Raw genomic sequence first — 72,089 nt, 5'->3', positions numbered from 1 at the left:
AATAAAAATCGGTGTCCAAAAATACCGATTTCCGATTGTTATGAAAACTTGAAATCGGCCCTAATTAATCGGTCGACGTCTAACACACACACAAACACACACGCACACCTACACAATGACCCCCCCCCCCTCCACACACACACACCACATTAACACACATCAATGCCCCGGTGTGTATGTATCACTCCAACCCCCACCCCTCCAGTCCCCATCTTAGATTGTTGCTAAGGAGATGGTGCTACTGATTGTTTAGCATACATATTTACAAGCCCAGCCCCCTGCTTAGAACTGCCACTACATTATACTACAAAGAGCCAGGGCCTGAGGGAGAGAGCAGCTAGGGCCCTCACACTGAGACTCCTCTCACACTGTCATTAGGAGGAGGAAAGGGGAGAGGGTGAATGTGTGAGTGCCAGCAAAGTTGAGTGTGCTGGAGAGCACACAAGTATGTGTGTGTGCGTGTCTGTGTGTGTAGGGGCGGGGTTGGTTCTTCTATCCTTGTGGGGACCTAAAATCCCCAGAAGGATAGTAAAACAAGGAAAATTCTCCCTTGTGGGGTCTATTCCCACATCCCCATGAGGACAAAGACTATTTTAAGTTTAGGGGTTAGGTTTAGGATTAGGGTTACAATTAGGGTTGGGGTAAGGGGTCAGTGGTTAGGATTAGGAGTTAGGTTACGGGGTAAGGTTAGGGTTATGGTAAGGGAAAATAGGATTTTGAATGGAAATTAATTTTAGGTCCTACGAGGAGAGAAGAATGTAACCTGTCTGTGTGTGAGAGAGAGAGCGAGAGAGAATTGGAAAACAAATCCAATTTTGATAAACTCCCATATCCTTTAGTTGAAATACCAGTGTGCCATCACAGCAGCAAGATTTGTGACCTGTTGCCACAAGAAAAAGGCAACCAGCGAAGCACAAACACCATTGGAAATACAAACTATTTGCACATTGTTATAACACTGTACATAGCCATAATATAACATTTGCAATGTCTCTATTCTTTTGAAACTTTTGTGAGTGTAATGTTTACTGTTAATTTTTTATTGTTTATTTCACTTTTGTTTATTACCTATCCCACTTGTTTCGCATGACAATAAAGCCCGTTGGATTGAATTGAGAGAAGTAGGAAAACAAGTATAATATCTCCTGCTGCTCTCCTTTTCGCCATGCTGACTAATAACCTATCCCCCTCCCCCTCTTACTCCCTCTCCATCTCCTACCCTCCCCCCTCCTCACGCCATCCATCCCCTCCCCCAACCACCCAGGACTCCAAGGGAGGAGGGATGGAGGAAAGACGTCCATCACAGGCCTTTAGATTAACTGCACCGCTGCATAACACAAAAGAGCCCCCCTGCCCGAGCCTCCCTCCCACACAACAACCCTTCCCCCTCTCTCAACCCCCACCTCTCCCCCCCGCTAGTGAGCCAGTGAGTAATGAAGGGGTGGAGACGTGATATCACAGGGACAGAATGCAACTGGACAGACTGTTACGATCCCATCTATGCGGCCCGCTTTGAAGACGTTGCTCTCCTCTCTGCTGGAAAAGTGTCTTCTTTTTCTTCTCATTTTCTCCTCCTCCCCTCTCGTGCTATAGGCCTACTGCCCTCTTTTCATCTCCATAAAAAAAATGGTCTCTCTTTCCCTCTGTCGTTGCATCAAATACTTGTTTCCGTCCTCTCCTTTCCTCATAAAGACATGTTTCTCTCTCTTAATTCTCCAGAGTATTTTCCATTCATCTTTTAGGGCAGTTCCTTTCCGTCTCTCTTTTCATATAAAAGATATGTGGATCTATTTTCTCTACTCCAAAGGACTCTACTATTTTATTTGTGATTGTGAGGGGGATACCTTATCACTCCCAAATCAACCTCTTACCCCTTTCCCTGGACACATGGGTCTGAAAGGATCCAATGGCTGTAAGAAACGTGGTTATATCTCCAAATAGCCTTCTTGTAGGCTCAGCGAACTGTTTTTCCACCATATTGTTTCCAACCATTCAATCCTTTCAGAAATGGTGTCTAAGGGGAGGGTTTGACCTGATCGTCTCCTTCATCCAGATGTGTCGTGGTCAGTAATCATGCACAAAGGATAATGGGGTGGGATCTCTGATGGTGAGGAAAGAGTAGACTACATGATCCACACTCCCTGGCTTTCCCTAAAGTGTTGCATAGTTCATGTGTGTTGCACAGGGTGATCTATATGTGCAATTATGGGGACTTGAGCAAAGCTGTTAATCTACATCAGATAGTATGTTTAGTTTATCATGAGATGATACATTTACAGTAGGCCTACTGTAAGGTATGGTTACATGTCATCTCATCCTCCTGCTCCAGACTAGACTGCACAGACTGCCATTTTATAAAAAGCACCTGCACACTTCCCAATGGTTAAGACAATTATCCCTGGCCACAGCCAGGGTTCTCATCACTGGGTACTCTTCTGGCTCTGACAACAGGTTTTGTCCCCAGGTCATGTGATACTAAGCACCATTATGGATCGTGCTGACAGACCATAGAAAACCACTCAGTTGAGGCCGCCTAGAATATTTAATATTACAGTTCTGTTATCATATATTGCAGTGTTGTATCTGATGGGGTCTAGACATAATTCTGATTTATATCTAGAGCCCATAAAATACTAAATTGACCAGTGGATATTAGTCCATTACAAGTGCTGTAGATCTAAGGGGTATGCAACAATTACATTATTCTAAATGAACTTGCCCAAAGTTAACCCTAAAAAGAGCAATAAATGTAAAAAAAAAATAAAACACAATAACCATGAATACTTACCTATAATCAATGTTAGGCTATCAATGTTAGGCTATTACATAAGTTGTAGGCCTGCCTGAATTTTTGGACCGCAAATATCCTTTGCACCACAGTGAAGCACGTGCACCAAAGAACGGACTAAAATTTACCAAATGTATCCGGTTGAGGATTTCAAGGCCACGTTGTCGAACGTTGCAGACTGAAATTCCACCAATATATACGATGTGAATCCTTATTGTATATGTCAGAGGAATATTTATATCTGAAGTTCTGAACATTCCAAAACGTTGCATTCTGACGCGCCTGGGTCTTGGATAGCACTGCCATCTGGTGGTGGAACGAGGAACAACGTGTGGAAGCATAGGCAAGATATTTTACCACTTCAAATTAATCGGCCTATAAATGCAAAATTAAAGATCTGGCCTTTGCTTTTTACTTATTTCAATGTGAATCAGACGCAAAACATATTTCCCGAGTAATTAAGGGGCTGCGGTAATTAAGAGCAAATAATCAATTAAAGCCTGATTAACCACTATCTCTGTGACGAGGTAGGGTAATGGCATAATTATACATTCATTAATGGCCTAGTATCCATGAGGAGGGAATTAACACGTGGCACTGAATAGACTATAATGGCTATAATTTTGAGAGTAGGTAAGTAAGTAGCCTAGTTTTATTTTATGGAATAACTTGGAAGTATATGATGTGGGGTTAATATTCAGATTCATTAGTAAACTACCAGTAATTGATTTATCACAAAACACATTTTTTGAATGACAATTGACAGTTGAAAAACATTATAGTCATGGTAGTTCAAAAGAATCATGGTCAAACAAACACACAATGTAGAGGACAAAGGCCATGTGTTTCCACAGGCAGCCCAATTCTGCTATATTTTTTTTCACTAATTGGTCATTTGACCAATCAGATCAGCTTTGAAAAAGATCTGATGTGAAAAAATATGATGCGATTGGTCAAAAGACAAATTAGCGGAAAGAATATCAGAATTGGTCTGCCTGTGTAAATGCAACCGGTGAGTCCCACCCTGCACTCAATCCAACTTGGAGGCCTCTGCACATTTGAACCTGAGTACCATAATTTATAATGCTATGTTATTAGATCACAGGCTGCCCAATTCTGATCGTTTGCCACTAATTGGCCTTTTTGCCAATCAGAATAGATATTTTGCCAATAATTGGGCAAAAGATCCGAATTCAGCTGCCTTATGTAAACGTTGAAATTGTAGTAGGGACTGTAAAAGGAAAAAGTAGATCATGATGATTTAACTTTTGATAAAAATTGTCAGAGGTCTCATTATTCAAATCAAATTTCATTTGTCACATTCCCCCGAATACAACAAGTGTAGACCTTACAGTGAAATGCTTACTTACAAGCCCTTAATCAACAATGTAGTTTTAAGAAAATCCCTAAAAAAGTAAGAGATAAGAATAACAAATAATTAAAGAGCAGCAGTAAATAACAATAGCGGGGCTATATACAGGGCATACCAGTGTCAATGTCAATGTGCAGGGGCACCGGTGTTGAGGTAATATGTAAATGTAGGTAGAGTTATTAAAATGACTATGCATAGATAATAACAGAGTAGCAGCAGCGTTCCAGGGGACGATGACGACAATGCAAATAGTCTGGGTAGCCATTTGATTAGCGTTTCAGGAGTCTTATGGCTTGGGGGTAGAAGCTATGTAGGAACCTCTTGGACCTAGACTTGGCACTCTGTTACCCCTTGCCATGCGATAGCAGAGAGAACAGTGTATGACTAGGGTGCTGGAGTCTTTGACAATTTTTAGGGCCTTCCTCTGACACCGCCTGGTATTGAGGTCTTGGATGGCAGGAAGCTTGGCCCCGGTGATGTACTGGGCTGTACGCACTACCCACTGTAGTGCCTTGCGGTCGGAGGCCGAGCAGTTGCCATACCAGGCAGTGATGCAACCCGTCAGGATGCTCTCGATGGTGCAGCTGTAAAACCTTTTGAGGATCTGAGGACCACTTGGTGATTTTCGCCCCTCTGGTGATGTTACAACTATTTTGGTCTAGGCAGAGAGGATGTGCAGTTTATACTTCATACCAGGCTACACTATTGTAGGTGAGTAGAAAGAGGCCCGATTTCGAATTCCAAGTTGGATGGCTGTTGAAATCGATTTTTCCCAGTCACAGATCTTTTTTTTTCTCCCCAGAGTTCCCAGTTGTTTTGAACAAACTGAAGTCGGAGGCCGGAGATTTCCGAGTTCCCAGTTGTTTTGAACGCGGTATTAATCTCAGCGGAGGGAGAGAGCAGCAGAGGGCCCGCCTCTCACGATCCCTGCTCTCTCTTTTCTTTCCTCTGGTGAGACTGACCAGAGAAGGGACACCGTCTTCCACCTAATGGTGAAACTTGAGTCGCACCGCATCCTACCAACAGGACATTAAGAACTATAATATCTTATGTTTCACCGAGTCGTGGCTGAACGACGACATGGATAATATAGAGCTGGAGGAATTTCAATGCACCGGCAGAACAGAGAAGCTACATCTGGTAAGACGAGGGGTGGGGGTGTGATTCTTTTTGTCAATAACAGCTGGTGCGCGATGTCTAAAATTAAACAAGTCTCAAGGTATTGCTCGCCTGCGGTAGAGTACCTTATGATAAGCTGTAGACCACACTATCTATATTATTCGTAAGACCGTACTCAACCAACTATGAGGCCATAAGCAAACAAGGAAATGCTCATCCAGAAGCGGTGCTCCTTGTGGCCGGGGACTTTAATGCAGGGAAACTTAAATCAGTTTTACCAATTTTTTACCAGCATGTCACATGTGCAACCAGAGGGAAAAAAACTCTAGACCACCTTTACTCCACACACAGAGATGCATACAAAACTCTCCCCTGCCCTCCATTTGCCAAATCTGACCATAATTATATCCTCCTGATTCTTGCATACAAGCAAAAATTAAAGCAGGAAGTACCAGTGACTCGCTCAATACGGAAGTGGTCAGATGCTACGCTACAGGACAGTTTTGCTAGCACAGACTGGAATATGTTCTGGGATTTGTCCAATGGCATTGAGGAGTACACCATTGTCCCCACAGTGACCGTACGTACTAGGGATGCAACGGTACAGTGGGCCCACGGTTCGGTATGTTTCACGGTTTATGGGCCACGGTAACGGTACGGTTTCGAAATCTTTATTTTTAAGAAAAGTGTGCGCTTGTATGACGCACATACAGGGGACAAGTTTGCAACATGTAGCTCTCCCAATCCAGTACATAGTGAACCGTCACAGTGAGGTAGCTTTGCGTTGCTCTAGAGGTCCAACTATCAGTGGAGAGAGCTAGATAGGGTGTCTGTATCAATTCGTTTTCAATTTCTCTCCATGATGTTTCATAGAAGGCAGCATACCACCCTGCATCCCACTGCTGGCTTGCTTCTGAAGCTAAGCAGGGTTGGTCCTGGTCAGTCCCTGGATGGGAGACCAGGTGCTGCTGGAAGTGGAGTTGGAGGGCCAGTAGGAAGTACTCTTTCCTCAGGTCTAAAAGAATATTCCAGGGTGTAGGGTGCAGTCTTTTGGATGGGATGTTAAATGGGTGTCCTGACTCGCTGAGGTCGTTCAAGATCCCATGGCACTTATCGTAAGAGTAATAAGGGTGTTAACCCCAGTGTCCTGATTGAATTCCCAATCTGGCCCTCAAACCATCATGGTTGCCTAATAATCCCCAGTTTACAATTGGCTCTTTCATCCCCCTCCCCCTGTAACTATTCCCCAGGTCGTTGCTGTAAATGAGAATGTGTTCAGTCGATTTACATGATGTAATAATAAGAGTTTGGGAATTACTTGGCTACTGAAATGTGTGCGTGAGGGGGACTTTTGTAACGCGGGTCAGTGTTTTTCATCAGGTGACGAAATCCCGAGTCAGTAACCACCGAATAGGTCTGCAAATCTTTGGCAATGAATACTCCCACTTCGTTCGTTAACGTTATTTCTTTATGTTTTTCTGAATTTGTTGTAGGAAGGCAGCAGCGAAATATTGTTGTTTTCGCTAACACGTGGACTCTCCTTGCTCCAGCTCCACCTGCAAGGGATACGGCCGGGTTACGTAAATGACACGTTAGAAGTGTTTCCACTTGAGTAGCCGCCAGTGGCAAAGCAATGCTTGCAGACTGTACTTTGTTGTTTAAGGTCTTCTTACCCTCGTCATCGTATTGAATGCTGAATCCAAAATGTTGAGCACACAGCGGATTTGAAAGACGATGGTGCCTCTTCATATTTGCTTCTCTCTGTCTCGCTAGCTCTCGCCATTGTCACGTTGGAGCTGAGAGAATATTTGTTTTTAGTTTCCCCTCTCTACATGGGCCCCCTTTAGGGAGGTTTCCTACTGAGATGTCATTTCAAATCGTCCATTGGTTGTTTAAGGGGGAGGGGGTTGCGGTCACCGCATATTGAGGCATTGCTGTGAGGTAAAGTTTGTCAGGCCTCAGGAGCCCCTTAACGGCCTGGGGCCCCAAGCAGTTGCCTGCCAAGCCTGTTCACAAGCTGCGCGTCTGGTTCTGTGGATCTGAATGTACAACGTGCGTATAGTCTGCAGCACAATAAGCAGGTTTAGGAAAATATAGGAAAATGACAGGCATATCTTAATTCCGCGGTTCACATGTGCGTATTGAACCGTAGGGGACGTACTGAACGGTTCGACAACATATGTGTTGTTGTATGTGTCGAACTGCTTTGCTTTATCTAGGCCAGGTCGCAGTTGCAAATGAGAACTTGTTCTCAACTGGTCTACCTGGTTAAATAAAGGTAACATTTTTTTTTTTAAATACCGTGTACGGTTGCATCCCTAGTATGTACATACCCAACCAGAAGCCATGGGTTACAGGCAACATCTGCAACATCTGCACTGAGCTAAACACGGAAGCTTATAAGAAATCTCGCTATGCCCTCCGACGTACCATCAAACAGGCAAAGCAATACTAAGATTGAATCGTACTACACCGGCTCTGACGCTCGTCGGATGTGGCAGGGCTTGCACACCATTACAGACTACAAAGGGAAGCACAGCTGTGAGCTGCCCAGTGACACGAGACTACCAGACGAGCTAAATTACTTCTATGCTCGCTTCGAGGCAAGTAACACTGAAACATGCTTGAGAGCATCAGCTGTTCCGGACGACTGTGTGATCATGCTCTCCGCAGCCAATGTAAGACCTTTAAACAGGTCAACATTCACAAGGCCACAGGGCCAGATGGATTACCAGGACGTGTACTCCGAGCATGCGCTGACCAACTGGCAAGTGTCTTCACTGACATTTTCAACCTGTCCCTGACTGAGTCTGTAATACCAACATGTTTCAAGCAGACCACCATAGTCTCTGTGCTCAAGAACACAAAGGTAACCTGTCTAAATGACTACCGACCAGTAGCACTCACGTCTGTAGACATGAAGTGCTTTGAAAGATTGGTCATGGCTCACATCCACACCATTATCCCACACCAATTTGCATAATGCCCCAACAGATCCACAGATGATGAGATCTCTATTGCACTCCACACTGCCCTTTCACACCTGGACAAAAGGAACACCTATGTGAGAATGATATTCAAAGCTCATCACTAAGCTAAGGACCCTGTGACAAAACACCGCCCTCTGCAACTGGATCCTGGACTTCCTGACGGGCCGCCCCCAGGTGGTAAGGGTTGGTAACCACATCTGCCACATTGATCCTCAACACAGGGGTACGTGCTCAGTCCCCTCCTGTACTCCCTGTTCACTCATGACTGCATGGCCAGGCACGACTCCAACACTATCATCAAGTTTGCCGATGACACAACAGTGTTAGGCCTGGTCACCGACAACGATGAGACAGCCTATAGGGAGGAGGTCAGAGACCTGGCCGTGTGTTGCCAGGACAACAACCTCTCCCTCAACGTGATCAAGACAAAGGATATGATTGTGGACTACAGGAAAAGGAGGACCAAGCACGCCCCCATTCTCATCAACGGGGCTGTAGTGGAGCAGGTTGAGAGCTTCAAGTTCCTTGGTGTCTACATCACCAACAAACTATCATGGTCCAAACGCACTAAGACAGTCATGAAGAGGGCACGACAAAACCTATTCGCCCTCAGGAGACTGAAAAGATTCAGCATGGGTCCTCAGATCCTAAAAAGGTTCTACAGCTGCACCGTCGAGAGCATCCTGACTGGTTGCATCACTGCCTGGTATGGCAACTGCTCGGCCTCCGAACACAAGGCACTACAGAGGGTAGTGCGTACGGCCCAGTATATCACTTAATTATTTGTTACTTTTATTTATCTATTTTTTACTTAACACTTATTATTCTTAAAACCTCAAAACATTGTTGGTTAAGAGCTTGTAAGTAAGCATTGCACTGTAAGGTCTACACATGTTGTATTCGGCGCTTGTGACAAATAAAATTTGATTATATGGGAATAATATGCAGTCCTAAACCTGTCTTCCTGCCTTTGGAACAAAGAGTCCCATTGTTAGGGCGGAGGTATGAGCATCTCGTCATTATATACACGTCTCTGGTTTCAGCCTAGTGCGAATTGGACAGGAAAGTTGGCGAGTGCACGGTGCACTGTTAGGATGCTGCCCTAAAGTAAAATGATGTTGTTTCGTCAAAATTATATAAATACTTCTGTCTAAATAAAATCATTCAAAATACTCACTACTTCACCAGGGTGCATGATTTAGCCACAGAAAATCATTAGCTTCCTACATTTTTTTGTTGTTGCTGTGAATTATTTCACATCACTATTGTGTTTGGGAAACGCGCGATTTGGGTAGTGCGCATGGCAATAGGTCTAGCTGAGTGAGTTGCGGGGGTCAGTGAAAAGCATCTAAAATATGTGTGAAGATAATGTGTCTTGAGTATAATTGAAAATGTTGCATCAAGAAGAAGGGGAGGGGGATGTGACAAAAATATGGTGCGTCTCTCTCAAGAATGAATGCATTTGTTGGTAAGTGCCATCTTGGCAGTCTGATTTCTGATTGTCTTAACTCACCACGTACACTGCTCATTTTTACTTTGCCTCACACAAGTCAACGAAGTATGTTTTCTTAACATCCGTTGCGAATGATAGTTCCTCAGTATTTGAAAAATCTTTCCAACACGCCCGGCCTCGATAATCACCAAGCCATGTGAAAGAGCAAAAATCATGATCACATACACTACTGGTCAAAGGTTTTAGAACACCTACTCATTCAAGGGTTTTTCTTTATTTCTACTATGTTCTATATTGTAGAATAATAGTGAAGACATCAAAACTATGAAATAGCACATATGGAATCATGTAGTAACCAAAAAAAGTGTTAACCTGTTAGGGCTAGGGGGCAGTATTGACACGGCCGGATAAAAAACGTACCCGATTTAATCTGGTTACTACTCCTGCCCAGTAACTAAAATATGCATATAATTATTGGCTTTGGATAGAAAACACCCTAAAGTTTCTAAAACTGTTTGAATGGTGTCTGTGAGTATAACAGAACTCAAATGGCAGGCCAAAACCTGAGAAGATTCCATGCAGGAAGTGGCCTGTCTGACAAGTGGTGTTTCATCTTGGCTCTTTTTATTGAAGACTGAGGATCTTTGCTCTAACGTGACACTTCCTACGGCTCCCATAGGCTCTCAGAGCCCGGGAAAAAGCTGAACGATATCGAGGCAGGCTCTGGCTGAAACACATTATCGCTTTTGGCAAGTGGCCGATCAGAGTACTATGGGCTTAGGCGCGTGCCCGAGTCAGACGAATGCTTTATTTTCTTTTGTCTGTTTACCTAAACGCAGATTCCCGGTCGGAATATTATCGCTTTTTTATGAGAAAAATGGCATAAAAATTGATTTTAAACAGCGGTTGACATGCTTCGAAGTACGGTAATGGAATATTTAGAATTTTTTTGTCACGAATTGCGCCATGCTCGTCACCCTTATTTACCCTTTCGGATAGTGTCTTGAACGCACGAACAAAACGCCGCTGTTTGGATATAACTATGGATTATTTTGAACCAAACCAACATTTGTTATTGAAGTAGAAGTCCTAGGAGTGCATTCTGACGAAGACAGCAAAGGTAATAACAATTTTCTTATAGTAAATGTGACTTTTCTGAGTGCTAAACTTGCTGGGTGTCTAAATAGCTAGCCATGTGATGCCAGGCTATCTACTGAGAATATTGCAAAATGTGCTTTCACCGAAAAGCTATTTTAAAATCGGACATATCGAGTGCATAGAGGAGTTCTGTATCTATAATTCTTAAAATAATTGTTATGCTTTTTGTGAACGTTTATCGTGAGTAATTTAGTAAATTTACTGGCAGTGTTCGGTGGGAATGCTAGTCACATGCTAGTCACATGCTAATGTAAAAAGCTGTTTTTTGATATAAATATGAACTTGATTGAACAAAACATGCATGTATTGTATAAAATAATGTCCTAGGGTTGTCATCTGATGAAGATCATCAAAGGTTAGTGCTGCATTTAGCTGTGGTTTGGGTTTATGTGACATTATATGCTAGCTTGAAAAATGGGTGTCTGATTATTTCTGGCTGGGTACTCTGCTGACATAATCTAATGTTTTGCTTTCGTTGTAAAGCCTTTTTGAAATCGGACAGTGTGGTTAGATTAACGAGAGTCTTGTCTTTAAAATGGTGTAAAATAGTCATATGTTTGAAAAATTGAAGTTTTTGCATTTTTGAGGTTTTTGAATAACGCGCCACGGGATTACACTGGCTGTTACATAGGTGGGACGATTTGGTGCCACCTATCCTAGAGAGGTTTTTAAACAAATCAAAATATTTTAAATTTCAGATTCTTCAAATAGACACCCTTTGCCTTGATGACACACTCTTGGCATTAACTCAACCAGCTTCATGAGGTAGTCACCTGGAATGCATTTCAATTAACAGGTGTGACTTGTTAATTTGTGGAATTTCTTTCCTTAATGCGTTTGAGCCAATCAGTTGTGTTGTGACAAGGTAGGGGTGGTATACAGAAGATAGCCCTATTTAGTTAACGACCAAGTCCATATTATGGCAAGAACAGCTCAAATAAGCAAAGACAGTCCATCATTACTTTAAGACATGATGGTCAGTCAATGCGTAAAATGTCAAGAACTTTAAACGTTTCTTCAGTTGCAGTCGCAAAAACCATCAAGCGCTATGATGAAGGACCGCCACAGGAAAGGAAGACCCAGAGTTACCTCTGCTGCAGAGAATAAGTTCATTACATGCTGACCACCCCACTCATATCGTGTATGCGAGCGTTGCTGTCACGTCCTGACCAGTATAGGGGTTATTTGTTATTGTAGTTTGGTCAGGACGTGGCAGGGGGTATTTGTTTTATGTGGTTTGGGGTTTGGGGGTTATTTGTATGTAGAGGGGTGTTTTATTTATGTGTTCCGGGGTTTTGGTGTATGTTCTTGTTTTGGTATTCTAGGTTTTTCTAGTTTGTATATTTCTTTGTTGGTCTGTGTGGCTCTCGATCAGGAACAGCTGTACATCGTTGTTCCTGATTGAGAATCATATATAGGGAGCTTGTTTTCACCTGGTTGTTTGTGGGTAGTTGTATTTTGCACTGCTGTTGTATAGCTTGTGAAACTGTCGGTCTTTGTTTATTGTTTTCGTGTTCACTTTAATATAAATAAAATCATGATGAGCACGCAACCCGCTGCGCCTTGGTCCCCTTCTCTCTTCAACGACGGCCGTGACAGTTGCAAAATAAATGTACACATACATGTTATTCAATCATTGCACCCACACTGCTCGCGAGCGTCTGCTTGGCCAGCAGCTACAAGATAAATTGGTTCTATTTGTAATGCTCAACGTGCTGCAAGTCCGACCTCTCCCATCACCTCATTGGTTTTTAGGAGCATATACCTGCGTGGGTGATTTGAAAGATTACCTGAGGTCCGCACTCCAGTCGGTTGTAGTAATGCTGTAAAGTTGGTTGCCAACCTTCATATTAAGTCCAAAGAAAAATAAGCCTGAAGGAAGGAGGAGAGATGATGAGAAATTAATGCAGTTTAACGTTTTATCTGTGGATTAATTGTCGGAGCAGTGGACCTTGTGCATTTCAGGTAAAATAACAACCCAATGTTTATATCCCAGGACAGATTAGCAAGCAACAGCAAGCTAGCTAGCTAAATTACCATACATGTTTAATGCTTTTTGACCTGTCCCCAAATTAATATAATTGGTTCAGAGTTGTTTTGATATTTCAACCTGCGTGTCCTGGTCGCTTCTCATGTTGGTGAACAAAATCAATGTGCGGACGTCCGGTTTGGTTAGCATGTTAGAGTTACCAGCCTCAGAAATTGCAGCCCAAATAAATGCTTCACAGAGTTCAAGTAACAGAAACATCTCAACATCAACTGTTCAGAGGAGACTGTGTGAATCAGGCCTTCATGGTCGAATTGCTGCAAAGAAACCACTACTAAAGGACACCAATAATAAGAGACTTGCTTGGGCCAAGAAACCCAAACAATGAACATTAGACCGTTGGAAATTTGTCCTTTGGTCTGGAGTTCAAATTGGAGATTTTTGGTTCCAACTGCTGTGTCTTTCTGAGACGTGGTGTGGGTGAACGGGTGATCTCCGCATGTGTATTTCCCACCGTAAAGCATGGAGGAGGTGGTGAGATGGTGTGGGGGTGCTTTGCTGGTGACACTGTGTGATTTATTTAGAATTCACTTAACCAGCATGGCTACCACAGCATTCTGCAGCGACATGCCATCCCATCTGGTTTGGGCTTAGTGAGACTATCTTTTGTTTTTCAACAGGACAATGACCCAATACACCTCCAGGCTGTGTAAGGGCTATTTTACCAAGGAGAGTGATGGAGTGCTGCATCAGATGACCTGGCCTCCACAATCCCCTGACCTGAGCTAAATTAAGATGGTTTGGGATGAGTCTGACTGCAGAGTGAAGGAAAAGCAGCCAACAAGTGCTCAGTATATGTGGGAACTCCTTCAAGACTGTTGAAAAAGCATTCCAGGTGAAGCTGGTTGAGAGAATGCCAAGAGTGTGGCAAAGGGTGGCTATTTGAAGAATCTCAAATATAAAATATATTTGGATTTGTTTAACACTTTTCTGGTTACTACATGATTCCATATGTGTTATTTCATAGTTTATGTCTTCACTATTATTCTACAATGTAGAAAATAGTAAAAAATAAAGAAAAACCCTTGAATGAGTAGGAAGTCCCGAGCTCACTGGCGCAGGAAACTCTGAGGGCCTGGAATAGACTAGTTGATAGAATGTAAGTTCGCTATAGAGACAGAGTCTTGCAGGACCAAGTGATGATTTGATACAATGTTGCACTTAACTATAAATAGCTCAAGTCAAGACAAAAACGGAGGCAGACAGGCGGAGAAGATAGATGATTGTGATTGAAAGAACCAGAATTTATATCAGGGTATTTTCTACTGTTTTTATTTGTCAGCTTTAGTCCTATGTATTTTACTTAGTTGACGATGGAAGTTATAGGCCTACTGCTGCATCTCTGAGTTTTATGCTTTCTTTCTTTAGCCGCCTATGGATCACAGTGTATCAATGTGTCCATATGGCAGAGGCTAGTGCTCTCGGCATAGTTGAATTTTAACTTTTTTATTTTTATGATTTTTTTATTTTTATTTTTATTTCACCTTTATTTAACCAGGTAGGCAAGTTGAGAACAAGTTCTCATTTACAATTGCGACCTGGCCAAGATAAAGCAAAGCAGTTCGACAACATACAAAAACACAGAGTTACACATGGAGTAAAACAACATACAATCAATGATACAGTAGAAAAAAATAAGACTATATACAATGTGAGCAAATTATGTGAGATAAGGGAGGTAAAGGCAAAAAAGGCCATGGTGGCAAAGTAAATAAAGTATAGCAAGTAAAACACTGGAATGGTAGATTTGTAATTTGAAGAAAGTTCAAAGTTCAAATATAAATAATATGGTGCAAAGGAGCAAAATAATAAATACAATAAATAAATACAGTAGGGGAAGAGGTAGTAGTTTGGGCTAAATTATAGATGGGCTATGTACAGGTGCAGTGATCTGGGAGCTGCTCTGATAGCTGGTGCTTAAAGCTAGAGAGGGAGATAAGTGTTTCCAGTTTGAGATTTTTGTAGTTCGTTCCAGTAATTGGCAGCAGAGAACTGGAAGGAGAGACGACCAAAGGAGGAGTTGGCTTTAGGGGTGACCAGAGAGATATACCTGCTGGAGCGCGTGCTACAGGTGGGTGCTGCTATGGTGACCAGTGAGCGGAGATAAGGGGGGACTTTACCTAGCAGGGTCTTGTAGATGACCTGGAGCCAATGTGTTTGGCGACGATTATGAAGCGAAGGCCAGCCAACGAGAGCGTACAGGTCACAGTGGTGGGTAGTATATGGGGCTTTGGTGACAAAACGGATGGCACTGTGATAGACTGCATCCAGCTTGTTGAGTAGGGTATTGGAGGCTATTTTGTAAATGACATCGCCGAAGTCGAGGATTGGTAGGATGGTCAGTTTTACGAGGGTATGTTTGGCAGCATGAGTGAAGGATGCTTCATTGCGGAATAGGAAGCCAATTCTAGATTTAACTTTGGATTGGAGATGTTTGATGTGAGTCTGGAAGGAGAGTTTACAGTCTAACCAGACACCTAGGTATTTGTAGTTGTCCACAAATTCTAAGACAGAACCGTCCAGAGAAGTGATGCTGGACAGGCGGGCAGGTGCAGGCAGCGATCGGTTGAAGAGCATGCATTTAGTTTTACTTGTATTTAGGAGCAGTTGGAGACCACGGAAGGAGAGTTGTATGGCATTGAAGCTCGTCTGGAGGGTTGTTAACACAGTGTCCAAAGAAGGGCCAGAAGTATACAGAATGGTGTCGTCTGCGTAGAGGTGGATCAGAGATTCACCAGCAGCAAGAGCGACATCATTGATGTATACAGAGAAAAGAGTTGGCCCAAGAATTGAACCCTGTGGTACCCCATAGAGACTGCCAGAGGTCCGGACAGCAGGCCCTCCGATTTGACACACTGAACTCTATCAGAGAACTAGTTGGTGAACCAGGCGACGCAATCGTTTGAGAAACCAAGGCTACTGAGTCTGCCGATGAGGATGTGGTGATTAACAGAGTCAAAAGCTTTGGCCAGGTCAATGAATACAGCAGCACAGTATTGTTTCATATCGATGGCGGTTACGATGTCGTTTAGGACCTTGAGCGTGGCTGAGGTGCACCCATGACCAGCTCTGAAACCAGATTGCATAGCGGAGAGGGTGCGGTGGGATTCGAAATGGTCGGTAATCTGTTTGTTGACTTGGCTTTCGAAGACCTAAGAAAGGCAGGGTAGGATGGATATAGGTCTGTAGCAATTTGGGTCAAGAGTGTCACCTCCTTTGAAGAGGGGGATGACAGCAGCTGCTTTCCAATCTATGGGAATCTCAGACGACACGAAAGAGAGGTTGAACAGGCTAGTAATAGGGGTTGCAATAATTTCGGCAGATCATTTTAGAAAGAAAGGGTCCAGATTGTCAAGCCCAGCTGATTTGTAGGGGTCCAAATTTTGCAGCTCTTTCAGAACATCAGCTGAATGGGTTTGGGAGAAGGAGAAATGGGGGAGGCTTGGGCGAGTAGATGTGGGAGGTGCAGTGCTGTTGAATGCAGTAGGGGTAGTTAGGTGGAAAGCATGGCCAGCCGTAGAAAAATGCTTATTGAAATTCTCAATTATAGTGGGCTTATCAGTGGTGACAGAGTTTCCTATCCTCAGTGCAGTGGGCAGTTGGGAGGAGGTGTTCTTATTCTCCATGGACTTTACAATGTCCCAGAACTTTTTAGAGTTTGAGTTGCAGGAAGCAAATTTCTGTTTGAAAAAGCTAGCCTTGGCATTTCTAACTGCCTGTGTGTTTTGGTTTCTAACTTCCCTGAAAAGTTGCATATCGCGGGGGCAGTTCGATGCTAATGCAGAACGCCACAGGATATTTTTGTGTTGGTTAAGGGCAGTCAGGTCTGGGGAGAACCAAGGGCTATATCTGTTCCTGGTTCTAAATTTCTTGAAAGGGGCATGCTTATTTAAGATGGTGAGGAAGGCATTTAAAAAAATAACCAGGCATCCTCTACTGACGGGATGAGGTCAATATCCTTCCAGGATACCAGGGCCAGGTCGATTAGAAAGGCTTGCTCGTTGAAATGTTTCAGGGAGCGTTTGACAGTGATGAGTGGAGGTCGTTTGACCGCTGACCCATTACGGGTGCAGGCAATGAGGCAGTGATCGCTGAGATCTAGGTTGAAAACAGCAGAGGTGTATTTAGAGGGCACATTGGTTAGGATGATATCTATGAGGGTGCCAGTGTTTGCGGCTTTGGGGTTGTACCTGGTGGGTTCATTAATAATTTGTGTGAGATTGAGGGCATCAAGCTTGGATTGTAGGATGGCTGGGGTGTTAAGCATGTCCCAGTTTAGGTCACCTAGTAGCACGAGCTCTGAAGATAGATGGGGGGCAATCAGTTCACATATGGTGTCCAGAGCACAGCTAGGGGCCGAGGGGGGTCTATAGCAGGCGGCGACGGTGAGAGACTTGTTTTTGGAGAGGTGGATTTTTAAAAGTAGAAGTTCAAATTGTTTGGGTACAGACCTGGATAGCAGGACAGAGCTCTGCAGGCTATCTCTGCAGTAGATTGCAACACCGCCCCCTTTGGTCGTTCTATCTTGTCTGAAAACGTTGTAGTTAGGGATGAAGATTTCAGAGTTTTTGGTGGACTTCCTAAGCCAAGATTCAGACACAGCTAGGACATCCGGGTTGGCAGAGTGTGCTAAAGCAGTGAATAAAACAAACTTAGGGAGGAGGCTTCTAATGTTAACATGCATGAAACCAAGGCTATTACGGTTACAGAAGTCATCAAAAGAGAGCGCCTGGAGAGTAGGAGTGGAGCCAGGCACTGCAGGGCCTGGATTCACCTCTACATTCCCAGAGGAGCAGAGAAGAATGAGTATGAGGGTACGGCTAAAAGCTATAAGAATTGGTCGTCTGTGACGTCCAGAATAGAGAGAAAAAGGAGCAGGTTTCTGGGGGAGATAAAATGGCTTCAAGGTATAATGTACAGACAAAGGTATGGTGGGATGTGAATACAGAGGAGGTAAACCTAGGCATTTAGTGATGATGAGAGAGATATTGTCTCTAGAAACTTCATTGAAACCAGAAGATGTCATAGCATGTGTGGGTGGAGGAACTGAGAGGTTGGATAAGGTATAATGAGCAGGGCTAGAGGCTCTACAGTGAAATAAGCCAATAAACACTAACCAGAACAGCAATGGACATTGCATATTGACATTAAGGAGAGGCATGCTTAGCCGAGTGATCAAAGGGTCCAGTGAGATTCAGACATCTAGCCGGGCCATAGGTAGCAAGCTGGTGGAAGATGGAGGGAGGTCTGTTTTTAGCCACCTCGTGCGTTTCCGTCTGTGGGTTAGTGGGGTTCCGTGTGGAAGGGGGGACCAGTCCAAGTTGGCAAAATAGTTAGTTATAGTGGCCCAAGAAAAGTGTCCAATAGACCTATTCAGATCGCAGCCAATAAGACAGCTAACGATTAGTGGGCCGCAGATGGGCGATCAGGTTACGTCGCGACGGAGGGGCCAGTTGGATAACTCCCTCGGGCAGATAACGTCGGTGGTCCAGTCGTGAAGGCCCGATGGGGCTCTGCATCGGCAGTAAAACGGGTCAGGATAGGTGATTGTAGCCCAGGAGACACTTCAGCTGGCTAGCTCAGGAAAAGCCCACGAGTGGCTGACGGAACTCTTCAGCTGGCTAGCTCCGGAATAATGTGTGTTACTTCCAGGACCGTCGTTGCCAATAGTCACTCAGGTAGCAGCTAGTTAGCTGCAAGATCCAGGTGTAAATGTCCAGAGCCTGCGGTAGAAATCGGGGAAAGGAGAGAGAATAGGTCCGGTATGCTCTGGTCTGAGTCGCGCTGTACAAAAACTGGCGATAGCTTTTCGAGCTAATGGATAGCTGAGGACAGCTAACCGTGGCTAGCTGAACTCCAACGTTAGCCAGTGAAAATGGCTAACCTCTGGCTAGCTTCTGTTGTGGATTTCAGATTTGAGGTAAATAATACTTTCTTTTTTAAATTGGTGAGGCGGGTTGCAGGAGAGTGCTTTGAGGTTGAGTTTTTAGAAGAAAAAATGTAAAAAGATATGCGAAGAAAACTATGTAAAAACGGGACATGACAAGAGGAGGGTAAAGGATGTCTGAACTGCTACGCCATCTTGGATTTGATTAACCATGTGACAATGATTTTGAGAAACAAAAACATTATTATTGAAATGAAACTGTTCCAAGAAAATGTGCATATAAAAATAATCATAACTGGCACGCAGATTGGTTGGATAAATTGTAAGCTTCCAGGAACTTGAAACTCACGAGCTGCCTATGGTCTTTAGTATTACAGACATTTAACAAAATGTGAACCTGCAAGCGTGTGCACTGTAACAAAATGTGAACCTGCAAGCGCGTGCCCACCTAGGAGGTGCCGTTAAAAAACATGCCCGCCTATGGATATCAAAAGGCCCCTCCAACAGCGCAACACAAATAAAAAAAAAGAGGGCAAGCCTTTATCGTTGGCTTTTCTACAGAAATGTATGGTGATCGACTAGGAATGCCTTAAAGATTGACCAGTCGAGGATCGACCGGTTGCTAACCACTGGCCTAGAACAACACATCACCATAGTTGCTCAAGGCAGTACCCTGCCCAAGCACAGGTTACTGTTGGGAGGGAAGGGTAGCACCAAGCACAGCTAAACTCACACCGTGAGGGTCAGCCACATTTACCTGGTAAAACCTTGCAAAGGTACTGGGCGATACCCAGCTGGCAGCCGCTCATATGTCAGAGAGGGGGACTCCCTTAAGCAGTGCCCAGGAGGTGGCAACTCCCCTGGTGGAGTGCGCTACCACAGAGGATGGGGCTGGACGGCCAGCTAGGCTATGTGCTTGCAGGATAGTGTCTACAATCCAATGTGACAACCGTTGTTTTGAGAGAGTGTACAGGGTAAGCCTATCACCAAAGTACACAAACAGCTGATCAGAGCGACAGATCGCCTGAGTCCGCTCCATGTACGCATTTAGGGATCTCACAGGATACAGAGTGCGTACTTCAACATCAAGAGCCCCAGGGTGCATGGAGGTGTACAAGGCTGTCAGCACCATTTCCCTGTTCACGTGACCTGGCGGCAGGACCTTTGGTATGATTAGGCCGCAGAGTAACGCTTGTCTTACCCGGCTTAGATGATAACACTCATCACTTATAGAGAAAGCATGGAGCTCGCCAACCCAGAAACGCTGTCTTAAGAGAGAGATATTTCAAGTCTATAGCGTCTAACGGTTCGAAGGGAGGTCTAAACAGTACTCGACAGACTCCCTTAAAAAAAAATACTTTTGTCTGCCAATCGGACCATCCTGCTCTTCATCATGGAATGCTGAAATGCCAGCTGCATATACCTTAAGTATGGATGCAACTCTGCCTGCATCGAACAAAGACCTCAAGAACTGGAGCACAGTTTTTATGCAGCAAGATTCTGGAGCAACCCCCTGCTCCCCACACCACTGGCAGAACACGGGCCACCTTGTGTCATACGTTGACGTGGTGGACCGGGCCCTGGCACTCTGTAAGACGTTAACAACAGAGGGCTCAATATCTAAACCAGACTGTTTATGCTGTTCAGCGGCCAAGCCCACAGCAACAGACGGGAGGGATTCAGATGCCACAATGTGCCCTCAGCCTGTGACAATAGGTCCGGCATCTGAGGTAGTTCCCATGCTGTCCCCGCTAGGAGTGACAGTATTTTGCTGAATCAGTGGCGTCTCGGCCATCTCAGGGCAAACATTCAGTCCAGAGTCGCTGGAAACAGCGGGATCGGGGGAAGGTGTATAGCCTCTTCCTCATCGCATCTAGGCCAAGTGGCCCAGGGGGGTTGGATATCGAGAACCAGAGGGAGCACTGTGTGTTTCTCTCTGAGGCCAACAGATCCACCTCTGCTTCCCCAAAGAATCCCCACATTATTCGGGGATGTAGTCACCACTCCTCTTCCGTAGGGCCTTCCCTGGACAGCATGTCCGCTGCAGTGTTCAGGATCCCTGGGAGGTATACAGCTTGTAGTGGGGACAGATTCTTATGTGACCACAGCAGAAGGGTATGTGCCATCTGGTCATCTTCTGGTCTTGGACAAAAGGATTGAGGTGATCTACAATTTTCTGGACTCTCTCTCTTCGGTGAGGCGAGCCCTCAATAGAAATGAGTCGATCCGCATGCCCATGAACATCAAAGTTTGTGTGGGGACCAGGTCGCTTTTTTGCATGTTCAACCTGAGGCCTAGCTCTGAGATGTGCCTCAGGAGAGATGTCGTGTCTGCTGCTGCCTGTTCACGTGACTGAACGCAGATTAGCCAGTTGTTTAGGTCATATAGTACGATCATCCCTTGTGATGTTAGGGGTGCTAGAGTGGCATCCATGCATTTTGTGAATGTTCTTGGTGCCAGGGTGAGGCCGAAAGGTAACACTTGATACTCGTACACTATGCCGCTGAATGCAAAGTGCAGTAACTTCGTGTGAGCCGGGTGAATCAGAACGTGGAAGTAGGCATCTTTTATGTCGACAGCACACTGGCCTGGGATGATAGGCTGTAGGATGTGGGTCAGAGATAGCATCTTGATGGGGAGGGTTTTCAAGCACCGGTCAAAAGGCCTCAAGTCCAGGATAGGGTGAAAGTCACCATTCCTCTTGGGGACTAGGAAATATTCTCCATAGAACCCACTGTGCTGTTCTGATGGTTTGAGTTGTCTGATTGCATTCTTCTCCAGAAGGGAGGCAATCTCCACTTGGAGAGCTTCTCAGGGGGTCAGTTGTTGTAGTTCACCAAACCCCTCTGAAACTGGAGTTTGTACCCCTGTAGTATGGTATCCAGCACCCAGGGGGACTCCACAAGCTCCTCCCACTTTGACCGATGGGCGTGGGATAAGTGGCCGATGCTGGGGCCACACCCATCAGGATGAGTGTTATGTTATGTTATGCCGCTGCCTGTGCTGGTGGTGGCGCCACTGCTGACCAACAGCCTGTTGACGTGGCTGATCAGGGCGTGGCTGGTTTGAGGGTGGGCCCAAGCGGCCTTTCAAGGCAGGGGAGAGCTGATGTCTAGACTGAATGGTCTCTGGGTAGGGTAACGCGGTGCAGAGGGACCCATGAAAGACTGCGGGGTCTCTCTGTCCTTCTGCAGCTTCGCCGTTTGGTCCAAAATGGCGTCCACACCAGGACCAAAAACTTGGCCTGGGGAGATGGGGAGCTCCCTAAACTTTTTCTTCATGGAGGCTGACATCTTTGTCTGTGAGAGCCAACAATAGATGAGATGACAGTACGCAGGGCTTTTCCATTAGCACGTGACATCTCAGTGTTTAAGAGGGAGCGGGGTGTGGACACCGGAGTCATTTCAGCCGTCAGCTCAGGGCCACCGTCGGTGGACAGGCAACCTATCAGACTGTGTAGGTATGCCTGCAGCAGAGTGGTTTCATTCATGAGGTGAGCCACCATTGCCAAGGTCATGAAGGTGTGGTCGTCAGCAGCCCAATGAGCTCCCGGAGGACAGCCGGGAGACCTACTAATGATCTCCCTGTCTGGGAGGACCGAGTTCACCTAAGCCCAAGTTTGACACAGTTCATTGAAGAACTTGGGGCACTGAGGAATGTACACTCTGCCCGGGCTGCTGTTAGGGTCTAGATTAATATCCAGAGCTTTCAGAACCCTATAGAGGAGCTCCTGCATACCAGCTGATGAACAGGGCGCTTCACTCTGAGCCCTCTCTGAGCCGTGGTTTGCTGACCCAGAACTGGCCTCAGAGGTCTCTCTGTCTAGGTTGGAGATAACATCAGGATCCTGTCTTAAGTCTAAAACTTTCATTATTATGCACCATAGTGGTATTTTTTCATTTTCGTGCTGGGAGAGTTCAACCAATTACGTCATTGGTTGATTGAGCCTGCTGTCTGATCTGAAAACGAACAGAGTCATGTTTTGTAGCAATTAGTGTGGCCTTTGTGTTTCGCCGATTGGAAGATCACGCTAGCAGGAAGTAGATATGGTTGGCATTGTTCAGTAGAGCCATTGGACTTGTCTCAATGATGTTCCCATCTGTCACAACATTGCAGGATATCTAGGTTGACATTTTTTCCTTGGCTTTGTGAAGACTACTGCCTGACTGGAGCTCTATTATTTTATCCAATTGTGTTCCCACCATCTAAAACAGGCTTTTCAAAATGGGGGTACTAGTTTCTACAGGTTCATGGGAGCTACAGTGCCTTGCGAAAGTATTCGGCCCCCTTGAACTTTTCGACCTTTTTGCCACATTTCAGGCTTCAAACATAAAGATATAAAACTGTAATTTTTTGTGAAGAATCAACAAGTGGAACACAATTATGAAGTGGAACGAAATTTAGGGCTGAATAATTTTGCACGCCCAATTTGTCAGTTTTTTATTTGTTAAAAAAGTTTGAAATATCCAATAAATTTCGTTCCACTTCATAATTGTGTCCCACTTGTTGTTGATTCTTCACAAAAAATTACAGTTTTATATCTTTATGTTTGAAGCCTGAAATGTGGCAAAAGGTCGAAAAGTTCAAGGGGGCCGAATACTTTCGCAAGGCACTGTATGTTACCGTGCACTGTCTATCCGAGATGGCTAGCTAAATAATTACAAACAATAACTGCTTCTGATGATTCCTCTATCCAAGAAGAGCTGGATGATGAACCAGTTTATAACCAGTTATTATACTGATAGTATTTAATCTCCAATGATGCAATGCTCCGCCTAGTTAGCTTAGCTGGCTAGTGGTGCACGACTCCAGGATTTCTGGAGTCGACTCTGACTCCTGTGATTGGAGTCAAAAGGAGTCGACTCTTGCTCAACTCCCAAAACACGGATGCGCACACACATACACCAGTGGAGGCTCCTCAGAGGAGGAAGGGGAGGACCATCCTCCTCAGTGAAATTTCATAAAAACACAAAAAAAAGTTATCCTTTTAGGTAAAACTATACTAAATATATGTCACAAAATAATTTATTAAAACACACGGTTTTGCAATGAAGGTCTAAAGTAACTTCAACAGCACTCTCTGTGGTATCACCATGGTGTAGCCGGAGGACAGCTAGCCTCTGTCCTCCTCTGGGTACATTGACTAAAATACAAAACCTAGGAGGCCCAGGCCTCACCCCTTCCATAGACCTACATGGTAATTATGACCACTTCCGGAGGACGACCTCCAACCAATCAAAGCTTTTGCAGTATGAACTGACATGTCATCCATCCAATCATAGGATTAGGATCATGAACCTAGTGTATTGTATTGGAGTTGTGCTGCAAAGCATTATGGCGGTGTTCTTTATTTTTTTATTCATTTTCTATATTTAATGTATGTGTTTTTATATTATGCAAAATTATCAAAAACTTACATCCCTACATCAAAAATGTCTTACAAAACAAAACACAGGTATAAACAAGAAAATACTAAATATATATAAACTCAGCAAAAAAAGAAACTTCCTCTCACAACTGCATTTATTTGCAGCAAACTTAACATGTGTAAATACTTGTATGAACATAAGATTCAACAACAGACACAAACTGAACAAGTTCCACAGACATGTGACTAAACAGAAATTGTATAATGTGTCCTTGAACAAAGGGGGGGGGGGGGTCAAAATCAAAAGTAACAGTCAGTATCTGGTGTGGCCACCAGCTGCATTAAGTTCTTATGGCTGGGTGGCAGTATTGAGTAGCTTGGATGAAGAAGGTGCCCAGAGTAAACTGCCTGCTACTCAGGCCCAGAAGCTAAGGTATGCATATTATTAGTCGATTTGGATAGAAAACACTCTGAACTTTCTAAAACTGTTTGAATGACATCTGTGAGTATAACAGGACTCATATGGCAGGCAAAAACCTGAGATAAAAATCCAACCAGGAAGTGGGAAATCTGAGGTTCGTAGTTTTTCAAGTCTTGGCCTATCCAATATACAGTGTCTGTGGGGTCATATTGCACTTCCTAAGGCTTCAACTAGATGTCAACAGTCTTTAGAACCTTGTTTGAGGCTTCTACTGTGAAGTGGAGGGGAATAAGAGCTGATTGTATCAGGTGTCTGCCAGAGGGGCATGAGCTTCAGCCATGCGCACGCCCTTGAGAGGTAGCTGAGTTCCATTGCATTTCTAAAGACAAAAGGAATTCTCCGGTTGAAATCTTATTGAAGATTTATGATAAAAACATCCTAAAGATTGATTCTATACATCGTTTGACATGTTTCTACGAGCTGTAATGGAATTTTTTGAGTTTTCGTCTGGCCTGCGCGTCGTGAATTTGGATTTGTGAACTGAAGGCGCGAACAAAAAGGAGGTATTTGGACATAAAGGATGGACTTTATCGAACAAAACAAACATTTATTGTGGAACTGGGATTCCTGGGAGTGCATTCTGATGAAGATAAAAGGTAAGTGACTATTTAAAATGCTATTTCTGACTTCTGTTGACTCCAACATGACGGATAGATTTTTGGCTTGTTTTTGTGTCTGAGCGCTGTACTCAGATTATTGCATGGTGTGCTTTTTCGGTAAAGCTTTTTTGAAATCTGACACAGCGGTTGCATTAAGGAGAAGTTTATCTAAAGTTCCATGCATAACACTTGTATTTTCATCAACATTTATGATTATTTCTGTAAATTGATGTGGCTCTCTGCAAAATCAACAGAGGTTTTGGAGGCAAAACATTACTGACATTACGCGCCAATGTAAACTGAGATTTTTGGATATAAATATGAACTTTATCGAACAAAACATACATGTACTGTGTAACATCAAGTCCTATGAGTGTCATCTGATGAAGATCAAAGGTTAGTGATTAATTTTGTCTCTATTTATGCTTTTTGTGACTCCTCTCTTTGGCTGGAAAAATGGCTGTGTTTTTCTGTGACTAGTTGCTGACCTAACATAATCGTTTGGTGTGCTTTCGCTGTAAAGCCTTTTTGAAATCGGACACTGTGGTTGGATTAACGAAAAGTTGATCTTTAAAATGGTGTGAAATACTTGTATGGTTGAGGAATTTTAATTATGAGATTTCTGTTGTTTGAATTTGGAGCTCTGTACTTTCTTCACTTTTTCCACTGGCTGTTGTCATATCGATCCCGTTTAACGGGATTTCAGCCGTAAGAATTAAGTACTGCAGTGCATCTCCTCCTCATGGACTGCACCAGATTTGCCAGTTCTTTCTGTGAGATGTTACCCCACTCTTCCACCAAGGCACCTGCAAGTTCCCGGACATTTCTGGGGGGGAATGTCCCTAGCCCTCCAATCCAACAGGTCCCAGACGTGCTCAATGGGATTGAGATCCGGGCTTTTCGCTGGCCATGACAGAACACTGACATTCCTGTCTTGCAGGAAATCACACACAGAACGAGCAGTATGGCTGGTGGCATGGTAAAGCTGGAGGGTCATGTCAGGATGAGCTTGCAGGAAGGGTACCACATGAGTACCACATGGGGCGGCAGGTTAGCCTAGTGGGCTAGTAACCGAAAGGTTGCAAGTTCAAATCCCCGAGCTGACAAGGTACAAATCTGTCGTTCTGCCCCTGAACAAGGCACTGTTCCTAGGCCGTCATTGAAAATAAGAATTTGTTCTTAACTGACTTGCCTAGTTAAAGGTAAAATAACATTTAAAAAATGAGGAAGGAGGATGTCTTCCCTGTAACACACAGCATTGAGATTGACTGTAATGACAACAAGCTCAGTCTGATGATGCTGTGACACACCGCCCCAGACCATGACAGACCCTCCACCTCCAAATCGATCCTGCTCCAGAGTACAGGCCTTGGTGTAACGCTCATTCCTTCGACGATAAACGCGAATCTGACCATCACCCTTGGTGAGACAAAACCGCGACTTGTCAGTGAAGAGAACTTTTTGCCGGTCCAGCGACGGTGGGTTTGTGCCCATAGGCGACGTTGTTGCCGCTGATGTCTGGTGAGGACCTGCCAAACAACAGGCCTACAAGCCCTTAGGCTGAGAGAGGCTGGACTATTGCAGACAGTCTGAGCACTGATGGAGGGATTGTGCGTTCCTGGTGTAACTTGGGCAGTTGTTGTTGCCATCCTGTACCTGTCCCGCAGGTGTGATGTTCGGATGTACCAATCCTGTGCAGGTGTTGTTACACGTGGTCTGCCACTGCGAGGACGATCAGCTGTCCGTCCTGTCTTCCTGTAGCGCTGTCTCATAGTACGGACATAGCAATTTATTGCCCTGGCCACATCTGCAGTCCTCATGCCTCCTTGCAGCATGCCTAAGGCACGTTCACGCAGATGAGCAGGGACCCTGGGCATCTTTCTTTTGGTGTTTTTCAGAGTCAGTAGAAAGGCCTCTTTAGTGTCCTAAGTTTCCATAACTGTGACCTTAATTGCCTAACGTCTGTAAGCTGTTAGTGTCTTAACGACCGTTCCACAGGTGCATGTTCATTCATTGTTTACAGTTCATTGAACAACCATGGGAAACAGTGTTTAAACCCTTTACAATGAAGATCTGTGAAGTTATTTGGATTTTACGAATTATCTTTGGAAGATCGGTTCCTGAAAAAGGGACATTTCTTTTTTTGCTGAGTTTATAAATGATTGGAGACAGGCGCAGGAATACCTAATAGGGGGTTTTAATACTCCAACCAAAAACACAACATGCCATGAAAGGCACAGGGAGTAGCCCAAAACAAACACATATACAAAAACACAGGGATGTAACTCAAACAAAAGAGCGAGGTTAAACCTCTAATAAATACACGAGACCCGTAATAACAATACACGGGACAAGACCCGAAATAACAAGTGCACAATACACGCAGCACAAAAGCTGCAACCACAGGTACTCACAAGACCAACGGACATGGGAACAAAAACCGGCCAGGCAATGGTGAACAGAGGGCGCATATACACAATTACTAATCAGGGGGGGAATGGGAACCAGGTGTGCGTAATGAGACAGTTCAGTGACGCCTAGAGGCCAGTGACATAGAACTCCGGAACTGGTGCACAGAATGAGCAGCATTACCAGGGGAATCCGTGACAGCACCTTTACGTCATCCACAAGTGTGGGTGCCACCGGTGCATCAAGACCCTCTACGTCATTTACAAGTGAGACCACCGCCTCCACCGAGACCCTCTGTCATCTACTAGTGCGACCACCACCGGTGCAGCGAGACCCTCTACAACGTCTACATCATCCACAAGTATGATCACCACCGGTGCAGCCATGGAAGATGGTGAAATGGAGGAAGCACCTCTGGATCTATGACCACCTGAGATTATGACCCTGACGGAAGTGACCACTGAGGACCTTGTTGAACAGGATGTGGCCGTGGAGACAAACGAAGAGGAACAACGTCACACCAGGCGCCATTGGCCAGATCAATTCAACTAATTTCAGCAGAGGCTCCTCCAAGCCGTCGAGAGGGATGCAGCCAATCCTGATGCTCACATCAGGATTGGCTCAGGATTAATGAGGCAAATGTATAGCTGTTGTTTCTGGGTTAGAAAATATCCTAAAACAGTTTACTGTCTAAATATTTGCCTGTCATATTCATCTTTTGATCTGAAATACAAATTCCATGAGTAAACAGCAAGAATTACCAATTTTACCACACTGTTCCAATATTTACACAACTACACTATACAAGCAGTATTTAGTTAACACCATAGAAGGTGAGATTTGTTATATTATGTAATGCTTGTGTTTCCCTTCCCTTCCAGAGATGGAGTCAATTTAGCCGACCTGCACACAGAAAGTACAGGAAGAGGAGAGTTGTCTGGTTGTTATTTTGACCTTCTCCTTCAATGGGTTTTGAGCGGCAGGTGAGAGGACACGAGGAATCAAGGAAATGCAAAAGATTTTCCAGCTGTCCTTATGCCGCTTACTATGTCCTGGTTAGTAATTTCTCAACACTTAGGATAGCATTCATTATTAGTTGTACATAGATTGCATGAAAATTGACTGAATTGAAACTGACACACCGGAGAATTCTGATGCACTTGTTCTTTTACAAGACTAAAGGTAAATGTGTGTTTACCTGTATTGTGGCTACACGTTCACTTTTAGTTTTTTCAGACACACACCTCTCCTCCACTCCTCTCTGTAAATCAGATCTCCAGTGCCCTGCCCTCTCTCTTTATGGCCATGTCTGAAGTTCCCCTACTACGTCTAGGCTTTGAGTAGTCCCTGTATAGGTCTGCAGTTGTACCAAAAATACATGCTCTTGTTGCGGCTATGGAACCCTGACCTGTTCACCGGACGTGCTTGTTGCACCCTCGACAACTACTATGATTATTATTATTTGACCATGCTGGTCATTTATGAACATTTTAACATTTTAACATCTTGACCATGTTCTGTTATAATATCCACCCTGCACAGCCAGAAGAGGACTGGCCACCCCTCATAGCCTGGTTCCTCTCTAGGTTTCTTCCTAGGTTTTTGGCCTTTCTAGGGAGTTTTTCCTAGGGAGTTTTTCCTAGCCACCGTGCTTCTTTCACATGCTTTGCTTGCTGTTTGGGGTTTTAGGCTGGGTTTCTGTACAGCACTTTGAGAATATCAGCTGATGTACGAAGGGCTATATAAATACATTTGATTTGATTTGTTCTCTTTCAGATTACACATTCATTTTTACACGCACACACCTTTTTCAATAGTTCTTATTTTTTGTAACCTTTTAACAACACACATTCCTGTCATGTTCTTTCTTGTACTTGAATACTTATTCATTCTAATGTTTTCATAGTCGGTTGTTTAATTTGTTTATTAATATCTCCTTTAGACTTAATTTGCTTATTTTTTCCCTACACCTTTGCAGATCTAAGACAAGATGAAAGTAAGAACACATTCTCTTCCTAATTGTTTTTTTTCCCCCACCTGCATTTTGTCAGACCAGTGAAGATGGTAAACTGTACTATTTGTATGGACCCTAGGTTACCTTTTCCCCCATTGTTATCATACTAACTGTACGTCATATAACCTTAGAGGTCCTGCTCACCTGATGTACCATGCCAGGTATGTATAATACTAATGTTAATGGGAGAGGGAAGGGGTTAAGGTGTGGTCTTTACTCCCAAAATTCACTTAAATATAACTTCCAAATGAAGAGAGACAAGGAGACAAAATAATCTGGGGGGGAAAAAAATATATTTTTATGGACAATGGTTCTTAAAATAACCTTGGTGTTAGGGGGCTCTTAAAAGAGCCGTTTCACTCCACGGCATACTGCCATGGGACTTCCCCTGCTGGCGATGAGAAGTTAGGTGGTCAGCTTCTCCCTCACCGGGAGTGCCTGTCTGGGGGCGTTGTTGGCACCTGCCCTGGTGACATCAGGAAGGGGACCATTTGGCGTGCCCGTCTTCATCCGGAGCGGCTACTGGAATGACCTCTGCAGGTAGTTGTGGAGAACACGTGGCCTTCACGCAGGCATCGACATTCGAGAGGCTGAGCCCAAGCACTCTCCGATACATTCTGCACCGGGGTGCCAGAATCCCAAAGGCGAATTCAAAAATGAACCTTGCCCGGAATAAGGATTTTAAACCAACTTTGGGAAAAGTTATAGTCCTATTGAACATTCTGTAAAAGTACATCTCATGTCACATAGGGTCTATTAACTAGAGAGCCCTTTAGCTAGCTAGGTTGCACATAAAATATATCTAATATCAATTACGGTACCAAAGGCTTTAAAGACTCACTAGAATTTAATTTACCGGAGACAAATTGCCAGGCGTTCAACTGGGCTGATGGACTCCCGGTAGTTGGTATCCATCCGGGCAATCCTGGCTCCAACCATCTGGAGCAGGTGATCGAACTCACGTCGGTCCAGACTAAAGTAACTTCAAAATTCCTCTTGAATGAGACGGTGAAACTCCCCTGCATGCTTTCAGGACTTCAACCATCTCTGGACTCACACAGACCTGCGCTTTAGGCGGGGCTGGTCCCAGCCCAACCAAAACCATTTCCTCAACGTTGGTCTCATTGTTGAAAGAGCCTACTCTCTGCTATCTTGAGTATTTATTATTGCATTTCGCTCCAAAACTATGCATTTTGGAGGAAAATTATATTATAAGCGCTCACAATACATTTTTAGATGTTATCGAATAAATAATATGCAAATTGACAAATAAATGAATAAAATGTAAAGACATTATGTAATTCCAGTTTTTTTTTTTTTACTGGACATGTGTGCAACAAAAATTCAACATTCACAATTTGCTAGTTTCTGTCAAATCTAAGCGTACAATTTGACGCATACGTTCGATTTATCAAATGTATGCACCACACAGAACGCACTGCAACTGCCTCTCTAACGCAATGCTGCAAGGCAAACGCAGCGTTCCATTGGAAATGAATGTACTTCTGGTGTACCAAAACGCAATGACACAGTCGATGTGTTCGAAGCGTTACAGGCTGACTACACCGATCGCGTCGCAAAATAAATTTAGAAATCTATATCATTCAATTATTGCACCCACACTGCTCGCGCCGCCAACGAGCGTCTGCGTTGCCAAGGACTAAAATAGAAGTCAGTTCTATTTCTGACGCAGATCGCGCTGCAAGTCCTGCCTTTCCCATCGCCTCATTGGTTTATAGAAGCAGGTACCCACGTGCCATCTCCTCATTGGTTATACCCACGTGGATGACTGAAGATGAACGAGGTCAGTGGCAGTAATGCACCTAATTTATGAAAGCTGCCAATCACAATATAAAGTCAAGAGAAGAAAAAGCCTGGAAGGCTTTTTTGTGTCGATTAATTGGCGGAGTAGAGTACCTTGTGCATTTCAGGTAAAATAATAACTCAATGTTTACATCCCAGGACAAATTAGCTAGCCAACATCAAGCTAGCTAAATGGGACAAATTAGCTAGCAAGTGCAAGCTAGCTAGCTAAATTGCCATAAATGTTTAATGCTTTTTGACCTGTCCCCAAATTAATATAATTGGTTCAGAGTTTGTTTTGGTATTTGAACCTGCCTGTCTTGATCGCCTTTGGTGTGGAGGGACAAAATAAATGTATTGTAACGGAAATCGACTCTGCCGCTCGAGCATGCTTTTGCGGCACAGTCGATAGCGCGCCGGACTTCGGGCTTGAAGGTCGAGGGTTCGACACCTGCTCCCTGCCTGCTGTTTCATTACATTGGTGTCAGAAGTGGGATCGGACCTTGCATCCATGACAGTGCGTGTGCTCGGCCGGTGACCGCGTTCCTGTAAGACGTTGAGTCGCGAGGAAGCGCTCTTTGAAAGGAGGGAGTAGTGTAACGACCCTGGGTTTATAAGCGCGGAAATCGACTCTGCCGCTCGAGCATGCTTTTGCGACACAGTCGATAGCGCGCCGGACTTCGGGCTTGAAGGTCGAGGGTTCGACACCTGCTCCCTGCCTGCTGTTTCATTACATTGGTGTCAGAAGTGGGATCGGACCTTGCATCCATGACAGTGCGTGTGCTCGGCCGGTGACCGCGTTCCTGTAAGACGTTGAGTCGCGAGGAAGCGCTCTTTGAAAGGAGGGAGTAGTGTAACGACCCTGGGTTTATAAGCGCGGAAATCGACTCTGCCGCTCGAGCATGCTTTTGCGACACAGTCGATAGCGCGCCGGACTTCGGGCTTGAAGGTCGAGAGTTCGAGACCTGCTCCCTGCCTGCTGTTTCATTACAGTATGCACGATGGCGCACGCGCGCAGCCGGTTTGGATTCCGTGTTAGGATCGGTTATACTGTCACATGGTATCAATGATTGGAGACAAGAATACCTAATAGGGGGTTTTAATACTCCACCCAAAAATACAACATGCCATGAAAGGCAGGCACGGGGAGAAGCCCAAAACAATCCCATCATCCATCAAAAGTTAGATTAAAGAGAGAGGTTGACCAAGCGCATTTTTTTCGCGCGCGCTTTCCACTTTCCTCCGGTATTTATTTCGCAAAGATGATAACACAATCACTCCGGACAGACACAAGCAAAAACTCACTGTATAAATGTTGCAGCAGCCCAGGCTACACCTTAACGTTAGAGATCTGACATGCTATATGGTATGAAAACGAGACCATTTTTCAGTCTGATCACCTGTAGGTTACTAATAAGAGCATGTGCATACAGCCTATGTGCACTGTCCGTTTGGTCAGGGTAACTAATTGGTAACGTTATGTATTTATAGTCCATTTGTGTGTCAGGAGAAAATGTGATTGTGATCCAATTTGATTTATATTCAAAACTGGGCTGACTAGGCTGTCTATTCATTGAAGATATGTCAACGTCATATCTAGACGATAATAGGCTACACACTGACAACTCGTGCTTGGCTGCCAAATGTATAGGTCTCTCCATTATATTTAAATTGATGAATTGAAGTGTGATCATAATTGTTTTAGCTGTCCATCCATGGTATAAATCCTTCCCAATAGCAATGCCCTACATCCTGATAATTTGAGCTGCTGAACCGTATTAGCACTTTATGGATGAGAAGTTTAATTTAACATTTCCAAAAAGTTTAGCGGAGACGCTGCTTTGCGATCTATTGCCTAGGCCAGGGCTCTCCAACCCTGTTCGCGGAGAGCTACCATTCTGTAGATTTTCACTTAGCATCTTTGGTGCTAACATTAACAATGCTAGCTAAGTAGCTAACCCTGTTGCATCTGTATTAAAGTGTTTTCAAAAACGATCTGCCAAATACAGCCTTAGCTACTGTCCAAGCAACCAGCCAACAACACTGTAGGCCTATTGGAACTAATACAAAAATATGAATTTTACAAGTCAATTACTACGAAAATATAGGCTCGCTAGCCTGTAGTCTTAAAACCCGGAAATAAGTTACATCTGGTTTGTTCAGCCATACATATGGGGAAAGAATATGGTTTTGGAATAAACACCGAAATAAAGTCAGAGGTTAACACGGCTTTCTTTAATAACGTTTTGCTCTGAGATAAGAGGTCAGTTAACATGACCGTTATGAATTAAGAAGCCTTTATTGGATTTGTTTTTTAGTACTACATAAATTCCTCAAAATTCACAAAAGTGAAGTTAGCTGATGAAGATTATCAGATAAAACACAACATATAAGATCTGCTAAACCTTATTTTCTGCGTTAATCCATGGGCTTTGTCCAACGAACGATGGCGGAGTTAGTACCTACTAAAAAGACATTACTATTTCTCTCTATTTGGAAAGGTCGCAATGGAACGGCTGGCAGAGCTGCGACTTCGACGGTGGAAGTGGTTTTGCCGAATGGAATCATGGGAGTTTGAGCCTTGAACAACAGAAAAATATTGTAGCAAGCCCACTATAAATATCATACTATTGGTTTTTGAGGGTCTATTTAAAAATGTTATTTGAAGACAACCAGAGCAACATATAGCAGGGAGTTCCAATATGATCAGACATCTATAGACAGGTTATATAAATGACTGTCCATAATTTACTCAGGGATTCTACTTGAAAACGTCAGAGAAGCAATTTCTGGTTTTGCTCATGACTAAACAGTCAATAAACATGAAAACTACACTAAAACTGTGTAGGACATCACTAAATAAGTCATAACAACCCAAATGTTAAGTGGTGAAGTTGCCCTTCAAAGGTCCAAAGCAGCCATTTTATCTCAAGATCAAATAATTTATATTTCTCAAACACATCTTAATAAGAACTACTGCTCAAGTACTGTGATTGTTTTCAATTAAAATGGTAAAAAATAAAAAAATTGCATCTTAACAAAGCAATTTCTCAAGCAAGAAGTTTGGTAGCTGTGTCTGGGAGTGGTGTGAGTGGAGAGAGAACTAAAAACGAGCTGTTATTGGCAGAGAGATTTGGAACTCTTAGTGATGTTAGCAGGCAGGCCAAAACTCCATCCCACCAAAACAGGATGAATTTCAGGCAGTCTATTCAAACAGCTCTTACATTAAAAAGGCATTATCATTTTCATTATTTCACAGTATTATTCCAACCCCATAGTGTGGAAATACACTAAGTATACAAAACATTAAACACCTACCATGACAGACTGACCAGGTGAAAGCTATGATCCCTTATTGATGTCACTTAATCCACTTCAATCAGTGAGATGAAGGGGAGACAGGCAAAAATATATATTTTTAAGCCTTGAGACATGGATTGTGTATGTATGCCATTCAGCGGGTGAATGGGCAAGACAAAATATTGAAAATGCCTTTGAGCGGGGTATGGTAGTAGGTGCCAGGTGCACCGGTTTGTGTCAAGCACTGCAACAGTGCTAGGTTTTTCCACAGTCAACAGTTTCCCGTGTGTATCAAGAATGGTCACCACCCAAAGGACATCCAGCCAATTTGACAACTGTGGGACGCATTGGAGTCAACATGGACCCGCATCCCTGTGGGAAGCTTTTGACACCTTGTAGAGCATGCCGACAAATCCAGGCTGTTCTGAGGGCAAAAGGGAGGCATAAAACTAAATATTAGGAAGGTGTTCCTAATGTGTGGTATATATAAAACACAAGCAAATCGACAACACCGGGCCTTTAAAGGGTACCTTAGTGAAGTGTTATCATGCATGAGATGGCGGACTAACTATGTGCATGTCAAGGTATTCCAATAACCAGTTACACAATAATAAACCACACCATGGTGTTGTCCCAAACCTTTATTGCAGCCCTGGAACAGAACATTTACAGCACGTGTCAAACTCATTCCACGGAGGGCCCGAGTGTCTGCGGGTTCTCTCCTCCCTTGTACTTGATTGATGAATTAAGGTCACTAATTAGTAAAGAACTTCCCTGGGTGTCATTGAAAGGAAAAAAACTCAAATCCGAAGACACTAGGTCCTCCATGGAATGAGTTTGACACCCCTGATTTATAGAAACTGTGACAGCCGTCCAACCCTGCATACAGAATGCATTTTCACAATAATTTAAAAACCTGTTAGCCTATACAGCTGGATACTATGTTTACCTCTATGTATAACATGTTTGTGTGTAAACCCCTATTCATATGTGAACTGCAATAAAAAATAAACACTGAGATTGTAGTGATGTTTTCGGTTACTGCTGGTTGTGGAATGTCTTTCCCTTGGAGTACAGTCCGCTCTGAGCAGCAGAGCCTCAACTGTCACATATGGCTTTGAAAAAAGTGAAGCACTTTCTTTAAAATTTTCATAATTAAAAAGGTCTGATACTAAAAAGTGTATTTTTATTTAAAAATCTAGAACAGATCTATCTTGTAAAGTTTTGTATAATGTAAAATTAACACGTTAAAAATTCACATTGACTTCAAAAGTGTTAGGGAATAGAAAAAGACCCACTAGTGTTATAGAAAAAAGACAAAATAAGTCCTAAGAACTAGATTGCAACCACTTGTTTTCGTGTACGTCGAAACAAACCGTTATTTGGTTTCCTCAGAAAAGATTTGCATTGCAGCATTCCCTACAGTACATCACCTTATCACCATTATATCATCCGGCAGGCCCCTTATTACCATGTACAGAAAACTTCTACAATGGAAAAATGTCAAACAAAAACGCACTCATCTGAATTCACAGAAACATTACAGCGTTGGAGGAACACAAACTAAGCACACGACTGAGTTTCCTTGAAAAAATTAAGTCCTTTTTCTTTACCATACAGCCTTAAGTTCAAAGCATGAGCTAGCATCATCCTTGCAGTAAAAACAAACCATGACAACATTATTAACGACTACATCAATATTAAATACTAGCAAAAGTCGAGTTAGATGTCGCTAGGACAGAGTGAGCAGGTTACACTGTCACGTTCCCTTCTAGATGTACAACAGCGTTTCTCTTTGAACAGTTGGTTTGGGGGGGGGGTGCACTGAAACGCAGGCAGAGGGACAATAAGAGGTGGTCCGGGTGTCTGCTAAATCAGCAACAATCACAGACATTCAAAAACCTTTGTTCCAAATGAAGCACTTACCCTGGGCTTGAGCCAGTTAATATACAAGTGAAAGTAGAACTGAGAAAGGGAACAAAAGTTTATGATTTTTTTTTTTTTTAGAGTTTAAGTGTACTGAATGATGAATTTCGAATAATCATGTTGCTGTTGGACCATGTGTGTGCGTGTGGGGAGCAGATCTATTGGAGGACCTGGGACACTACACAGCAGCCTGTTTTACCAGGAGACTGGGTTGGGTCAGACCATTAACCCATAACAGCTACACCCACACTGAGCTGCACCTAAGGGTTACTACCATACTCTGAGACATGCCCTTCCTTTGTCTCCAGGTAAAAATCTGTTTTTCCCAGAACAAATGGCATATGTCAACATTTCTCCCATTTGAGAGTTTACATCCAACCCAAATACAGCAAAAAAAATAAAAATAAAAAATACCACAAAATAAAAGAAATAAAATAGTAAAAAAATGGACACAAGCCTGGCTTGGGTATAACTCATTGTTAGATGTTCACCATTCTGGCTAGAGGTATGAGTAAGTCAAAAACACTTTCAGTATTAAAGAAGTAACAGTGAGAGCGAGGTACTAGGAGTTGGAACAAACAAAACTGAAATTGAAACGAAACGAGTCTCAAACGCATCTTAATGAGAACTACGGCTCATAGGATTGTTTTATAGACATACAGTCTATAAAATGCACACACGCAAACATACACTATATATACAAAAGTATGTGGACACCCCTTCAAATTAGTGGATTTGGCTATTTCAGCCACACCCGTTGCTGACCGGTGTATAAAATTGAGCACACAGCCATGCAATCTCCATAAACAAACATTGGAAGTAGAATGGCTTTACTGAACACCTCAGTGACTTTAAACGTGGCACCGTCATAGGATGCCACCTTTCCAACAACTCAGTTCGTCAAATTTCTGCCCTGCTAGAGCTGCCCCAGTCAACTGTAAGTGCTGTCAGCACAAGAACTGTTCGTCCGGAGCTTCATGAAATGGGTTTCCATGGCCGAGCAGCCGCACACAAGCCTAAGATCACCATACGCAATGACAAGTTTCGGCTGGAGTGGTGTAAAGCTCGCCGCCATTGGACTCTGGAGCAGTGGAAACGTGTTCTCTGGAGTGATGAATCATGCTTCACCATCTGGCAGTACAACGGATGAATCTGGGTTTGGTGGATGCCAGGAGAAAGCTACCTGCCCCAATGCATAGTGCCAACTGTGAAGTTTGGTGGAGGAGGAATAATGGTCTGGCGATGTTTTTATTGGTTCGGCCTAGGCCCCTTAGTTCCAGTGAAGGGAAATCTTAATGCTACAGCATACAATGAAATTCTAGCAGATCTTGTGCTTTAACTTTGTGACAGCAGTTTGGGGAAGGCCCTTTCTGTTTCAGCATGACAATGCCCCCGTGCACAAAGCAAGGTCCATATAGAAATGATTTGTCGAGATCGGTGTGGAACAACTTGACTGGCCTGTACAGAGCCCTGACCTCAACCCCATCGAACACCTTTGGGATGAATTGGAACACCGACTGCGAGCCAGGCCTAATCGCCCAACATCAGTGCTCAACCTCACAAATGTTCTTGTGGCTGAATGGAAGCAAGTCCCCGCAGCAATGTTCCAACATCTAGTAGAAAAGCCTTCCCAGAAGAGTGAAGTGGAAGCTGTTATAGCAGCAAAGGGGAGACCAACTCCATATTAATGCCCATGATTTTGGAATGATATGTTCGACGAGCAGGTGTCCACATACTCATGGTCATGTAGTGTACATCTATACACATTCTCAGTCATATACGTATGAAAGCTCACACACTCACCCTACATCACCAGACTCGTCTGTTCACCTGTCAGCATAACTTTGCCCTAGATATGCAACATCTTGACGTGTAGACTCAATACATACTGGTAATACAAAACTGCAGCTTTGCATCTTCACATTTAACAAAAAACTGAACTCGGCTCAGACGTGAAGTTCTTTGACTAGTAACATGTACCTCTGCTTGCTATACACAGGAAATGGAAAACAACCTACATTCCATTAGCGAAAAGCTACCCTCACATTATCTATCTACATCTGTAAGAGAAATTCATTGATACTTTTCATTATATGAAAAAAAAAGGAAAAAAAAGAAAAGAAAACAAATATATATAGGGTAAATAAAAAATATCTAACAAGTTCTGGAAGTGAGATTTTACACTAAAGAAAGAAAAACAAGATTCTGAGTGTGCGAGTGAGAAATGGGAGACAGTGATGAATGCCGTGATGGCGCTTTTCATTCTCTGGAGGTGGGGAAGCGCGGCTGCACGCGCTCAGTGGGATGCGATGTGGGCTGGTCCTCAATCAGTCTTACCGCGCTGAGACCGCAGGCTCTACGTTTCTATGGAAAGAAGATACTGACCTCACTAAGTGACAGTGATGGAATAAAAAAGCAGTTACCATTCAATTTAATTCATAATACAATTACATCTGGTAGAAAAAACATTTTGACAACATAACACTTTACACGATTGATACATCATATAATAAAGAATTCAGCGCACAATCTAACAGACAAAAACAGGATGGAGGCCCTCTATTTCAGTTGTAGTCACATTACATGTCATTTAACAAAAATCCTCAAACAATATCAAGATATGGAAAATGTATGGTATGACTAGTTGACTAGTAGACTCCTGCGAGAGCCATTTTATAAGCTGTGTTTCATAAACCAGCCTCAAGGGGGAGCTACACTACAAATAGCTTCACTGGCCTTCATTACTCACCACAAGGGAGAGTTAAGTCTACCTACCTTGATAGGATTAATCCACAGACTACATGTGGCCTACACATATTAGAGCACACGCTACCTACTAATCACGTGTGTCCTCACTGGCATGGGCTTCAAAGTCAGGAATATCTTATTATACGACATACAAAGAAAGACCGCCTATTTTTGTCTGCTGTGGATACATGCCCAAAGGTCAGCTTCACTGAGAAAGCTGGGCTTCTTAGATGGCATGAAACCATACTGCTGGTTAATAGCCAAAGTGCAAACTATCTATTAAACAATGATTATGGACTAATTACAGTAGGCCTGCATTCAGCTGTGAAATGTCGATTCTATGAAATTATGATTCTGAACTTGTAGAATGTCTGATTCTAAACTTCTTGCTGTACAATCATACAATAGAGTAAAAATGAATGAGAAGATGCAATTGCGTTATGACAAGTTTTTAAATGAAAGTTTACCTGTTGGCTGATCTTCCATCTGTTCTTCTGCCTGGGAAAGCTCTTCTGTTGAAACGAAACATGGTGGTCATTTTTTTAAATGCTTCAACACACATGCTTTCTACTGGACATGTTTTCAGAGAACAGGGTCAATGACCACCATGAAAGCTTATACAGAAGAGCTGCTCATAGTAATAACACTGGACCGGAGTTAAAATAATGTTATCACCAACCTATCAACTCCTCTAGCTCATCTACTTCAGCTTCATCCTCTGCAACAGAAACCCAGCAGTTGCAGTTAGTTAAAACGGAGAGAGAGAGGAGGCGCTGAAGAATGACATCTGAATATTCTTGCCCTCAACTGAGTGGAGGTATACGGACATAAAATCCCACTCAACACGTACCTGCAAACTCTTCCTGAAGAGCTTCCTCCTGTTGAGTTTTTTCTGATTCAGCTTCTGATTCTTCTGTTTGTTCTGAATCTGCTGCTGCTGTTTCTTCTACCAGCTCTTCTGTGGAGCAAAGGAACAAGTTATATTAGAACACTGTTTTTCAAAAGACAATGAATGACAGCCTCACATTGAGAATTGACGTATTCATCCACAAAATGAGCAGAGAGACTTTTAAGTTTCAAGTTGTATTAGTGGTATGTACGGGATATGCATGGTATAACCATCCAACGATATGCTTACTTGCAGGTTCCTTCTCCACAATGCAACAACAATAAGAAATAATACAAAATGAGGTGACATGAGCAACACAAAAAACAGATAGGAGAGACAGAAAAGTGAGTGCCTTATCCACTACCCCAAGATTAGATGGGAAAGGGGCCACTGCCCAACCTCTCTACATACATGTAGCTACTCTTATCAGATAAGATAATGTGTGCATACACTTCTGCAATGCAGCACCTGGTGTTCAACTGTGCTCGTTTTAAACTGTGTGAAGACAAACACATCAGCAAAAACAGAGACCTTGAGATGATTTTCTTTCAATACTTTCTGGACCCAGATTAAGCCTACCCCTGGACTAACAAGCGTTTGTTCTGTTCTGGATTATTTTTCCTTACCCTCCTCTGTTGCTGGCTCCTCTTCCTCTTCCGCCTCCTCCTCCACGGCCTCCTCCTCAACTGGTGCAGCCTCTTCTTCTGCGGGGGCAGCCTCTTCCTCAACAGCGACTTCCTCCTCAACTGATGCAGCAACTTCCTCCTCAACAGGTGCAGCCTCTTCCTCAGGTGCGGCCTCCTCCTCAACAGCTTCTTCTGTGGGAGAAGCCGCTTCTTCAACCGGGGCAGCCTCTTCAGCAAACTCCTCCTCAACTGGTGTGGCTTCCTTCTCAATGGCGGTGATATCCTCCTCGACTTGGGCGGCTTCCTCTACCTCTTCAACGGGGGCAGCCTCCTCCTCCTCGACTGGGGTGGCCTCCTCCTCCTTGACTGGGGTGGCCTCCTCCTCCTCCTCGACTGGGGCGGCCTCCTCCTCCTCCTCGACTGGGGCGGCCTCCTCCTCCTCGACTGGGGCGGCCTCCTCCTCCTCCTCGACTGGGGCGGCCTCCTCCTCCTCCTCGACTGGGGCGGCCTCCTCCTCCTCCTCGACTGGGGCGGCCTCCTCCTCGACTGAGGCGGCCTCCTCCTCGACTGGGGCGGCCTCCTCCTCGACTGGGGCGGCCTCCTCCTCGACTGGGGCGGCCTCCTCCTCGACTGGGGCAGCCTCCTCCTCGACTGGGGCAGCCTCCTCCTCGACTGGGGCGGCCTCCTCCTCGACTGGGGCAGCCTCTTCCACAGGGGCAGCCTCTTCTTCCTCCTCCAGAACCTCAGGCTCTTCCTCAATGATTTCAGGCTCATCCACCTCCGGCTCTTCTTCCTCCTCCAGAACCTCAGGCTCTTCCTCAATGATTTCAGGCTCATCCACCTCAGGCTCTTCTTCCTCCTCCAGAACCTCAGGCTCTTCCTCAATGATTTCAGGCTCATCCACCTCCGGCTCTTCTTCCTCCTCCAGAACCTCAGGCTCTTCCTCAATGATTTCAGGCTCATCCACCTCCGGCTCTTCTTCCTCCTCAACCACCTCAGGTTCTTCCACAACCTCAGGCTCAGGCTCTGTAAGGAAGAGACAGCATTATGCAACTTAGCTGATAACGTGGATTTCCTGCCAAAACCAACTACAGCATTTCCCAAAATGCTGTATCACTGGGTGATACATGTCTATGTTATTGGCTGACTTTTTCCTTCAAAGAATGTACCATTTCAATGTCTTCTTCAAGCTTACACACCTGATAGGGGAGCTGCAACTTCCTCTGCTTCTGTGGCCTCGATCACTTCTTCAACAACGGGTTCTGGTGCGGCTAAAGCAAGGGGACGCGGGGAAAGAGATACGGGGGGTAGAGGGGAACAGTTAAGACCATCCTGATCGCAGTTGATCCTTTTACTTAAACTACGGCCTTATCTGGCATACTTCATCATTTTCTTCTCGCACAGAACGTTCCAAATGTCTTAAGGCACATTTAAGAAAGTGCACCAACTTTATGAGGTGACTTTCCATGGTGTGTCAATAATGAAAAAAAGTGTATGCTACTTTAATATAGATTTCTAAAGTACTAAGGCATAGACCTTCAGAATAGAAACTGCTGACTTAAACCATGGTAGGTATATGTATGTAACATTAGTTTGTATAATGTGACAACAGGTATTGGTGTCTTGTTGACAGTAGGTGTAAGCATGTCGTGTGCATGTCGTGGGGTTTTACACAACAACGTGTGGCAAGTCCAGCTTATCAGAGCCAATGGTTAAAAGGGTAGAGAATGGCTCATGCTCCCCCTGGAGAAAACGTATAGCGCCTACAGGTGGCAGACATGAAATCAATACAGTTTACATGTACGAGTTTAATGGTTAGCTCTTGACTTAGTCGTAGTAGCACCATGTGGGTGTCTGGTGGAGGACACAGTTCTACTGAGGGTAAAGGTTTCATAAAGACCCTTTAAGGCCCACACATACTATGATTTTAGCCGTGTTACGCCACGATTCTGCTGTCCCGGGAAAATGTCCACGTTGTGGGCAAATTCTTAGGTTGTAAACAATTGTCGGACGTCTTGGCTCGTTCGGGGTGACAGGGTCTAGGTCTGCCGATTTACGTACCACCACGTGCGGTCGTAGGCGCCGACAAAGTTCTGTCAGTGTCTTTATCGTGTAGTGTGGCTGGTGTTACGAGATGATCCTGGTGACTGACAAATAGGTACACAGAGTATGCACACAATAATATGATTGTGGATAGTCATATTAATGTAATAGTTAGATTTAAACATTGACATGCTTTGCAAGAAGAACGATTTCCCTTAATAAACTTGTTTACATGACATCTGAAATCAGGCTACCTGATGGGATTTTGATAAACGAACAAAATCGGCACCGTGTTATTTTTGGGAAGTCTATTTGATTCCGAGTTCAGACAAAGTTTGGATGTGAAAACTATTTCTAAGATGCATACTTTTAGTTTTTCCCGAACTCACTTCACTCGCGCATAAGCATAGAGGGAGACTTGCGCTGCTGGCACACGCTCAGATCAAACACACCGCTGCAGTTGACATAGCCTGAAAGCCTCGCAAGCCAATCGCAGAATGTGACAACAGAACTGAAGCAAATCGTACAATCTGGCCAGGTTGACGTCAAGATTTGAAAATTCGGTAACGTCACACAGTGCGACATCTAATAATCGTAAAAGACGGAATCCGACGTACACTGCGGGAAGGCCTTAACAGCTCGTGACGTTGTAGTTGGATGCTATTTTGTCTAGTCAAGCCCATAGTTCAAATTCAATGAGAATACAGATGAATAACTTGGATGTTTAAGCAATTAGGATACTGCATAAGTAGTAGGCTATGTTTGAGTATTTCACATTATGTACAGAAGAGAACAGTGTAGAAGATGCCTTTGTTGTATCTGTATCGATTCAATGGATACGTACACCACCAGTGGTACTGGGACCTTCTCCTGTGTCTGTGGGTATGTTTCACTACACACATTTCCTCTCATGAGCTTTACCATCTACCACAGTTAATACAGGTGTGTGTGTGTACACGTGTAGACCAGCAGGAGTTCTACCTTCTTCCACAGGTGCTGCAGGAGCCTCCTCTGGTGCTGCATCTCTGGTAATGACGACGGTAGCCTTCTCTTTCAGCCCTGAGGGTTTTACAAGTGACGCAGGGGGATGAGGACGACATGGCAACAACTCTTGTTCAGGAGAAGTGCCTTTACGAAGGCTACACCTCTGTATAATGTATACTGTATTTGGCATAGTAATATTCATGTAAACTCATCAAAAAAAGAAACGTCCCTTTTCAGGACCCTGTCTTTCAAAGATAATTAGCAAAAATCCAAATAACTTCACAGATCTTCATTGTAAAAGGTTTAAACACGGTTTCCCATGCTTGTTCTGCTCTCTCTTCGTCTGCCCACGTGTTCTCGCATACCCCTAGAGCATCGAGCCAGCGGGGTGGTGGCACTGGAATCCTCATCTCTCCCAAGTGGACATTCTCTCTTTCTCCCCTGACCCATCTGTCTATCTCCTCATTTGAATTCCATGCTGTCACAGTTACCAGCCCTTTCAAGCTTAACATCCTTATCATTTATCGCCCTCCAGGTTCCCTTGGAGAGTTCATCAATGAGCTTGACGCCTTGATAAGTTCCTTTCCTGAGGATGGCTCACCTCTCACAGTTCTGGGTGACTTTAACCTCCCCACGTCTACCTTTGACTCATTCCTCTCTGCCTCCTTCTTTCCACTCCTCTCCTCTTTTGACCTCACCCTCTCACCTTCCCCCCCTACTCACAAGGCAGGCAATACGCTTGACCTCATCTTTACTAGATGCTGTTCTTCCACTAATCTCATTGCAACTCCCCTCCAAATCTCCGACCACTACCTTGTATCCTTTTCCCTCTTGCTCTCATCCAACACTTCTCACTCTGCCCCTACTCGGATGGTATTGCGCCGTCCCAACCTTCGCTCTCTCTCTCCCGCTACTCTCTCCTCTTCCATACTATCATCTCTTCCCTCTGCTCAAACCTTCTCCAACCTATCTCCTGATTCTGCCTCCTCAAGCCTCCTCTCCTCCCTTTCTGCATCCTTTGATTTTCTCTGTCCCCTATCCTCCAGGCCGGCTCGGTCCTCCCCTCCTGCTCCGTGGCTCGACGACTCACTACGAGCTCACAGAACAAGGCTCCGGGCAGCCGAGCGGAAATGGAGGAAAACTCGCCTCCCTACGGACCTGGCATCCTTTCACTCACTCCTCTCTACATTCTCCTCTTCTGTCTCTGCTGCTAAAGCCACTTTCTACCACTCTAAATTCCAAGCATCTGCCTCTAACCCTAGGAAGCTCTTTGCTACCTTCTCCTCCCTCCTGAATCCTCCTCCCCCTCCCCCCCCCTCCTCCCTCTCTGCAGATGACTTCGTCAACCATTTTGAAAAGAAGGTTGACGATATCCGATCCTCGTTTGCTAAGTCAAACGACACCGCTGGTCCTGCTCACACTGCCCTACCCTGTGCTTTGACCTCTTTCTCCCCTCTCTCTCCAGATGAAATCTCGCGTCTTGTGACGGCCGGCCGCCCAACAACCTGCCCACTTGACCCTATCCCCTCCTCTCTTCTCCAGACCATTTCCGGAGACCTTCTCCCCTTCCTCACCTCGCTCATCAACTCATCCTTGACCGCTGGCTACGTCCCTTCCGTCTTCAAGAGAGCGAGAGTTGCACCCCTTCTGAAAAAACCTACACTCGATCCCTCCGATGTCAACAACTACAGACCAGTATCCCTTCTTTCTTTTCTCTCCAAAACTCTTGAACGTGCCGTCCTTGGCCAGCTCTCCTGCTATCTCTCTCAGAATGACCTTCTTGATCCTAATCAGTCAGGTTTCAAGACTGGGCATTCAACTGAGACTGCTCTTCTCTGTGTCACGGAGGCTCTCCGCACAGCTAAAGCTAACTCTCTCTCCTCTGCTCTCATCCTTCTAGACCTATCTGCTGCCTTTGATACTGTGAACCATTAGATCCTCCTCTCCACCCTCTCCGAGTTGGGCATCTCCGGCGCGGCCCATGCTTGGATTGCGTCCTACCTGACAGGTCGCTCCTACCAGGTGGCGTGGCGAGAATCTGTCTCCGCACCATGTGCTCTCACCACTGGTGTCCCCCAGGGCTCTGTTCTAGGCCCTCTCCTATTCTCGCTATACACCAAGTCACTTGGCTCTGTCATATCCTCACATGGTCTCTCCTATCATTGCTATGCAGACGACACACAATTAATCTTCTCCTTTCCCCCTTCTGATAACCAGGCGGCGAATCGCATCTCTGCATGTCTGTCAGACATATCAGTGTGGATGACGGATCACCAGCTCAAGCTGAACCTCGGCAAGACGGAGCTGCTCTTCCTCCCGGGGAAGGACTGCCCCTTCCATGATCTCGCCATCACGGTTGACAACTCCCTTGTGTCCTCCTCCCAGAGTGCTAAGAACCTTGGCGTGATCCTGGACAACACCCTGTCGTTCTCCACTAACATCAAGGCGGTGACCCGATCCTGTAGGTTCATGCTCTACAACATTCGCAGAGTACGACCCTGCCTCACACAGGAAGCGGCGTAGGTCCTAATCCAGGCACTTGTCATCTCCCGTCTGGATTACTGCAACTCGCTGTTGGCTGGGCTCCCTGCCTGTGCCATTAAACCCCTACAACTCATCCAGAACGCCGCAGCCCGTCTGGTGTTCAACCTTCCCAAGTTCTCTCACGTCACCCCGCTCCTCCGCTCTCTCCACTGGCTTCCAGTTGAAGCTCGCATCCGCTACAAGACCATGGTGATTGCCTACGGAGTTGTGAAGGGAACGGCACCTCCATACCTTCAGGCTCTGATCAGGCCCTACACCCAAACGAGGGCACTGCGTTCATCCACCACTGGCCTGCTGGCCCCCCTACCTCTGAGGAAGCACAGTTCCCGCTCAGCCCAGTCAAAACTGTTCGCTGCTCTGGCACCCCAATGGTGGAACAAGCTCCCTCACGACGCCAGGACAGCGGAGTCAATCACCACCTTCCGGAGACACCTGAAACCCCACCTCTTTAAGGAATACCTAGGATAGGATAAAGTAATCCTTCTAACCCCCCCCCCCCCTTAAAAGATTTAGATGCACTATTGTAAAGTGGTTGTTCCACTGGATATCATAAGGTGAATGCACCATTTTGTAAGTCGCTCTGGATAAGAGCGTCTGCTAAATGACTTAAATGTAATGTATGTAAATGTTCAATGAACCATTAACAATTAATGAACATGCACCTGTGGAACGGTCGTTAAGACACTAACAGCTTACAGACGGTAGGCAATTAAGGTCACAGTTATGAAAACTTAGGACACTAAAGAGGCCTTTCTACTGACTCTGAAAAACACCAAAAGAAAGATGCCCAGGGTCCCTGCTCATCTGCGTGAACGTGCCTTAGGCATGCTGCAAGGAGGCATGAGGACTGCAGATGTAGCCAGGGCAATAAATTGCAATGTCCGTACTGTGAGACGCTTAAGACAGCACTACAGGGAGACAGGATGGACAGCTGATTGTCCTCGCAGTGGCAGACCACGTGTAACAACACCTGCACAGGATGTACATCCGAACATCACACCTGCGGGACAGGTACAGGATGGCAACAACAACTGCCTGAGTTACACCAGGAATGCACAATCCCTCCATCAGTGCTCAGACTGTCTGCAATAGGCTCAGAGAGGCTGGACTGAGGGCTTGTAGGCCTGTTGTAGCAGGTCCCCACCAGACATCACCGGCAATAACGTTGCCTATGAGAACAAACCCACTGTCGCTGGACCAGACAGGATTTGCAAAAAGTGGTCTTCACTGACAAGTCATGGTTTTGTCTCACCAGGGGTGATGGTCGGATTCGAGTTTATCGTCGATGGATTGAGCGTTACACCAAGGCCTGTACTCTGGAGCGGGATCAATTTGGAGGTGGAGGGTCCGTCATGGTCTGGGGCGGTGTGTCACAGCATCGGACTGAGCTTGTTGTCATTGCAGGAAATCTCAATGCTGTGCGTTACAGGGAAGACATCCTCCTCCCTCATGTGGTACCCTTCCTGCAGGCTCACCCTGTCAGGACCCTCCAGCATGACAATGCCACCAGCCATACTGCTTGTTCTGTGTGTGATTTCCTGCAAGACAGGAATGCCAATGTTCTAGCCATGGCCAGCGAAGAGCCTGGATCTCAATCCCATTGAGCACGTCTGGGACCTGTTGGATCGGAGGGTGAGGGCTAGGGCCATTCCCCCCAGAAATGTCAGGGAACTTGCATGTGCCTTGGTGGAAGAGTGGGGTAACATCTCACAGCAAGAACTGGCAAATCTGGTGCAGTCCATGAGGAGGAGATGCACTGACTGTAATTTTTGATTTTGACCCCCCCCCCCCCCTTTGTTCAGGGACACATTATTCCATTTCTGTTATTCACATGTCTGTGGAACTTGTTCAGTTTATTTCTCAGTTGTTAAATCTTGTTAAGTTCATACAAATATTTACACATGTTAAGTTTGCTGAAAATAAACGCAGTTGACAGTGAGAGGACGTTTCTTTTTTTGCTGAGTTTATATGGCTAGTAACAATATAGTAATGTACATTGAGATTTAGGTCTAGGAGGTCATATGCATAAACCTTTAGAAATTCACATAATTAAAAACACAAATATAACATTTAAGGACTGATTTGGGTTTACATTTGCACTTAAACACTGAATTGGTATTGTGTTCTGATATGCTGTGGAAAGGTGAGGTCTGCAGTGCTAAGAGATAGCAAGACAGGGGAGCAAAGAAAAATAAAAAAGGAAAGAGTATTCCAATAGAAACGACTGGGAGGGAATGCCCATTTAGGCACAATGTCTAACCCAAACCTTGTGTCTGCATACAACTGGCCATTTGTGTAACACCAAAACATCTTATTAAAAAGTGGGAGACAAGTGCACTTGATAACAGGAAACCTTCAAGAATCCACCAACTTTATTAACAAAGAACAAGCACATAGCTGATCCTTTCCTGAGTTCCATCTCCACCAAATGCAAAATAAATCATTAAGTCCTTGTCTAATTCTACAAATATCTTGTCTAGCGAATTTAAATAAAGCTATATATAAATTAACACAAAACTAAACCACATCTGAAACTAAGCTTACAGCACCTTGCTGTCCTCTTGGCACCTTTCCTTGTCCAGTTCATACTTCCATAGAGAACAGCATTATGATTTTTTTCCACAAGCAGGAAGTGGCTAAAACACTATGCACTATACATTGTGGAAATGGCTGTCCTGCACAGTATGGGGTTTCCTACTCCCATTCGCAGGGGTCTGTCACTGGAGACCTCTCACAGGTGGTGTTTCTCCTGAATCTTTTAACATCTGTGTCACCAGAGGGAGTGAAAGATCACCGACATCAGTGCAGATGTGAAGAGTTTAGCATCATTTCCGGACCCCCTTATCAGACATCTTGAGCTTTTTAGCAGCAGCTTTGGGAGACTCTTTATTTTTGGCGTCTTTGGGGACCTCCACCCTCTTACCCTTCACCTCTTTCCCTGACTTCTTGTCTGGCTTTGTCGCATTCTTCTTAGCTTTCTTGCCCTGCTCCTCTTTCTTATTTTCTCCCTCCTTCTCCTCTTCTTATTTTCTCCCTCCTTCTCTTTCTTCTCTTTGTCTCCCCTAATCTTGCCCAAGGTCTTCTTAAACTCCCCCTTCTCTGGCTTGTCCTCCATCCTAGCTGCCGTTGCCACCTTAGCCTTCTTTGCCACCTCGTCCCTCGTCACCCCTAGGACCTTCTCCTTCTCCCTGGCCAGGATGTTCCTCACCTCGGCCAGAGCCATCTTGGCAATCTTTTTGGCCTCCATTCGCTCATGGATGATGGCCAGCTGCTGGTTCAGGGCCTCCCTCAGCTTCCAGCCCACGTCTTTGGTAAGAGGGTTTTCTGGGACACGAGAATACCATTTAGCGGCTTTGACAGTTTTTTCACTGCCAGGCTGCTAGGGTCACAACGCAAGCATACTGCTGACCACACTTCAAGCGTTTAGTAGGTTGCAAAGCACCCTGGGTAATTGGATTTGCTGACTGGGAATGTTAGGATAACAACAACTGGCATTTTTCTGCACGTTGGAAAGGTTTCGCTTTCCAGACAACATCTGTGGTCAAACACGTTTTGCTACACAGATGGGGTTCAGTTGGTCCAACAGTTATATGATGTTGTCCAATATTACACTCAGCACACCACGCAGACATGATGGATTTCAATCATTTCATACCAAATACCTTATAACTACAAAAGGGGTAGTCAAATACAACATGCGGGCTAGAAACCAATTCATGATTGTATGTCAAGAAGCAGTCATGTTTTTTTTTTTACCAGTACACTTAAATTCAAAAGATCCCAATATGGTTATTAGAACTATGGTAAGCAAGACCTTCATAGCTCAAACTCTACTGCACACTGGAACCCACACTGTTCCTCATGCAATACCTTTTTTGGCTTTTCTCTTGGAAACATGTCCTGGATTTTTATCTGAGGTTTAGGAAAACAAAAAGTTAAAATATGGATATAGTCTCAGTAAGACTGGTGTATCTGCTTGGTGCTTGGTGCTCAACCACCAATAGGAACAGCCAAATCGCAGAGCTTACCTATAGTAGGGCAGAGCAGCCGTTACAACAGAACAAAACCAAGCTCAACCAATAACAGATGGAGGGAAGTCTTGTACATCTCTCAGCTTTCATTAACACCCTTGGCAAGCTTACACATGGGTGGGGCTAAGATTTTCTTTCACAATCTAATAGTAAAGCCTTTGACATAGAGCTTTCGAGAGTATTGGTAGTAATAATGCAGACAGAATCTACTTGGGCCACCCCTCGTCTGGCATTGCCAAATAGTGGCTGCGGGTGAAGTCACAAAATCAGGAGCAAATTCAGTATGAATTAACAAAACTAAAAACCAGCCAGACCTCAAACAGATTCTATGTTACAGCCCCGCCCAAAAAAACGAAACGTGCATGTTGATAACATGGAAAAGCAGACAAAACGCTTCAACACATTTTGAGAGCATGGACTAGACTACAAAGCAATCTGGACACTCATCCACAACAAAGTACCTTTGGTCTCAGTAGCCGCCTCTTTTTTCTTGACCTTTGTTTTTGGAGATTCTGGTTCGATTAAGTTGGCTAAGAAGATTAAAAAAAAAACTATGACCACCAACATAAATCAACGCTAACTTAGCAATGTTAAGACTTCAAAACTTTTGCAGAATATACAGGTTTCTTTAGCTAGCAGACCTGCTTTCCATGAATGATATGCCATGCATTCACGCATCTGAAAATTGGCATATGGCGTAGTCGACTACTCAGAGCTTCTTGAAGTTTTGCTCTCAGCAGAGAGAATAAAAAAAGGGGAGCAGGTGAAGTACCTCTGTGTCTCGCTCTTTTCCGATCGGGTCGAGGTTCATCTGATATTTTTCAAAAGGAACATGGCATTAGAATCTAACAATCCTGTGACCATTACTAATGAACACCAGGCAAAACTAATATACAAAAATTACCAGAACAAAATTTGACAACTCAAAACATGCCCATGCCAAACCCCAAAGGCGGACAGATGCTACCATTCAGGGCTCTACGCTAACCTTTTTTACAAGGAGCACGTGCGCCTAAGTTGAAAAATGTAGGAGCACACCAGGAAATTTGGGAGCACAGTCAAAAATATTTGGAGGTAATAAAGCTAGAATCCTTCATTTTTCTAGGCGCACTGGTGCTCCTAAATACAATTCCAGGTCTTACAGCAAAATATTTAGGTGCAAATACAAGTAAAATGGTCACACTGTGGACCCCTGCCACACATTCACGATTGCTTTGTGCTTACCCATACCTCCTATTCTGATAGTTTTATTACATTACTTGTTAGAGTATGACTTGGAAATGATGACCATGTGAGTGTGACATGACTGTATAACTAATTTTACACTTTATCAATACATTTGGAATCATATTTGTCAATGGTGCCAAAGACCAATCAACTAAAACAATAGATGGGTAGTTGCAATGGAAATATTTAAGATTAGTAAAGTTCATATTCAGTTTAGAGTGATTAACAAAATGTTTAGCATATTTATATATTTTTCCCTTTCTGTAATACACATGATATCCAGCGTTCTGTTTTTAACACACTGGTTGGTCACATGTTATGGATTAAACTCATATCTGTTGATAGTGATTGGAGGTACAAGGACCGAGGACACTGATTATTATTGTATTCTGTGAAACAGTGATTCTGTAGCAGCTGACAAAGTCACTGCCTTTAGTTTTTTACTTCCTACAAGCTTCTTGGACTGGTGTTGTCTCCCTGTTGCAACTTGTATTAAACCAAATTGATTTATGATTGACTTTATCTGCGACTGCTCTTCTTTTGTTCACCTGGAAATACATTTTACAGTTATCCACCATCAAAAGGCTTTGAGGCGTCAAAGCACCATTTGTACAATGGCCCTCCAGGAGTCACTGGTTGTTCGCATACTCCACTTGCCTCTTCGCCTGCCCCGACATCTAAAAAGCAACATCAAGTCCTTCAGGGCTTGTTTGACAGGGTAATGCTAATAACCCAAAAGTCCACGCAACATGACCACACTTCACCAATTGGGTCACTTGTCTAATTCTATTTTAAAATGGGCAGTTAAGTATTACATGACCCGCTTGAGCTGTGGCGACATAATCTACTACAGCCACTATGACTTATTTTCACACGAGAGAATGAATCTCACCAGTTCAACCTGTTCCTAGGTTCCTAGCTATACGGTCAATGCTTGGTCATTGTACTTGAGTAATAAGTCAAGCCTCTAAATGAGTGAAAGCCAATACGAAATCTGAATGGATTCCACCCAAAAGCTTGCTCAGCAGGTTTATTGTTCTTTGACAGTGCCATTCCTTATACCTTTTGTGCCAGACATGTGTTTGCTAGTACTTACAAGAAACCGGTCTTCGTTTGCTTTCAATGTTGTCATAGACAACACATTTTTGACCATAGATACAATTAAAAATTACTGGAACTTCCAATTCTTGAGTTCCATCTATAGACCACAATGTTTAGAGTTTGAAAACAAAACTAGCTGGGTAAGTCTCTTTAGGGCGAGTGGGAGTCAGCATTGACCCATTTCAGAGATCTGGGGTTCAGGTTATGATCTGCGTCTCAAAGCAGGTAAAAGGTCCATGGCGTGTGGAATTCGGTAAAAGTCCTTGAACTCATAGTTGGGCTCAAATCAGGGAGCACATTTTTCCAAAACCACCTCGGGCTAAGTCTGCAACATCATATTTCATAACGCTGTCCTAGGTCGTCTAGAAAGTTGGTTTAAGGAACAGTCTAAAGCTAGTTTCTCAAAGGGTTGGCTTTAACAAAAGTGGCCCGCTAACAAGAAATGATTAACACCTGTGCAACAAGTCCTCCAGCAAGCCGGTCTCTAAATATCTTATGTGCAAAGTTTCAACCCCCCAAAAATCTATGCTTTACCACGCAAGGAAAAAAGAACATTCACAACAAACACATAAACCTTAGCGAATAAATAATCTGAAAAACACGTTTTTAATTGTGTTTAACGTGTGGATGACGAAGACAGGGATGGGGACAAATAGCAGACCTGAATACGTTCAAAAACCAACAAACACAGAACATGAATAGTAATCCTAATATGGACAACAGAAAAATAAATACGATAATGAGGGAATGCTTCACTGATGAAGAAAATTATAATCTTCAACAAAACTTTCAATAAAGTAAAAAACTTAGACGAAAGGTCAAACTAAAGTAAAAAAGTATAAATATAATTCCTGCTAAGTGGATCAAATGTGCTAACGTTAGGGCCCTAGGGTATGCAGGACTGTGGTTGGAAAAAAGAGAACCGATCTGTTACCCAAGTGCAGTTGTTCATTGCATAAAATCGGTAGTTTGCAGTCTGTTAAGTGGAAATGCACATCATAGAAAAGCATTATTCAGCCTGGCATTTAAAAGTGCTGCAAAAATCCTGAAGGCGTAGTCTTCGTCCCACCATCGAAATCTTCAAAAAAGACTTGAGGGGTCAACTTCTACATGACTTAACCCTTCAAATTATTCTGCCAGGGAATTGTGATTTTTACGGAGGGTTTTTCAACAAACGCGCCTCAAGCAATGGGAAACAAGTCTAAAGGAGCAACAAGTCCACTTGGGACTTCATGCCACGGGGGATATGGCTACTGGTTATGGTAAGCAAGGCCTACTGGTTGTGGAGGCCTAAGATCACACAACTCTTTCCCTGAACCCCGTCAGTCTGAGAAGTGCCAGCACTCTCCTTCTCCGCCGCTCCATCCTCATCCTCAAACGGCTCAAACGGGTTTATGAGGCCATAGAGGAAGGTGAAGAAGCCTTGAAACCAATCGGAGTCCTCCTCCACTAACATATCCGGGACCTCCTCGAGGGAGTCCGACCTTTCCTGACTGCCATCTTTGGTCAGGCCTACGCAAACAGAGGGGAAAACAAGGAAAGGGAGGGAGGGAGGGAGGGAGGGAGGGAGGGAGGGAGGGAGGGAGGGAGGGAGGGAGGGAGGGAGGGAGAAAAAGAAAGAAGAGAAAAAGGTGGTAGAGCAGAGCAGGGGAAAAAAGGGAGGAAAGGAAGGGGTGGAAAGTTTTAAGCGAGGTCAGGCAGCGAGGGAAACTATGCAGGTCTAAGATCGCATGAAGCAGAGTTAGAGACTAAAAAGAGGAGAGAATAGCAATAGCATAGCCTAGAGGGGGGGTGGGCATGCCGAGGGACTCTATAGAATCTATCACTAGCAGCAGGGACCACAGCTGTGCCAGACAGGCAGTGGTCTGGGTGACAAAGCAGAGCAGTAGTCTTTATGGCAGACAGCAGCAGAGTAGACCGAGTACCAGAACATGGAACCAACTCATTGGACCAAACACTCCTGAAGTAGGTTCTTCCCTTTTGATTAGAAAGAAATGAGCAACTTTAAGATCATATAACAAGTGACTTAGAGATGAGAGAACACAGAAGTCCTTGTTATGACTGAGTAATTCTTAAAGCATGCAGCAATGGGCCCTAGATGTTATGTCAGTGGTGTGAAACGCGACAGTCAGTATGGAATCGGACTCCAAACACCTTTTCACAACATGCACATGCAGACTTTGTTGATTCATTGTCCAGTTTGGTAGAATTGACTAAAACAGTATCTTGTGGCAGAGATGGGTTAAACCAGTCAGTCATGCAAAAGAAAACCCAAATCAGTTATGTAATCACACAAACACACGTCAATAAATAACAATCCCGTTCAAATCGATGAACTTGCCTAGCAGTACTTTAGCATCCTCCACATCGAAGTCACCATCTCCATCAGCATCATAGGACGAAAGTTGACCTAGTAAAGTAGCAGGAGTTAGTCTTTAGCCCCGGGTCAGTGGGGGGGTTGGGTACGTATGGTGAAATGGGGATGGGTTACCATACCCTACACAATGATTATAGCTTAGGATGGAGGATATGAGCATTTATATTATAATAACAAAACAGTATGTTAATTGCGATCGTTCTTGGATGAGGATTAGGATAATCATTACTGTTCATTTCTGCATTTCCAGAAGTATTGCTGTTTATTTCTACGATAAGCAATATTATCATGAGTCATTTTTTTTTTATGATCATATTAGCGTTTCTGGTAAATCTGGTTACATAATAAAATAATAAAACATAAAATCTTGGTTAACCCAGAAGTAAAATCTTGTGTCATTTGGTCAGCTGTGTGATAAACTTTTGGGTCTATGTGTGTTAGAAGTCTCCACCCTCGCAAGAGGAAACTGCCACCCCCCTGAACCGATTCAAACAAAATTGTACATTAGCCTGACATTCAATTACTTGACCAATCAATGTGGATACAGGCGCTTGCTATGGAGCGCGCAAGGTATAGGCCTAGTCATTTTGGCCTGGGTGCTATCAGCTGCGTAGCAATAATTGTTTACAATGCGCAATAAACAATCAAGTGTAGGGCGCTAGATGGGAATGAAATTTTGCGGGGAGAGAGTGAGAGTGGGTGGAGGAGGAGGCTTGGCTTGAAGCGCTGGGCATCTTATGACATGCATTATCGGAATTAGACCCACAGAATTACACCTACAGAGGAACAGCTTCTAAAGAGGAACGGCTTCTACAGAGGAACTTTGAATGTCTTTGAACTTCTGAGAGTTGGACCAGAGCTAGATGGCTAACGAGCTTGTTAGTGCAGAATTAAAAACATGTCTTAACTTTTAGTAGTTAATATATCCAATGTGAAACGTGATACTATATTATCCATAACTAGCACTGAAAAAGTGAATCCATTCTTCTCCAATTAAAAATCTTCCCAATTTCTGAACTACGCTTGTAATGTCAGTAGGTTACAGCAGCCTAAGCTTCGGAGGGGGAGAGGCAAGTTGCACGCGCACACACACACACACACACACACACACACACACACACACACACACACACACACACACACACACACACACACACACACACACACACACACACACACACACACACACACCGAGAGCGCGCAAAGATTTTCAGCTGGCAGTCAGACACTGGAATAAGTTTGAGTGACAGAGTGAGGGCTTTGGCACATGCGAGTTGTTGCGTTTGTGGGACCTAAAGAACGTTCTTAACTGTACCCTGAACCGGTTCCAACCCCTATCACAACATAGCCACACTGTCTTATTTGAATAAATATGACTAGCTCAACATAAAAAAGCAAGGAAGCAATGATTCAAAATATTATTTTGCCAGCTTTGCATTACATTTGTTCATTTACATTGCATTAGATAATCAAACTTATTTGATTGGTATTAAATCATAAAAAAATACAGTGTGACTATTGAAAAAAGGTTAAATCTCTTTTATGACTAATGCAACTTAAAAATGTTATCTTTTCTTGTAATAAAAATGTAGTCAAAAGCAAGTGATTAGACGATATGTATGGGAAATAAATTGATTATTTCAATTGAGACTGGAGGTTTGGTGAGTCTCATAGTTAACACATGATTATTTGGGGGCATGATCATGGGCGCAAATATCATACCTTGCAGTGTCTCAGAGAGCTTAATGTGCAAGTCCTTTGCATTGGCTGCATGCAAGATTAAGACCAGACAAAAACATTCACATGGGAGAAATGAAAATATTTGCTATATTAATAAATGATTAAGTATCAATTTTGAGATCCAAACATGATTTAGTAAACAGACATGTTCAGATCCACACACTGAGCAAGTGCACACACGCACCAAAGATAAAACTACGTCAAGGTTGAGAAGTTGAAAGTTCAATGTTAAAATGCATCAAAGCACTCAGTAACACTTTGGGTTATTCCTCAATGGCATTCATGATTGTAGCAAAGGCTGAAGGTTCTACCAACTGACTGCGACAGACTGCTGTAGCTAGCAGGAAATGTAGCCTTGTGTTTCCTGTTAAAAGGTTCAATGAAGCCGTTTTTATCTCAATATCAAATGGGTTCTGGGTTACAATTAAGTACCTTACTGTGATTTCTTTCAATTGAAATGGCCCAAAAAAAAAAAAAAACAGCTTCTTAGCAAAAATCTATTTCTCAAGCAAGACATTTGCTAGGACTGGCCTGTTTGTGTGTGTGTGTATATATATATATATATATATATATATAAAACACACAGGGAAATCACATTTTTTCACTGCACTGCTCCTTTAAGGTGTCACTTACCGATGACGCCTTGGTAGTCGACCAGGTCGAAGTAGACGACGGCCACAGATGTCCATACGCCCAGGAGGGCCAGAACCATGAACCAGGTGAAGAAGGAGCTCCTTCCTGCGACCTCAGGCTTCTTGCCATTCTTACTGGCCAGCTGTGCTTTGGCTTCTGTGATGGTGGGTGGGAGAGAGAAAAGTCAGAGAGTCAGACCTGAAACTAATACCATGCAGGATAAAGACGTGTGTATACGTCAGCTGCAACGTGTTCCATTTGAGTTGTATGATCGTCAAAATACAGGCCTAGGCCTAAATGTTCCAGAAATCAGAAAGCTTTTGTGGTTAAAAGAAGCTGACGGCAAAGAGATATCTTGCGATAATACTCGCGACTAAAGCATTTTAGTTGTTGTTTTGTTCTTGCAGTCAGAGATATAAAATGGGAAGTTAAATGGGTAAGAATGGAGAAATCTCCACTGACCACATTTTTGATACATACAACAACAAAAAAAAGTAGATAAAATGTTGCCTATATATAGCATGAAAACCTAAGAACGCCACATTGCAAACCTCAAGAGGCCTGAACATAGGCCTAGAGCTTTCAAGTAACTGAATTATAATTCAGTATTGTCCCCAGAGAGGCAAAAATACAAAAGCGGTGGAGTAATTATTCTGGTTTCTGTTGACACTGAACACAGAGGTCTATATGGGTAAAAACAACAGTATATTCGAAGAGATGGCAGTGGAAGAATGAACAGGTGCAGAGTCCGCTACCCTAAAGCTAGGTCAAACCATTTCACACATACAGATCAAATTCAATTATATTCGTCACTTGCTTCGTAATCAACAAGTGTAGGGTAACAGTGAAACGCTTACTGGACACCATATATAGACACACAGCACCTGCTTATGTCAATGACAGTTCTTTATATTTTTTTTATATGTATAGTCCCGAAAAAAAATCTCCAAATGCCATCAGTCATAATCAATGCACCCATTGGTCATTTGACTTCACTTTCATGCAAACCTCATCTACACACTACAGTTTGAGTTTTTCCCCCCAAAAAGTTCAATAAAGTGGTTCCACATCTGCACCGAAACCAACCCAAAAACTAGGCCCAATCCTATGACCTTATCGACAGAGCTGCGTCGTGCTCCACATCGTCCCTCAGCTGAGTATAACAAACGCCAAAGTATCAACCCCAGATGTGCACCTCTCATAATAACAACGCTTTGTCCACCATCACCAAAAAAGGAACATTTCACGGGTCGAACCAATAAAAGCAACCCTCATTCCGGAGAAGGTTGTTATCTGACGACATCGCTCCATCTACCTTCTGTGTGTTCGACAACCACCGCGGGTTCCAACACCGGGGTGGGCTTGACTATCGGTACTTCCATCCACGCAGACCGTCCCTGACCCGTCCGAATGGGAAAAGCTTCAGTGAGTCTTATCTCCCTTATCCTTCCCTCAAACCCCTTTGCAACAGCTCCCCTCCTCTATTTGTTCCAGGCAAACTCAGCAGGAACCCGATATGGGACCTGAACCAGCCAATAGGGCTATTTTTAGAGCTGTCCAGCTCATCCACCAGAAGACATTCGGGCATTGATATGGAGAGGCGGTCTTAACGCCATGCCAATGTGACATTACCCGGCATCCCTCAGGACAGAACCCCAGGGATTCAAAGGGTCATAAAAAAATGGCTGTCGTTATTACCTCCCACCCCAGTAACAATAAAACAGCAGCAGGCAGAGAAGGGGAGATCTTTACTAAGTGAACTGGCTGACACTCATTCACACACTACCGTGTGGTGGAGCGGGCTGAGGGAGAGGGATTTAAAGGCTACAGGCCACAGCCCATGCAAATCCTGGCAGACTTTCAGGGACTTTGCTTGGCTGCCAGGGGGATACTCATTAGCCCTACATGGGCGGTTTAAGCAGGCTCTCCGAGAGAGTAGAGGCATTTCAAAACTTCTATGCACACTCAGGATTGAGGGATGTCATTCACAAACGTACATCACCTGTCTGACATAGGTTGAGTACAAAGTAAATCTGCTGCAAAGAAGTGTGTGCATTTTGGGTTATTGCCAATGTGTTAAATGTTGCTCATCCAAGCCTCCAGAGTGGCGCAGCGGTCTAAGGCACTGCATCGCAGTTCGATCCCAGGCTGTGTCACATCCGGTCGTGACCGGGAGACCCAATGGGGCGGCGCACAATTGGCCCAGCGTCGTCCGGATTAGGGGAAGGTTTTGCCGGCCGGGATTTCCTTGTCTCATCGTGCTCTAGTGACTCCTTGTGGCGGGCCGAGCCCCTGCAAGCTGACTTCGGTCGTCAGTCGGACGGTGTTTCCTCTGACACATTCGTGCGAGCAGTGTGTCAAGAAGCAGTGCGGTTTGGCAGGGTCGTGTTTCGGAGGACGCACGGCTCTCGACCTTAGCCTCTCCCGAGTCCGTAGGGGAGTTGCAGCGATGAGACAAGACTGTAACTACCAATTGGATCCCACAAAAATTGGAGAGAAAAAGGGGATAAAGTAAAAATGTTGCTCATCCAAAATATCACTCACATGACCACAAATCACAGCAAAACGCACAATGGGCCACACATTGCCAAGCACACATGGAAATCACCAGGGTCAGGAGATACTAGTATCGCAATACTCGTTACTATCATGGCAAGGAAACAAAGCACAAAGCGGATTTTACTTCTTTAGGAAAACATCCCTAACATTGGAAACAAACATTTTGTCATCCAGTGTCACAGTTCTTTATTTTCCAAGCTATAGCGCACAATATTTTATTGTTTTGAAAGGACCAAAGAGAGCTCTGCTTCTGTGTTATCCTTTTTGCCATGGAAAAAATTGTTGCAATACTGGTAGCGTCCCGGTCCTAGAAATCACATTCATATATAAAACACACAGGAAAACACAAACTATTATGTCACGCACTGTCACAACCCTGGTTGGAAAGTTGTTGGTCATGTTAAAAGGAAAGGTTGCACGAGAGAGAGAGAGAGAGAGACTCCACAAATCTAACAGCGTAGATTAATTATATTCTTATGCTTAAGCTTTTTAAAAAAAAATGTATTATACACTTCTATTGCAATCTGAATTCCATTTATCAAAACTCATATACCAACAATACATTTCTTCTTTGACATCAACAGCCGGCTGGTCACGTCGGTGATGTTGGCCAATCACAAGGTACTAAAGTGTCCATAGAGTTATGTTCCTATTTGATCAAAATAAAAAAATAGCTAGCTAACTAAGTGCACCGGGCCATGCAAAACGAACTAGCCCACTGGATCTAGCAGGTGTTTGGGGGTGGAATAAGCTTGCTAGATTGCAAGCTACAACTCCGACACTGCACGTTTTGCAGAAATTAATGTTCAAATACCAAATCAGATTAATGTCACTGTTTATTTCAAGATATTTATTTCTGCTGAACTGCCTGATCTTTATTGGCCGATATAACTTGCAGGAGATCATGGTGGCCAATGTTTGTGTTAGCCATTATCTGGATTTACTGTTACTGCTGCTAGTAAAACGTTAGTAATGTTAGCATTCAGGTTAGCATGTGGCTAGCTATAGCACTGTCAGCTAACAACAGAGTTTTAGCCAGTTTGGTTATAGATGTTCAATGTCTACTATGATGGTAAAAGTTCATCTTGATTTTGTGTAACAATACGAGAAATGCTAATGTGATGAACTGCTAATAAGTGATGTGTTTTAAGGCTGCTAGTGGTTAGCGAGTAGGGGTAAGCCAGCATGGGTGTAAAATATGGCCTTTTTCAAACTTATGGGCTATTCACAGATTTTTTTAAATGTTATCTCAAAATAAGATTTGTTGTACAATTAAAAGGTCATATACACTGTACTTTAAACAGTCAGCAATAATCTTAATTATTATTATTTTATTTTTGGGGGTCTATTTTACCCCCTTTCTCTCCCCAATTTCGATCTTGTCTTATCGCTGCAACTCCCCAACGGGCTCGGGAGTCGAAGGTTGAGTCATGCATCCTCCGAAACCCGCCAGACTGTGCTACTTAACCCACTTAACCCGGGAACCAGCCGTACCAATGTGTCGGAGGAAACACCGTTCAACTGACGACGGAGATCAGCCTGCAGGCGCTCGGCGCCCACAAGGAGTCGCTAGAGCGCGATGAGTCAAGTAAAGCCCCCCTGCCAAACCCTCCCCCAAACCGGACGGTACTGGGCCAATTTTGCTCCGTCCTATGGGACTCCCGATCACGGCCGGCTGTGACACAGCCTGGGAACGAACCTGGGTCTGTAGTAACACCTCTAGCACTAGCGATGCAGTGCCGTAGACCGCTGCGCCACTCGGGAGGCCCAGTCAGCAATAATCTAATGAATTCAGCGCTTGTGAAATTATACAGGCTAAATAAGCCTTCCACAAACACAAGACCCACGAATAATTACATTATTTTATCAAAATAGTTGCAATAATCACTGATCTGGCTTTCAAATCTGTCCATGAAAATGCCCTTTTTGTTACAAATTTAACCAGCACCTTGTATAATGCACAATGAACACTAAGTTTAGCCAACTTGGATCTATTTTCTAGTTAACAAGGCAGAACAGTTGAATTGTTATGAACACGCCCTTTTGTCCTTCTCCAACTGTTTGAACAGCAGGCTAGCTTGTCCACTTTGTTCAGATGTTGAAATCAAGTGGCCTACCTTATTTCTCAGAATGAGAAGGAATTGCCAATTCCTTATATAAATTGTGTTTTATGCTTATTGCACATTTATAAAAACAGACTAGACAGCTAGTATAATAGTCTTTGGCTAAAATGCTGCTAGCAGTAAGTGGTACTGCAATGAAAAACAGAGGATACATTTTCCAGAATCAATGTTCATTGATACTCCTGTCTTAGTAGTCTGCTCTGCGCGCAATTTGAGCAGTTGAGACAAAAAACGAGGATTGTTAAATGTTAACTTGTCCTCTATTACAGTAAAATAATGTCTCAATGTGTTTGTGTCCATATGACCCATTCTAATGGACCAAATCTCAAATGCAAAGAGCAAGTTCAAACTTTTTGTTTTAGAAGAAGTGATCTCTCATTTTGTTGTGGGAGTGGCAGGGGGAGGGGCTTGCTGTGTGCGTGTATAAACAGAGAGGAAGGGGTGAGGCAAGGTTTCACTCATCAAAATCTGTCCAAAATAAGCCCAATGGATTTTATCAGCTTATTTTGGACCTAAGCGTGTCACAGGCCTTCTCGACTTTGGAACGACTCCCCCCATTGTTAGAGGAGTGGGAATTTTCCTATGGAAAATGTCTCGGTTCTTCCATGACCTGCATACTCACTAGACATGTCACCCATTGAGCATGTTTTGGATGCTCTGTATTAAAGTGTACGACAGCGTGTTCCAGTTCCCATCAATATCCAGCAACTTTGCACAGCCATTGAAGAGGAGTGGGACAACATTCCACAGGCCACAATCAACAGCTTGATCAACTCTATATGAAGGAGATGTGTCGTGCTGCATGAGGCTAATGGTGGTCACACAAAATAGACTGGTTTTCTGATTCACGCCCCTAGCTTTTATTTTTACTTTTTTTTATATAGTACCAGTCAAAAGTTTGGACACACCTACACATATTGAATCATGTAGTAACCAAAAAAAAAGTGTTAAACAAATCAAAATATATTTTCTGTTTGAGATTCATAAAAGTAGACACCCTTTGCATTGATGACAGCTTTGCACACTCTTGGCATTCTCTCAACCAGCTTCAACTGGAATGCTTTTCCAACAGTCTTGAAGGAGTTCCCACATATGCTGAGCACTTGTTGGCTGCTTTTTCTTCACTCTGCTGTCCAACTCATCCCAAACCATCTCAATTTGGTTGAGGTCGGGGGATTGTGGAGGCCAGGTCATCTGATGCAGCACTCTGTCATTTTCCTTCTTGGTCAAATAGCCCTTACACAGCCTGGAGGTGTGTTGGGTCATTGTCCTGTTGAAAAAAAATGATAGTCCCACTAAGCCCAAACCAGATGGGATGGCGTATCACTGCAGAATGCGGTGGTAGCCATGCTGGCTAAGTGTGCCTTGAATTCTATATAAATCACTGACAGTGTCACAAGCAAAGCACACCCAAGCATCACACCTCCTCCTCCATGCTTTACTGTGGGAAATACACATGCAGAGATCATCCGTTCACCCACACCGCATATCACAAATACACGGCGGTTGGAACCAAAAATCTCCAATTTGGACTCCAGACCAAAGGACAAATTTCTCCCGGTCTAATGTCCATTACTTGTGTTTCTTGGCCCAAGCAAGTCTCTTCTTATTATTGGTGTCCTTTAGTATTGGTTTCTTTGCAGCAAGTCAACCATGAAGGCCTGATTCACACAGTCTCCTCTGAACAGTTGATGTTGAGATGTGTCTGTTACTTGAACTCTGTGAATAATTTATTTGGGCTGCCAATTCTGAGGTGCAGTTAACTCTAATGAACTTATCCTCTGCAGCAGAGGCAACTCTGGGTGTTCCATTCCTGTGGCAGTCCTCATGAGAGCCAGTTTCATCATAGTGCTTGATGGTTTTTGCGACTGCACTTGAAGAAACTTTCAAAGTTCTTGAAATTTTCCGTATTGACTGACCTTCATGTCTTAAAGTAATGATGGACTGTCATTTCTCTTTCCTTGTTTGAGCTGTTCTTGCCATAATATGGACTTGGTATTTTACCAAATAGGGCTATCTTCTGTACAGTCATGGCCAAAAGTTTTGAGAATGACACAAATATTAATTTTCACAAAGTTTGCTGTTTCAGTGTCTTTAGATATTTTTGTCAGATGTTACTATGGAATACTGAAGTATAATTACAAGCATTTCATACGTGTCAAAGGCTTTTATTGACAATTACATGAAGTTGATGCAAAGTGTCAATATTTGCAGTGTTGACCCTTCTTTTTCAAGACCTCTGCAATCCGCCCTGGCATGCTGTCAATTTACTTCTGGGCCACATCCTGACTGATGGCAGCCCATTCTTGCATAATCAATGCTTGGAGTGTGTCAGAATTTGTGGGGTTTTGTTTGTCCACCTGCCTCTTGAGGAATGACCACAAGTTCTCAATGGGATTAAGGTCTGGGGAGTTTCCTGACCATGGACCCAACATACAGATGTTTTGTTCCCCGAGCCACTTAGTTATCACTTTTGCCTTATGGCAAAGTGCTCCATCATGCTATCATGCTGGAAAATGCATTGTTCGTCACCAAACTGTTCCTGGATGGTTGGGAGAAGTGGCTCTCAGAGGATGTGTTGGTACCATTCTTTATTCATGGCTGTGTTCTTAGGCAAAATTGTGAGTGAGCCCACTCCCTTGGCTGAGAAGCAACCCCACACATGAATGGTCTCAGGATGCTTTACTGTTGGCATGACACAGGACTGATGGTAGCGCTCACCTTGTCTTCTCCGGACAAGCTTTTTTCCAGATGCCCGAAACAATCGGAAAGGGGATTCATCAGAGAAAATGACTTTACCCCAGTCCTCAGCAGTCCAATCCCTGTAGTTTTTGCAGAATATCAGTCTGTCCCTGATGTTTTTCCTGGAGAGAAGTGACTTCTCTTCTTGCTGCCCTTCTTGACACCAGGCCATCCTCCAAAAGTCTTCGCCTCACTGTGCGTGCAGATGCACTCACACCTGCCTGCTGCCAAGCTCTGTACTGGTGGTGCCCCGATCCCACAGCTGAATCAACTTTAGGAGACGGTCCTGGCGCTTGCTGGACTTTCTTGGGCGCCCTGAAGCCTTCTTCACAACAATTGAACCGCTCTCCTTGAAGTTCTTGATGATCCGATAAATGGTTGATTTAGGTGCAATCTTACTGGCAGCAATATCCTTGCCTGTGAAGCCCTTTTTGTGCAAAGCAATGATGACGGCACGTGTTTCCTTACAGGTAACCATGTTTGACAGAGGAAGAACAATGATTCCAAGCACCACCCTCCTTTTGAAGCTTCCAGTCTGTTATTCAAATTCAATCAGCATGACAGAGTGATCTCCAGCCTTGTCCTCGTCAACACTCACACCTGTGTTAACGAGAGAATCACTGAATTGATGTCAGCTGGTCCTTTTGTGGCAGGGCTGAAATGCAGTGGATTCAGTTCATTTGCATGGCAAAGAGGGACTTTGCAATTCATTTCAATTCATCTGATCACTCTTCATAACATTCTGGAGTATATGAAGATTGCTATCATACAAACTGAGGCAGCAGACTTTGTGAAAATTTATATTTGTGTCATTCTCAAAACTTTTGGCCACAACTGTATACCACCCCTACCATGTCACAACACAACTGATTGGCTCAAACGCATTAAGAAGGAAAGAAATTCCACAAATTAACAAGGCACACCTGTTAATTGAAATACATTTCAGGTGACTACCTCATGAAGCTAGTTGAGAGAATTTCAAGAGTGTGCGAAGCTGTCATCAATGCAAAGGGTGGCTATTTGAAGAATCTCTAATATAAAACACTTTTTTGGTTACTACATGATTCCATATGTGTTATTTCATTGTTTTGATGTCTTCGCTATTATTCTACAATATAGAAAATAGTAAAAATAAAGAAAAATCCTTGAATGAGTAGGTGTTCTAAAACTTTGACAGGTAGTGTATATGTATGTATGTATGTATGTATGTATGTATGTATGTATGTATGTATGTATGTATGTATGTATGTATCCTATGCATGACGATACATACATACATACATACATACATACATACATACATACATACATACATACATACATACATACCAGTATTGATGCACGGACCGGTTTGGATTTTTACTTTGTCATTATGGGATATTGTGTGTAGATTGATGAGGGGAAAAAACGATTTAATCCATTTTAAAATAAGGCTGTAACGTAACAAAATGTGGGAAAAAGTCAACGGGTCTGAATACTTTCCAAACACACTGTATATCATAAAAAACGGTATACCGCCCTGCCCTAGCATCACCATATTACATACAGATCTCTGGTGTAAATGGGAAGGTGCACACAGCACAGATGGAGTGAAGGAGACGAGGCCAAAAAGAAAACATGAGAACAATCAAGACAATCGCTCATAAAAAACAGAAAGAAAAACGTTATTCTTGCTAAACAAGGCATTTGGAACATTGTGTAAAAACATCAATTCAAATTGATTCGATACAAATCGCCCAGCCCTAGTGTAAAAGCGGACATGCTAAAAGCCAGCGTACTGTATAAGTGATACAAATATTTTTAGCTGATACAGAATACAGAAATAACAGGATATTGGCAGATGATAAGTTGGCCGTGAACGGGAGTCCCATAGGGCAGCGCTCAATGTCGTCCGGGGTAGGTCGTCATTGTAAATAAGAATTTGTTCTTAACTGACTTGCCTAGTTAAATAAAGGTAAAAGAAAACATTTTACTATCCGTTTTCAATAATAAAACGATTTGCCTCTGTTTTGTATAAGGTATTTGCTACTCGCTTACATTTTCAAACACTTAGCCTTCACAAGATTACAAGAGAATGAAAATAGCCTACCAAGTAGGCCTACAAATAAATGCCAACAAACTGTCTAAACTGTTGGCATTCCCCGTTGGAACATGGGTACTGACAGTCCTGAAAAGGTTGCAGCCCTAATCTAGCAGACCTACGTTTTAAAGCCCCTAAGCCATTTGTGCAGGCGTTTACAGATTTTGCATGTCATCCTTTCAGAGGGGCCATGCTAATCTTCTCTTGTATCAATCCAATTTTTGCTGCCTAAGCGTTTACTACAACCTTCCCTACCGACTCTCTCTGGAGAGACATACCCCCTCACTCACACTGGCCAGGCTTGTTTCTGGCCACAGACAGACTACCAACAATACTGTTACTTCCTTTTTAATTGTGTAGTTAGTTGTAAGAAACTCGCTCTCTGTTCTCTTTCTCGGCTGGTGTCGTTTTGTGGGTATGTTGTTCTGTTTGAGCTTGCATAACAATCCTGTGGAATGCCTGCTTTGACACAGTCCCCGTCTCTTTCAAACACACACGCTCTCTCTCACACACACACACACACACACACACACACACACTCACACACACACACACACACACACACACACACACACACACACACACACACACACACACACACACACACACACACACACACACACACACACACACACACACACACACACACACCACCCCTCAATTTTAGGGACTTAAGTTGGTGCATGTCTCACACAAGGCCAGTTTGATTTAATCATGATCTGTTTGGTTTCCCAACTAATACCACCTGGTTACTTTATACACTGTCATGGTTTGGCTAAAAGGGCCAGTCACAAGTTACCAAGTCCACAGAAAGGGGAGTGGAAGAGACTCCAGACCAGATACAGGGTTAACTAATCAAATGGATACACAGACTATTTGCATTGTCCGTCCCCCTCCTCAAATACCTCGACTAACCGGTGCCCCCGCACATTGACCCTGTACCGGTACCCCCTGTATATAGCCTCGTTACTGTTATTTTACTGGTGCTCTTTAACTATTTGTTATTTTGAACTTATCTATTTATTTTTTTAACTTAACACTTATTTTTCTTGAAACTACATTGTTGGTTAAGGGCTTGTAAGTAAGCATTTACTGTAAGATCTACACCTGTTGTATTCGGCGCATGTGACAAATAACATTTCATTTGATGCTGCTAAATACTTCCTTCAAGCACATAGGGCCAACACACCAGCCTCCATTCATAACCAAAGTGACCTTTAGAGATACTGCTCACATTACCAGTAACATAACAGCATTCTATGGACTATGTGGGTACATCAGGAAATGAACTATGATGCTCAGTTGAAATCCAAAATGAAGCTTTTTCGCTGATGTAGCACCAGACACAATTTAAAAGCAATTAGCAATTAGCCTAAATCATTTCAAAACCACATTACTGACTCTCCATAAAGACATGCTTGTCTCCTTTAACGTCTGTAGAACAAAGACATTCTGAACCATAGTGCAAACTGAACAAACAGTGTCCGGTCTCTGAGATGCAGCAGGACCACATACTGTACCAAAGGACTCTAGTAATAAAATGGGCAAATTGACTTATTCAAATATTGATACTTCGGGGCCATCAATTCAATAGCAGTAAAATTAACTCAAGGATCAGTGAGAGCAACAAATATAACGAATTCAGCATAGCTGACAAGAATGTGCGAAATGTTCACAACTCTCATTCATCAGTTATACAACATTGTCAGTCCTACAACTCTTGTACAGCTCGGTGCAAAATCCAAAGCAGAACAGGCAAGCAAAACAACATCCCCTACAAACAAGCTCACACCACACATGCAAGATTATTCCCCAACTAAGAATAGTATTTAGTTTGGGGACGGGATACACTGCAAAGAAAACACACGAGGTCACATGTCAGTTGTTGCCTTTACCAGTTCTGTGGCCTTCGTCCAATTAAACCATGAGGCTGAGAGAAGAGGCTGGGGGGAGCAAATTCATTGTTTATAAATAATAATATGACAAGACATAATAAAATATGGCAAGTCAATAGAAACACTGTGTAGAATATCAATGACAATCCAACCTCCGAACAAACAATATGTTGAAAGGATGCAGATTCAAAAGGAACAGCTGTTTTTATATTTTGGTCATACAGTACAGTAATTGACTTCCACATACTTTTTCTGTCTTATTACATAAACGCAGCATGTCGAAAGGGAAACTAGGAAATAGCTTTCACTGTTGAGGCATCAATAAGTCCCTATAGCTTTAAATTATTTTTTAAACGTAACCTTTATTTAGTCAGACAAGTCAGTCAAGAACAAATTCTTATTTACAATGACGGCCTACACCCGCTAAACACGGCAACTTTCATAAATTAGGTGCATTACCGCCACTGACCTCGTTCGTCTTTCAGTCACCCACGTGGGTATAACCAATGAGGAGATGGCACGTGGGTAGCTGCTTCTATAAACCAATGAGGAGATGGGAGAGGCAGGACTTGCAGCGCGATCTGCGTCAGAAATAGAACTGACTTCTATTTTAGCCCTTGGCAACGCAGACGCTTGTTGGCGCGCGCGAGCAATAATTGAATAATATAGATTTCTAAATTTATTTTGCAATGCTCGCGCACGCGACACGAGCGGTGTAGTCAGCCTGTTAGACCACTGTGCCACTCGGGAGCTATAGGCGCGCAGTTGATAGTCATCAGATGTTGGGCAGTGAGTATGAGGCAACATAACCAATGTTAACTAACAGAAATGTATCACAGATACGTCTGTCTTGTTGAATAGTGAATAGTGTCAGTTCTACACATAACATTTCTATCAGCAACTTCCTGAACAGTTCACCGAATGAACATGCCCCTGTACAACTTCAACATACATGTAAGGGGAGGAGCCTTGAGTTGTGAAACGCTCCGATAAGAACAGTACATAATGTTCCAAAGGACTTTTTATTCTTGCAACCACCGTTTGATCATGCATAACATGCAAAGTGTGTACCTTCAACTCATTTGCAACCACTTGAAGTTGCTAAAAAGTTTGCAATTGCTTACTTGATGACTTCTCAACTTTCCCTTATGGCAGGAACCATAATATTCACACTGATATGACCGATTTGCATGATAGTGGCCTGATGATTATCATCTTACTGAAAGTGTAACAAAACATGGTATAAATGCGGCTTTCTATATCAGATGAATAAAATAAGGAAGTAGCCTAAAAATGAGGGGCACTGAAACACTGATAGTAACAAAAGATGGCCACAATCTACTTACCTTTTTGCAACACATTCTAAGGTTATATAAGTCTACAAGAACTAGAAGTCTACAAAAAACAACTGACTTGCCTAGTTAAATAAAGGTTAAATTTATATATATTTTAAATACAATAAAAACTTCGGGTAAACGTTTCTAAGGACACGTGTCACAATGACACTGGAGTTTTTGAAAAGGGGCCCAATATTTAGCATGACTTGTACAAGCACCCCCTTGCAGTCCGCCCTAAAACCATTCGTTTAGAAAGTTTAAAGCAGGGAGCTCAGCCCATGCCAATGTAATTAATCATCTCCATAACTTGGGGAGCGGTCCCGCGATGAGAAAGGGGGGGGGGGGGGGTGTCCTTATAATTAAAAGGGATCCATATGGGTCCTGATTCGCAACAGTGACGATATAAGCCACGTGTAACCCCTCCCACGTTCTCCCACTATTGACACGTGAGCACTTGGGAGAAATTAAGGAAAAGTAAATGGGGGGGACAATACACGCAACTGATGCAGTTTCCGCTGAAGTCTACGAGGTGGATATGTAATTGGTCTCGCTGCGTAAAACGACACATATTGTCATACGTGAGCACAAGATGAAACAGATCCTCACTATTCTTGGCGACCATAGCCAATCTAAAATGCACGGGAAATGGTGGTGCAAACTCTTCTTTGCAACCTGACGAATTGCAATAACATTGTTCAAATCGAACAAATGCGCTGTTATGAACAGTATGTATAATGTATAGTAAAATAGGGAAAACGTCTGAAATCTGGATATAAAGAGACACTGTTTGTGCTGTTTACTATAACTCGAAACAATGTACTGTACAGTTGTTAATGGCTCCGTAAAAAGGGGAACAATTGCTGGCTTACTTTGTTGGTATGTTGTTGACCTTATGCTACATATTGTCCAGTTTTATAGGCTTCGTATTGTTGTAGGCTAACTTGCAATGCTTAAATGAAAATGTCAATATTGCCCCCCGATTAACTTTTAAAGCCATTCTGCAGCTAAGGTTGGTTCCATGCACCACTGCCACTACTAAAATTACGAACCTTTCATTTTGTGTCCTCGTGCGTTTTTCTTCGGGGCCATGGCTATTCGAAGTTGCTTGGATTCAAGTAGAAATGTGGAAATTCAAAATTAACGAGCTTCACTCTCAATTTCTTGCGCTAAAGGTGGCCCTGTACAAATCAAATCTCTGCCCTCATAACCCGAAGCCCATAGCAACCCCGTCCACTGTTTAGTGAATGCGCCCTCAGCCAGTGCGAGCTTCACGAAGACGCGGTGGGCGGAGAGAAGGAAAATCTCGTCCAATTCGCTTTCAGAGGTGGTTGTCTTATTCAATCGTATGGATACAGTCATTGGGATACCCCCGCAGGCTAGAACCGCCTTGTTTATCCCCCCTTCATGTGGTTTTAACTATAAGGGATACAGCTTTCGTCAAAATGGACTTTTCGTAGGTTATGAGAACTACCCTGATGAAGACAGCTTGTCTGTCGAAACGTTGGTTATTAGGTTATTCAATGATTGCATCTGAGCTCCTAGAGTGTGCGGTAGTTTTTTTAGAACTTACGCAGCATGTTAGTAGAATTAACGTAGCAGTTTAGGATAATTATGTTAAGGTTAGGGTTAGCTAAAATGCAAAAAATATATTTTTTGACATTCGTTTGACAAAAGCTGTATCCCATCTAGACATTTC

General features: G+C 43.7%; 1 protein-coding gene and 1 pseudogene across 9 annotated transcripts; both read right to left on the bottom strand.

Annotated features, from left to right (window-relative positions):
• Positions 1–35,414: 35,414 nt before the first annotated feature.
• asph (aspartate beta-hydroxylase) lies at positions 35,415–71,686 on the bottom strand. Of its 9 annotated transcripts, none has more exons than XM_082960805.1 (10): positions 71,443–71,679; positions 57,658–57,813; positions 55,249–55,317; positions 44,002–44,079; positions 42,177–42,248; positions 40,978–42,003; positions 40,313–40,420; positions 40,142–40,180; positions 39,930–39,974; positions 35,415–39,103 (listed from the first exon to the last, which is right to left on the bottom strand). In XM_082960805.1, exons 1-10 carry the CDS (start codon positions 71,480–71,482, stop codon positions 39,048–39,050), a joined length of 1,689 nt encoding a protein of 562 aa, XP_082816931.1. In that variant the 5' UTR covers positions 71,483–71,679; the 3' UTR covers positions 35,415–39,047. The 9 variants fall into 9 exon arrangements, with proteins under 9 accessions (XP_082816931.1, XP_082816929.1, XP_082816930.1 ...); XM_082960803.1 differs by lacking the exon at positions 71,443–71,679 and adding an exon at positions 58,973–59,146; XM_082960804.1 differs by lacking the exon at positions 71,443–71,679 and adding an exon at positions 58,973–59,146 and having other exon boundaries at positions 42,177–42,239.
• Positions 67,301–67,400, bottom strand: LOC123726925 (uncharacterized; annotated as a pseudogene).
• Positions 71,687–72,089: the final 403 nt, after the last annotated feature.

This window comes from Salmo salar, chromosome 14, assembly GCF_965601325.2.
Source record: "Salmo salar chromosome 14, fSalSal1, whole genome shotgun sequence".
NCBI lineage: Eukaryota > Metazoa > Chordata > Actinopteri > Salmoniformes > Salmonidae > Salmo > Salmo salar.
This window is presented reverse-complemented; position numbering and strand designations above follow the sequence as displayed.

Excerpts from the sequence above, each read along its gene's own strand:
- asph (XM_082960803.1), bottom strand. The coding sequence starts at position 59,039 with ATGGAAGTACCGATAGTCAAGCCCACCCCGGTGTTGGAACCCGCGGTG. Across the intron at positions 55,318-57,657 it reads CGACTACCAAGGCGTCATCG|GTCAACTTTCGTCCTATGAT; the intron begins GTAAGTGACACC and ends CTACTTTACTAG. Across the intron at positions 44,080-55,248 it reads GGATGCTAAAGTACTGCTAG|GGCTGAAAGAGAAGGCTACC; the intron begins GCAAGTTCATCG and ends TAAAACCCTCAG.